Here is a 72,089-nt window from a genome sequence, read left to right on the forward strand (position 1 = left end):
TCTAATCAATTTATAATATAATTAACTTTGTATAATGTAGTCAATTAGAACTTTTAAACCGGATATACAACAGTTTATATCAAAACCAGCCATTGATCATTGCACATTGACTAACTTAATATGTCTCACTGCTGCAGGAACAACATGCTGGCAGTGGCTGACTGGCTGGTGGTGGTGGGCACGCTCAGCATCGCAGACAACTCTCTGGGGAACCGCTACAGAGCCCTGCAGGTCCTCTACCACCCGCGCTTCAACAGATACAACAACGACTATGACGTGGGCCTCCTGCGCACGGTCACTGACATGGACATGAACGGTAGGAGGGAGCCATCTGTCGGCCGGACCCGACAAAGACACGTCATATGTCACGTTACACTGTGTTCATACTGTCGGCTTCGTTGCCTTTTACATGGATATAAACTGATTCCCAAATAGGCCTACTTATGAAGTACTTTGAGAAAAAACGGCAGTTAAAAGCTATTGAATAATGTGCTATTAACGAATAGCCTAAAATAGATAATACCATTACGGCTAGAATTTGGTCTTAATAACATAATCATAATAATGATAATATGATAATAATATATTATATAGCTATTTTCTCTATACAATGTCTACAAAGTGCCTTTTTATACAATGATCTATGTGTACATAATGATGCAACACCAACTTCCTAAAACTATCTAGATACTGTTTTTTTCTTTGCAAAATTCATGTTACATGAAAAATGTGATATGCCTTTCTTGGAAGAAATTAACTATTAACAGTTTGCTCATTGTGTTCACCATTTGTCTGACATCACTGTGTTTGCCATTAATATAGTAAATCAAACATTTAATTTCAAAGGCATTTGACACATTATTGATTATTTAGATATTCAACTTCTTTAACCGTGATGTAAATTAAATTACACTTTTAAACATCCACAAAAAATGTTTATACCAATAAGTGAGAATATTGTTTAAGATAAATGTTATATATAAAGTACTCATCTGGTTAAATACAGCTTTCCTTTGATGGTTATTAATTTCTTTGCAACAACATTCCTGTTTTAAGACATGTATACCTACAGTATAAACAGTACAATAAGCAATACTTATATATTTGTAATGCACTTTTTTCAAAGCCAAGTCAGAACCAGCTCACAAAGTAGAACACAAAAGACAGCTTTAAAAATGTGTCATGTTTGTAAAGAAAGTAAAATAACTTAAGGTGCACTAGTGTTAAGTTTTATGTTATTGATTAAGGTTTTAAGGCTAATTATTAGGGTCAGTTTTTCTGTCTAGTTTTGTTGTTTCAAATTTCATAGTAAAGCATCTCAGCCCTCATCAGTGTTCACGACAACCACAAGCAACAATGCAATCCAACACCTGCGCAATATGCAACTTTTATTGTTGTTTTGATGGACATTTGTATTACTTCTATTTTTGTGTCATTCGTATCGTATATATCTCAGGTCATTTCATATTTCATATTAATTTTCTTTCTTTTATGGAGCCTCCCAGTGAAAGTATTTCACATGATTTTACTTGTATACCAGGAATGACAATAAACAAGTTAAATCTTGAAAAACTGATAACACAGTAAGTGGTCTCCTGACTGCCGTGTGATAACCTTTGTATCTTTATTGCTTTGCGTATGAATCTAAGATTATGTTGCGATCTGATTACTGTGTGCTGTTTGTAGGTGGGGTGCGACCGGTCTGTTTACCCAGTCCGAGCGAGTCCTTTCCTCCTGGAGCAGCCTGCTGGATCACCGGCTGGGGATTTATTTATGAAGGAGGTGCTTTCTTGGTTCTTTTTTCACTGTTAGAATATTCTCCTGTCATCAAATTAGGAGCGCAAATGCAAGTCCTCCACTGATCCCATGTTCTACGGTCCTCGTGGCTGTTTCCAAACTGTTTGGAGATCCACCCCCTAAAAAAATTAAGCTAAAACTCGTCACATCATCCCCAATGACCTTCAAGTTACTGTCGTAGCTTCTTCTCCAAGAAACTGTAAACAATAGCTGCACAAGCAAAGTTTTGAGCTACATTCAACTAAATTTAAATCAGTAAAGGGAACAAAAAAGACACATTTAAGAAAATACATTTTTAAATACAATTTCCTTCTGGCATATTAGAAGTTCTGATGCAAAGATACTTGAGAAGAAACCTCATTTAAATGATTACACAAATTGAAAAGCAAACTTGCAATTGGCATCTGCCAGTGATACGAGGCCTGAAGCAGCCACTTCATTTATGGGCGTGCTTGTTGGCTCCAGTCCGTCTGAACGATTTTAAACAAATTAAAAGTCATTTCCCTAACCTCCCTTTGATTTATGCACTTGCAGCACAATTACGGTCAAGTGTTTCTTTAATCCTTTCTATTATTGCTGCCTCTCCGTCAGGCTTTGTGTCAGATGAGCTCCGGCAGGCTCAGGTCAAGGTAATAGCTCAACCCGTCTGCTCCCACCCGAGTGTCTACGGCATGTACCTAACCCCTCGGATGATTTGTGCTGGCCCCATGGGCGGAGGCGTGGACTCCTGCCAGGTACTGATATCAAATATCCTTATCAACCTATACAGGTTCATGAGTAACGCCCTTTAACTTTACAATAGATCACCAAAGCTAATCTTGCATCATGTCCAACATTTGTCCTCTAACCTGTAGTGCTGTATGTAGATTGTTTTTATGTGGTTTTCCTTGTTTTGGAGATATCGGCCCGTAGAGACGTCTTCTCTCCAATATAATGTAAATATTTTTTTTAATATTGAGACTCACAACAAGGTCTGTGGCTTGTCTTGAGTAAACGGTTCATGATTTCTGAAGAGAGACATTTATGTTGATGTTTTCAAATGAGTTTTTGTTTGTGCTTTGGGCACTACAAGCCGAGTGCCATATAGTCCAAATATAATCGAGAGCAGGCAGACATCTCTGCGGTGATAACTCCTCAACTAGGAAACTCACACCGAAATAGTCTCAATTAATTAAACACACGACAGTTAAGTGTATGTATGTGAATATTTGATTATAGGGTGAACTGTCTCTTTAAGGGTGCAAACGTGGTGTTTAATGTTGGATAAACGGGTCGGTCTTGTTTGAAGGGAGACAGTGGTGGTCCCTTGGTGTGTGAGACAGCCAGTGGGGACTGGAGGCTGGCAGGGGTGGTGAGCTGGGGAGAGGGCTGTGGACGGGCCAATAAACCAGGCGTCTACAGCAGAGTGACCCAACTCATCACCTGGGTTCAAAGATATATGGAGGTAATGTGTAAAGGGATCTCCCTCTCTCTGTGTCTTTCACTGTATAATTTAGATTAGATTATATTTTATTCATCCCCCCCCAGGGGAAAATTTCTTGAAGCAGCAGCAAAACATTTTTTACAAATATACAATACAATAAAATAAAATAGCAGGACATATTACATTTAAGATTTAAATAATAGAGGAAATGAAAATGTAAAAAATACAATAAAAAGGAAAGTGTATACAGTGTCTCTAAAGTATAAAGTGACAGCGGTGCAAGGTTTATTGATGTTCAATTTGGGGGGGATTTGGCCAGAGGAGATTTATTATAGCAATAGCAGTTGGCAGGAATGTTCTCCTGTATCAGAAATGTTCTCCTGTATCCGTCCTTGTGACAGCAGAGCTGAAGTAGTCTGTTGGAGAACGTGCTCTGCTCATGTCTCATGATGCCATTAAGTGAAGCTTTGTTAAATGACTTTATAGTTTAATGTGTTAAATAGATTACATTGTTTATGTCCTGTTTTATTTTGAACCATGACTGCTGGATGAAGAGCAATTTGACCGATCTTGTGCTCCAATAAAGTATCGATCGATCGATAGATAGATAGATAGATAGATAGATAGATAGATAGATAGATAGATAGATAGATAGATAGATAGATAGATAGATAGATAGAGGGACAGACATACATACAGACAACACAGGAACAGTACGTCTATTGTATTTCCTAACATTATATTATATGAATGTCATATAATATTATATTATGTGTGCCTCCTTCACAATATCCACTGTTCAACCCCGGTTAAAGTTTAAACATGTTGCACAAGTGTTGTCCAAATCAATAAACAGAAGGGACAGTAAATACAGGTATTGGCTTAGACATGCTGGGTGCCAGCAATGAATGCATTATGGGCTGTAACTTTGTATGCCCAGCAGGGTACACAATAAATGTATCAATACATGTCCTTTATGGCCATATTAATATATAACTATATTTCAGGTTATGCTGTCATTTTCACTTTTCTATTTTTGCTGCAGGACAAACCAGAGGAATTGGAGACCACACTGGCCATTACCGACACCTCACAAGAAACTGGCACTTATAACTGAGACAATTGAACAATAAAGAATAAAATCGCCTATATCTGCTTGGTTGTTATGAAATGAAAACAACACAACTAAAATGATTATATGGTTATGCTAATAGACTAAACTAAAAGTACACATATCTTTGTCAGTTTTTATAATTAACAAAAATATCAGTTATGTTAAAAAAAAACTAAAAAACATGCTTCTTAATCAGTTTCAGTTATCAACTCTCATATATTTATCAAATATATAGGCATCCTGGGCCATATTTCTCGTACCTGGTTAAAGTTGTTAGAGAGATAATTTTCCGGATGAGATTACACAAGTCAGGGTTTTCAGTTCCTCGAAGCAAGTTTGGCAAAATTACCATAGCAACACATCCAACAATGTGAACCTGCTCCAGCGCAGGCTCATTCGGTCTAGCTGGATAAGGTCGCCACGCCCCCTGAAGAAAGTGACAGCTCCCTTCCTCATTGATGAAGGAGCGATATTAGTTAGATTAACGTTTTATAGGGAGAGAGTTCTTATGACGTGATGATGACATCCTATATGAACGCTATCGATTCTGCCCACAAGGAATCATTTATTACAGACCTTATCGAGCCATACATTGAACACGAAACTCAGTATTGACTGTCTCACAGACTGTTTGCAGAGCCTTACATTGTGGTACATTGTGGTACATTGTGGTACATTGTTGTACAGTGTCGGCGATGCAGAACATCGGGAAAGCCGCTGTATGCCGTGGTGTTGGTGAAACTCATGGATGTGTTCATTACGTTCCCTGGCCATGTCCGTGTAAATGCAATACAAGTTATATATGGTCATCTCCACATACATGAATATACACATATATTATCTACTTGTTCTGAAAGAGTTGAGATAGTTATTTTAGATCTCATTGGATGCATCCCATTAAGCTGACTGCCAGCAGGCACATTTAAATGGTCTGGAATTCCTCATATACGTTCATGATCATCTCCTGCTCAGCGGAGAAAAGGGAGGCTCTTCCTTTGAGTTTATTTGCCTTTGTGCTGTTAGAAAATCATGTTTTCGGTGATCGACTGTTCCCCATTTTGAAGTTGGACGGGCACGCGCAACTATCCTGTGAACTGACGTCGGCTCGGATCAATGGGATGATGTCAATCATCGTGTTAATTTAATTTGGCTAATAAGACATTTGGTCGACTTAGTTGAGCCACGTACGAGAAATAGGGCCCAGATCAAATGTCAACAGTCCCGTAGCCCACTGCTGCAGTCGACGCTACTAAAGTGCACGTGGTGTGAACGTGCGTGCGTTTATAAGCGCGCACTGGTGATGCTCGTGCACTACAACAGACCTTCCGTTAAGTGTAAAGAGCGGACTTCACCGTGCTCAACGCTTCCGCGTCTGGTGTGAACCAGAACAACTGTGAATTGTATTGGAAGACACTTTGACACTAACAGTCTCATATCAGCAGCCTAACGGAGTTGAAATACAACTAATAATAAATAAAAACAGTCAGGCAATTACTCGCGAACGAGAATGAGCTCGGTGATCCGCAGGGCGACGCCGGTCCGACGGGCTCTGGCTCTCACGCTTTGTCTCCGGGCGAACACCGAGGGCTCGGCCGAGAACGGGCGCTTCCGTCCCGGCGCAGCTGCTGACATCGGCCCGCTACGAGCGACCAGCAGGTCGTATTGCTCCAGGATGTCGCTGACCAAAGGACTGCTCTTTAGACAAGTATGTTTCACATCGCGTTGTTTCGCTGCACCTGACGGTCATGTAGTTTGCTTCTGGCGTTAGAGGACGACAGGAAGCCAACATGCTAAACATGTTAGCTCAACTATCTTGAGCTAACATGTCGTAATTACCTCTATGTCGTAATTTATTTAAATTGAGTAATGATCTAGTTTACCTAACATTGATCAATATGCTCAAACCTGGTGGACTGTGTAATGTCAAATGGGCTCCGGGTAGTGCGTCCACACGTGATTGCACCCCGCTGGGTATGAAGGTCCAGTCTGGTACAGCGAGAACAGCAGAGCAGCAGCTGTGTTTGAGTTGTTTATTGTTTACTGCAAACTTTCTAAATGGTAAAACAAATACATTTTGCTTTAACAACAAGTAGTTCCACTTTATAAAATCGTATCTCTCCTCTCCCTCGCTGTCTCATACACATAAACAAACACTATCAAGAGAACGACCGGGCGTAGGTGCACCGTTACCACCCATCTTTTTGTCATTTATTACTGTCACACCTGTTTTCTTTTTGATTTTTAAAAAAATCTGCCCAGCTTTTTGAGTTGGAGACCAGCACCTACACCTACTTGCTGGCCGACGCCGAGACCAAGGAGGCAATCCTCATCGATCCTGTACTGGAGACCATTGACAGGGACCTGAAGCTCATCCATGAACTGGGCCTCAATCTAAAAGTGGCAGGTATATTGATTAACTTCCCGTGGTAGTATGTTGCGTTATTGTATTGTATCCCATGAAGTCAACCAACTTTTAAATATCAGTATCCCATCTTCGTCATCATCCAATATAAACCTAACTTTTATTTATTTATGTACATGCCATGTACACAATATTAATAACATTTTCTAACATTGCTATAATCTAAATCTAAATGCAAGATTACATGTAAAACAAAGACATATCATCACAAAGCTATCTAACACATTATGTACTTGATATGATTGATTTGGTGCCGTGCCCTGTGGGAAAACATAACGTTTTTTCTCTTTCTGATAGTAAATACCCATTGTCATGCCGACCACATCACGAGCACTGGGCTGATGAAGAAAAGATTGGTTGGTCTGAGGAGCGCAATCTCCAAATTCAGCGGTGCCTCTGCGGACATCCTGCTGTCAGAGGGAGACAAGATCACCTTTGGAAAACATGTAATAAGAACATATTACTTATTTCACTGCATACAATCAATCCATACAACCCTCATTTTAGAAAAATAATAATATAAGGGTTGGAAGCATTATTCTATTGTAGGTTATTTCGATGGGTCAGTTGCTTGATGGAAGTCATTTTGACAGGCTTTGAGTTGGTCTCTTCTTCACCCTGTAGTATCTGACGGTGAGAGAGACACCGGGACACACTGATGGGTGTGTGGCGTTGGTGTCAGGTGATCAGAGCGTGGCGTTTACTGGAGACGCTCTGCTCATAAGAGGCTGCGGCAGGACAGACTTCCAGCAGGGTAGACATACACTTTTACTTTGTCCTTATATACTTCTATCGAATGCAATTTTATTTGTTTTGGAAACACACTGGCCCAAAGAGAAAGCATTTATTTGTGTCATGCTGCTTGAGGAACACAAGTGGGCAGTACTGCGTCTGTTTTATTTTTGGAAGTGGTGTAATCTCAATCTTGTCATTTGTAAATGTTGTGTCTCTCTTTCAGGCTGCCCCGAGAAGCTCTATAAGTCGGTCCATCAGAAGATCTTTACTCTGCCTGACCAGTGCCTTGTCTATCCTGCACATGACTACTTAGGTTGGCTCAAGAAAAAAAATGCATGTCTGAATGTTTTTGTAACGTCTAATGGAGTCGCTGTTTTAAACACTGGTGGTGCAACTAGACCGATTTTAAGCACCAGTATATTGATAAAAAGCCATTGCACGTATATTCCCACCTGTAGCAACACACATTGATGTGATAACACATGTTCTAATGTACAAAGTGCATACAGGTGGAGATTTTCAGACATACATCTCATCAGGAGTGCAATAAGAACACTGTTCGTAATAGCAACAAAGTACTAAAAGTAAAATGACTTATGGATCCAGTTCAATATAATATATATGATATGATTGAAGCATTTAATGGCAATCACTTTAATGTTGCAGCTGGTAAAGGTAAGGATACATTTAACTACACAATACTGCTATCTAGCTGTACCTATGATAATATATCAGTATATTTATATTACATATCTGAAAAGTAACTAGTAACAAAAACCCACACATAAAATGAGTGGATACTATAGCATTACATTTAAATACTGATACAAGGTGGTATACTATATCTTAGTATATCTGCCGAGAAGTATTTACAATGTATCACTGGTTCACATTCTATCACATCTGCTAGCAACATGTGATTTTACTGCATTTGCCAAATAGTTTATTTTCTTTTTTGAATGATCAGTGAGATTCAACATCTGGCAAACATTACGACCACAGATGACACGTCGGGCTGTTTCTGTCTTTGTGTTTCAGGTCAGACTGTGACGACAGTCGGTGAGGAGCGCAAGTTTAATCCGCGCTTGACCAAGAGCCTGGAAGAGTTTGTGAAAATCATGAATAACCTGAATCTCCCCAAGCCGAAAAAAATAGGTATCAATAAGTATCTTTTCTTTCGTCCAACCTCCACTCGTGCTCTGTTGGGCAACAATGATGAAGTCTTGGGCCAAAATAAATGACCTTTTCAAGGCTGCAACACCTCAGTGCACAGACTCACGCAGAAATAATTGAAACGCTTACTTTTAGTTCTGAAAATGTTTATCTTCTTACTTTGCAGATACTTCAGTGCCTGCTAATTTGATTTGTGGAGTACACAAAGTCTGACTGTCCTGCTGGCGGAAGGATTTTATTTTTATTCTTCAAGATAATGTTTCTCCTTTTTCATAGATTTTTACCTTTTTTATGAAATGGGTGAGAGCAAGAAATGATTATGACATTGTACTTATATGACATAAAGGGAGAACGGGATTTTAATCAAATCAATTACATACAGAATGAGAATAATTTACACTCGCCAAGTATGTGCACATAGCCAAGTGATTAACATATCAGCAGAATCAACCTAAAACTGCTCTCCTTTATGTATTTATGTAAATGTATAATGTATATATATTTTTTAATAATAATGCATTTTATTTGTTAGGCACTTACCATTTTAGAGTGTATAGCTGGCTTCATCGGGATAATGCTTCACATTAAAATACAATCAGCTTTATTAAAACTATTAGAAATGAGATCTAAATATCTGTACATGAGGGGAAAAACACTATTAATATAGTTTATATTTTAATTAAATTGAAATGTGTCTTTGTGACTGTATTCAGCTGTGTTGTTATGATTTAAGAAAAAAAGGAAAATCTCAAATGGGAATATTCCAGTCAAGGTTTGGTTTGGTATTCATGAATGCTTAACTGGGACAACTGAGTTCTACCCCATGGCCTTTCCAGTGAGTCCGGACCCTTTTAGCCAAGGTCTCACACACACGCACACACACACACGCCACTCAAACTACTGCCAGCCTCGGCCTTTTGCATAGCAGGAAAATCAAACTACGCTATTTGCATTCAGAATCCCAAAGGGCAGAGTCTCCATCGACAACATGCCATTGTTTGTGCTCTCATCAGTTCCTCTAGATGTTTAATAGACAAGAGTTTCTGTTGACACATGTATTGTTATCTCGCTTAGATATGAAGAGGAGTATCGCCACCAAGTATCAACACAGTGCCGTCTGGGTTTCAAGAGGGTGTGTGTGTGTGGGGCTCTCAGCCTGCATTCATCCGCCAGTAAGACAGGTTTTTGGGAATGTCGTCCACATGCCTCTGCCACAGAAACATGCTCATGTGATAATGTGCTGTGTGATGGTGTTGGACTGTTCACAAGCTTTTCAGGGTCAGTATCCCAACGTTTTCTGTTGTGCTGCTTTTGAGTGAATCGAAAGTTAATACTGTCAACACACACACACACACCATATTTACCAGCTGTCCCTGTCGGCACTTGAGACTAACATGATTTAGACCATCTCTGCCTCGCCAATAGACACCTGCATTTTTATTTTATTTTTTATTGCAAACGGGAGGTTTCTGTGTGTGAATTAAAGTGTATATCTGTATATTTAGTATCGAGTCCAGCGTCATTTTGTGTGTCTTTTTTTCCTGCAGTGTCAACAAGTGTAGCTATCTTTGGGGTATTCCTAAATATTTCACTGCTGTGGTAATCCATGGTAAATTTACATTGACTGTGTAATACTTTATGGTATTTTAATCTCTACAGCAGTAAGACTGCTGGAGGGACTTACACTGTGAAATTATGTGTACATACCTTCAGTCATCCAGCTCACGAGATTTCTAATAGTAAGTTACACTGCCTTGATGGCCATAGAATATCTAATAGTATATGTTATGATTGTTATATTATCGCTCTACTATGCTAGAGAGACTTTTGGGGGAGTTCGATGTATTCTGTAGTAATATTTACAACTTTTACTATACTATATTTACAACTTTATAATACATTTTTATCATGATTTTTCTTTAAGGACTTACTGAGTGATTTCATAGAATGCAATGTGTTAGCACTGCATTAATCATGTGTTAGGGGAGAACCAGGGTCAGTTGTTATGTTACATCTTCAGTTGCATTCCCTGTTTTCACACTAAGAAGAAGCAAAGCTCACATTGACAAAATGTTGATTTTTTTTAAGAAGCCTACATTTCTTAAAAAGCCCTGCACATGAGTGGTAAACACACCCTCCAGTATTCTATTTGAGTATCTGAAATCAGTCAGTAAATGTATCGACTGAAATGCTTTATTACAAAAAAAAAGATCAAACAACCTATCTGCTCGCAATCCCACAATGCATTCTATTCGTAATTGCAGTTATTGCTCATTGTAGAGTAAACTTCCGATCAATCATAGGGAGTAGTGAATGAGGGACTGATTTATGCAAAAAAATTGAAATCTTTGTGCAGAGTTGTGTGTATAAGTTGAAAGCGTATTTTGAGGGTTAAAAATCGACACTTGATTCCCTCGCCATGCTTTATTTGACCCCATGTGTTTGTGAAGTTTTACACTGCAACATATTGTACAATTTATGAATATATATATTGATTGTAGTGTACTGTGCAAAAAAGGACAAGTCCTGAAAAACAAGAAACATTCTAAACATTCACGTTAAGATTGTCCCAAGAAGGAAGGAATATTAAACACACAGGAATCCACAAATCCTTATTTATATATATTAATCAGAAATGAGCCATTGTGCACCTTTGGTACATTAAGTATATTTTGATGCTAAGTCTTTTGAAAATTCGAAGTGCATGGCTTTTACTTGTAACAGGGTGTTTGTACAATGTTGCATTGATACATAAAAGGTCAGAGTACTTCTTCCACAACTGACATTAAAACTAAATTGCTTTGCAAGTGACCCCATGCACCCCCGACCCACTATATTATTAAAACATTTCCATGGGAGCCTGTCGTGAACACTATTTAAGTGGCTTTTTTTACCGGACAGATCCTGGCAGAATGCCGGAATGACCTCTTTGGCTGAGTCGCTCCACAATGAGAGAAAAGCTCCGTCAGTTCCCAGAATAGAAGTCCCGTTTCGGTGCGGGGACGCGGACGGGACTCTCGCTGTTTGTCTGTTTGCTCGGACTGAAGGAGCGTGAAGGCCTTTTCATTTACGCCCACAACACCAAACACTTTTAGGAGTCGTTCCCCGCCTCCGCGGCTCTAAATCCAATCTCACCTGTCGACGCCAACAGCAGCAGCTCACACTGCTCTGTCAGTGTGCCTGGGAGTGGGATTGAATCCAACCAGGTGAAGATAAAACAACATATAAAAGAGGGGACATCTACTGGAAGTAACTTAACGCGACTCTGACCCGAGTGTCTCAAAGCGGCGCATCAAGGAGTTTACCGAAGTGACGTTTCGCCACGGTTTTCTTTTTCCGCGTTTCCTCTCGGTAATGTTGCGCGGCGCTGCCCCCGGGTTATGAATTGGAGGACCCACAACTCTCAACGGTTTCCAGGTATGTTCGCTTCGATTCTTGTGTTATTATTTATTTGTGTTGTCATTGCTAAGTCAGCGGAAAGCTTCTCCCACCTCCAAACGACTTACACAGAGCTCGGGCGGTTCCTGTTGTGGATGATACTTCTTGTAAAGTAGCCCTGACATCAACGCGTTGAGGGGGGGGGGGGGGGACTCAACCGCATCTACTCTTTAATCCCTCTGCACCCAATACAAAGGAGGGGTTTCACACAGCTTCCTGATTGTTGTGTGCATTCTCAAAGCTGGAACTGCCTGAACTTAATTCTTCGTGTGAAGTAGTTCATTGATTCGTGCTCAATTCGGGTTTTGTTCAGACCTTGTCCCATGACCAGTGGTTCGACTCAGTGTCTGAGGGGCAGAAGTGGGGGGAAGAAAAGATTCAACAGAGGACTCGAGCTACACAGAAAGTGTTTTTAATCACGTTTTTCTCCATTTACAATAATTCTAACTTTAAAAATAAATAGGAATGACCCTTTTTTGTGTCTGATGACCCTGAGACATCCCACCTCTTATCCTCCCATCAGCACACACAGGGTACACAGAGTGGGTGGGAGTGTGGGGTGGGAGGGTTTGCTGTCTAGGGAGCTCTGCCTTTCAGTTATTGTCAGTCTCACACGCACACACACACGCACACACACACACACTCACACACTCACACACTCACACACACTCACACACTCGCACACAGTCGTGACTTGTTTTGAATGTCCTCAGACAAAATCTGAGCCCTGCGTCTTAGGCTGTCATTAATGGATCACCCTTTTCTTGCATCACAATTCCCAAAGATTTACTCAGACAGTGTAGTTGGACCAGTACTGATGCCAGGAGTTAATGTTCAGTAGCAAGATGGAGAAGAGATTTTCCCCACAGTATACCTTTGCCTCTGCATTTGTTATTTCTGTCAATGAGATTTTCTAACACAAAGGCCCAATTAAAGCCCACAGGTAGAAGGTCTCCAAGTAAGTGCACCAGTAAGCCAGCATGCACAATACCAGGACGCTGAAAGTGCTTTGTCAAATCTTCAGTCCAAAACAGAAATATATTCAAACATATAAAATGGACGAGAGCAAATCCTCACATTGAAACCTTTATCACCCCCTATTTCTTGCTTTTGACGAATTACTATATACAATATATATATATATATATATATATATATATATATATATACACACACACACACACACACACACACACACACACACACATTTGTGTACCTTGAATAGGGAAGGTAGCGCTGTAGTAGCACTTAAATGTCTCTTACTGATAGCGCTTTGTAGTTTAACTTTATTGAAGAAATTGTACTTGCTTGATTCTTGTTGTTCTGAGTTATATTATATTAAGTCTCTTTGGATAAAAGCGTCAGCTAAATGACATGTAATGTATTAACTGTACATTGCAGGAGTTACTTTGTAATGAAGCATTTACATTGTCTTTTAAAGGAAAACACAGTTAAACAGTTTAGCTGCTTACATCTGACCTGCTGTGAACTTGTTGCATCTAGTTTTAAGTCGGAGTAATCAACAGTAGAAGTGGGACAAGGTGTTGATTTGCACTTGTAAGCGCAACATGTGTCCGAGGCAGCATTGCATTCTGGTCAATTGAGGCTCCTCGTAGGGATGGATATCGAATCTCAGTGTTTTTTTTTCTTTTTGTATTGATCAAAATCTGATTTCAATAGCCCAAAGCATCAGAAACTCTACTCGAAGCTGGCATCGGATCTTGTTTACTCATTTCTTTTATTTAATAATGGGCTACCTGATTGGAATCCATCCTTTTTTTATTATCACTTTAGATTTTAATTCAAGCAAAGTTCTTGTGTGGCAGCTTGTGACAGCATTTAGTATTTGGGAGAGTTTACCTTTTTCCTAATAAATTATTATTTTGGTATTGGCAATGAAACTTTGGTATGGTGTTGTTTGCACTAGCATGGACATTTTCAATCCATACCTAGGTCTTTCTATTGTTGGTGCTGGAGCCGATATATCCTGACCTGAACAAACTGACGATTTGCAGTCACGGCACCCCATGCATCTGCCCGTCGGACAATCTTCAACCGGAATGTAGACAAATGTATGTTGTTGTTATATTTTCTTGCGTGTGACACATGCATTTGTGGTTTGTGTCGTACTTTTTGCCACCCAGATGTCAGGCAGGGTTTAGCCCTTTCTCCTCTCACTGACAGCTGAGTGACAGCTGAGTGACAGCCAAAACTGGCTCCTCTCACCTGCTTTTCCTGTTCACAAACTTGTACTGTGATGATAGCTCAGTGGTCCTCGGCACCGAGCCACTTGCACTTGCACTTGCAGCAGGTCTGATCTTTAATCTGTCAAATGACAGTGTGCCCTTTGCCTGAATATAAGAACAGGCCCATAAATATATCTGTTTTTAAGGAAGCAAATCTAGTGCAACATTTAAACGTATGTGTGTGTGTGTGTGTGTGTGTGTGTGTGTGTATATGTATGTATGTATGTATGTATATATATATATATATATATATATATATATATATATATATATATATATATATATATATATATATATTGTATCTGTTTACTGTATGTAATTTACACATGTACGTATAGCGGTGTAGCTGCTGCAGTCATTATTTCCCCTTTTGTACAATCTAGCAGAAACCAATTAGTCTAAAATGAGACCCTTTTTTTTTTTTTTTTTTAGCACTCCCAGTGCAAGAAAGTGGCAAAATGAGGGACTTAATGTCTCAACTTTGACAATAAAAGTAGGAAAATTACTTTTGCTCGCTGGAAACATTGTGTACAGAAGAAGCTAATGAGATAATGTCAGGTCCTGCCATTGAACCGACTGTTTTTAAAGACTGGAGATCTGGAGATCAGATGACAACTCAACAAGCACTTTGATATCTGGACTGTAGATGCCCCTCTCATCTGTATCATGCCACTGTGTTTAAGCAGATGCTGTACAATACAGTACAGTGAATGTATGTTGTGGTGAACATGACATTATTTCACAACTTGCTAATCCTCTGAAAAAAATGTGAGTCTTTAAACCTAACATGACAGTCGGATTAAGTAGATTTTTTTTTATTTTTCACAGTTTTCAAGGTCTGTTACTGAGAAGATCTGCTTTTAATTGCATCTAATTCAATTTAATTGCAATACTTCGACACAGTTTGTTTTTTTAAAGAATGGAAAAAACTTCCTGCACACGGTTGATCACTGGTACTTTTGGAAAGTTTCGGTTCTCTGACCTTCATCGGGGTAAAAATCCATGTGTGCTAGTTTTACCAGATGAAATACAACACAAATACAAATATCACAAATACAACACGTACAAGTGATCAACAGTGTGCAGGACGTTTTTGGTTTGGTTGGTTTAACGGACAGCAAAGTGGAAAGATCAATCTTTTTGATATTGTGCCAAATTAAAAGTTGTGCTTCAGAACACAGAGCTACCACACATCGCCTATCTATTCCACTGCAGTGCACAGCAACCCAGAGATCAGTCCCCGTCTGTGTCAAAGCTCATTTCATCCGTGTCACTCAGACCTACCTGTTGCCACATTGTCATTCGATTCCACACAAACCTCCATTGATATCCAATCAATTGTACGTTTAGTTGGAGTGAACAGAGCAGCTTGACCTCCAAAGCTCCGCTTCTGTGGATTAATTCGGTATTGTACATTTGGCCCCTCTTTACAGGGCAGTTTTTCTCACATGCTGTACGTGTGACATGTTTTTCCCCTGGGATTGAACGCATAGTGACAGACTGTAATCGTCATTTACACCCACACGGAGCATACCACCGTCAGAGCTCTTTTGTCCTGTGTGTGTTGCTGATGGAATATTGCTGTTGTTAGTGTTGACTTTATGTTTTTTTGTATACACAATGCTTAGCCCCACTTTTCCTTTCATCCTGGTACAAGGTCGTTTCTGGGTGCTGCTTTGTGTTATTTTCATCATTTAGGAGCTAAGTTATGTGCTAATTGTTTTTTTGTGTGTCAGCGAATAGGCTACTGTGTCTCTTGGTTGGAAAAGCCCTTGGAGTGATATTAGTTAGAGTAACGTTTTATAGGGAGAGAGTTCTTCGAGATCGCCAAGATCCGTTATCACGTGATGATGACTTCCCATATATATATATATATATATATATATATATATATATATATATATATATATATATATATATATATATATATAAATGTGTGTGTGTGTGTGTATATATATAAAAAAAGTACTGTCAGGATTGTCTCTCCTATTGGTGGAACCAGCTCCCCATTGACATCAGGACAGCAGAAAGTCTCTACATCTTCCGTCGCAAACTAAAAACACATCTTTTTCGACTATACCTTGAATAGGGAAGGTAGAGCCGTAGTAGCACTTTAGTAGCACTTAAATGTCCCTTACCGATAGCACTTTGTAGTTTGGCACTTTAGTAGCACTTAAATGGCTCTTACGGATAATACTCTGTAGTTTGACGTTATTGAAGAAATTGTACTTGCTTGATTGTTGTTGTTCTGAGTTTGGACTCATGGTTTAATACACTTATTGTACGTCGCTTTGGATAAAAGCGTCAGCTAAATGACATGTAATGTAAATGTAATGTCTCTTCAGAGCAAGACGTGCCAGCTGATTTCATCTCCAAATATCACATCGGCAATAATGATTTACTTTACTTTACGTGCTTCGAGAGTTGAAGATTATTAAAGACTTATTTTGTCAACTGCTCTTCATGTAACAAACAACATGGCAGCTAATGCAATGTTCTGGATAACATCCATTGGTGTGTCTGTGTGTGTGACCACTGTCTCTGTTGAAATTAGGATTTCTATCTCCGCTATCAACAGACCATTAAAAGAGACGCTGATGATGAAGCAGCAGCATTGATTTGCGTCTGCTTGGACTGGATTTAGTCACTTTTGTCATTTTTATTGACTGACTTGTATCTGGATTAAATTAACTCAATCACACAGGTGATATGGATGGAGAAGGCTGAAACTTCCGTGGAGCGTCAGAGTGAAAGTAAGAGAGACACGACTCTGCTGATTTGAGCTGGTGAGACGACATGACACGAGTCTCTCACACTGGTCTGACTGTGATTTTGTGTTATGGCGAGTCAGCCGTTGCTGGTTATTGCTGATCCGTGGTTGATGATTAGTTTTGCAGACTGATACGCGGAATGTTGAACTCATCCAGGTTTTAGTTTGAGAGACGTCTAACTCATCCACAGAAACAGACCCACGCTCAGTTCACTCCCTCTCCGCTATCTTACTCTCCAGAGGCGTTCGCTCCCCTCACCGCAATCAAGTCCAATTAGTTTGGCCACAGAACTGCGTTTTGTTCTTTAAACCTACTCTCTGGCTTCTTTCTTTTTTCTGTTTTTCCTGTGCTTTAAATTTTTTTTTAGCCATAGTTGATGACGGCCCTACCGTCTCCTACTGTCTCACTCTCTCTTGTTTATTCAGTGCATCGTTTGATTAACCTGTTTGTTGGATTTGACAAACCACTGTGTTACATGAAATCCTGGACTTTACTCGTGTATGCGCCCTTCACTCTCTCTTTCTCACTCTCGGCTCCGCGGTGTTGACAGTCTATCTGAGTGAACTTTAGCTGGAAGGCAGATAGCGAGCATCTGCACTGATGTTTGTTTAGTAATTAATGTCATTCGGTCTGGCTCTCTCTGCCTCGTTTTCCCCAGAAGTTGTCAACTATTACTGGAAGGAAAGTCCGAGAACGCAGAGGAAATGGTTAGAAGTGGGACAAAGTGATCAATACAGTTTTCTGAAAACTCACTTTTAAGAAATGATAATCAAGCGATATATATACACACACACACACACACACACACACACGTGTATGTACATGGACAATTCATGACTTTAAATTAGCTTCCATGTCATGAGACTCAGTAGCAGTTACTCTTACTGCATAGATAGACCATATTAAATGATCATAGATCATTAATACTTTGTTTTCCCCACTTTCATGTCTCATCAGTAATATTTATTCTTCATATGTGATCGCCATGTCAGGCCTGAAAGTGAGGGAGCTATTTCTATTTCAATTTTCTCTCTCTCACTTTGTTTTAGTTTGTTTGTAATGGAGCAGAAATAATAGTCTGATTTAGAATGATAAGATCAGTTAAAGTCATAGTTCACATTCATATTTTTTAATTCCCAGCACACATGTATCATAACAAATAATCGTCTAGAATTTTAGCAGATTTCACTCTTTTTCACCTAGACTCCAGTTTATGGATGTTGATGATCAATCATTAAATTCAGCCAGTTATTACACACCGGTGTTGGAAGTGCACCCATGACAATATCCCCACAACGAGAAATATTATTTTAATAATATTTTAATAATAATTGTATTATTTTCCTCTGTTATTGTTATTCTATATGTTGCATATTTGGTGCATCACCAGAAATGAGCCACCTGCATTCCCTGCATTCTAATATAGTCTGAGGGAGAGGGCACAGAGGGCAAGGGAAGATGGTGGGAAAAGGTTGGACAAAAGGAATCAAAAAGTATTGCCCACAAAATAGGTTTTGGTCTGCATGTGTATTTTTGTGTCAAGAGAAACAAAACAGTAGATAACTGCAATATAATGAAGAGAACAGGATGATCTGGGCTTTTAGGTCGACATATTCCTAAATGATGCAGAAGAGTGTAAACGCCATACAATTATGTTTGCTCCGGAACAAAAAAGTACAACATAAAAGTACTTCAAAGTCAACCCTGATGTGCTCCAATATTTTTGTTGCCGATTTCTCTTAGTAGTATTTCATCAATTATGCACATCAAAAGACTTATTTTGTATTACTCTGTGTCCACACACACACACACACACACACACACACAATTCAATTCAATTCAATTCAGTTTATTTTGTATAGCCCAATATCACAAATTACAAATTTGCCTCAGAGGGCTTTATAATCTGTACACATACGACATCCCTGACCTTTGACCTCACATCGGATCAGGAAAAACTCCCCAAAAATAACCTTTCACAGAGAAAAAAGGGAAGAAACCTTCAGGAGAGCAACAGAGGAGGATCCCTCTCCCCGGATGGACAGATGAATAGATGTCATGTGTACAGAATGAACAGCATTTACAAAGTTACATAAACACATTACATGAATATGACAATGTATGAATGGAACTCCAATCCATGAAACAGAAGGAGGTAGAGAGGAGGGGGGGGGGGGGCGCATCAGCAGGGCCAACGCGGGAGGCCGGTTCACCAGGCATCAGACACCTCCAGGTCCAATGGACCCTATGAGACGTGAAGTCACAACGACTCCGGGGAGGAAGCAGAGTTAATAAGGTGCAATGGAGAGATGTAAATTCATCCATAAGGAGAGAGAGAAGATGAGATAGGTGCTCAGTGTATCCTAAAACATCCCCCAGCAGCCTATAAGCCTATAGCAGCATATCTAGGGGCTCGACCAGGGCAAACCTGATTCAGCCCTAACTATAAGCACTATCAAACAGGAAAGTCTTAAGTCTATTCTTGAATGAGGTGACTGTGTCTGCCTCCCGGACTGAAAGTGGAAGCTGGTTCCATAAAAGAGGAGCTTGATAACTGAAGGCTCTTGCTCTCATCCTACTTTTTAGGACTCTAGGAACCACAAGTAGCCCCGCATTTAGTGAGCGCAGCTCTCTAGTGGGGCAATATGGTACTACAAGCTCCTTAAGATATGATGGTGCATCACCAATCAAGGCTTTGTAGGTGAGGAGAAGTATTTTAAATGTGATTCTTGATTTTACAGGGAGCCAGTGCAGAGCAGCTAATACAGGAGTAATGTGATCTCTTTTCTTAGTTTTTGTGAGTACACGAGCTGCAACATTCTGGATCAACTGGAGGGACTTAAGAGACTTATTAGAGCAGCCTGATAATAAGGAGTTGCAGTAATCTAGTCTGGAAGTAACAAACGCATGAACCAGCTTTTCTGCATCTTTTTGAGACAAGATGTGCCTGATTTTGGAAATGTTACGTAGATGAAAAAATGCAATCCTTGAGATTTGCTTAACGTGGGAGTTAAAGGACAAGTCTCGGTCAAAGATAACTAGAGATTCTTTACAGTGGTGTTGGATGCCAGGGCAATGCCATCTACAGAAACCACATCACCAGATAATTGATCTCTGAGGTGTTCAGGGCCCAGTAAAATAACTTCAGTTTTGTCTGTGTTTAACATCAGGAAGTTGCAGATCATCCATGTTTTATGTCTTTAAGACATTCTTGAATTTTAGCGAGCTGGTTGGTCTCCTCTGGTTTGATCGATGCATATAATTGAGTATCGTCTGCATAGCAATGAAAGTTTATGGAGTGTTTCCTGATAATGTTGCCCAAAGGAAGCATATATAAGGTAAATAAAATTGGTCCAAGCACAGAACCTTGTGGAACTCCGTGATTAACGTTGGTGGTCATTGAGGCTTCATCGTTTACAAATACAAATTGAGATCGATCTGATAAATAGGATTTAAACCAACTTAGTGCGGTACCTGAAATGCCAATCGACTGATCCAGTCTCTGTAATAGGATGTCATGATCAATGGTGTCGAACGCAGCACTAAGGTCTAATAATACCAGTACGGAGATGAGTCCTTTATCTGATGCAATTAGGAGGTCATTTGTAATTTTCACCAGTGCTGTCTCTGTGCTGTGGTGTTTTCTAAATCCTGACTGAAACTCCTCAAATAAACTATTCTGATGTAGAAAGTCACACAACTGATTTGCGACTACTTTCTCAAGGATCTTAGAGAGGAAGGGAAGGTTAGAGATCGGTCTGTACACACACACACACACACACACACACACACACACGTGTGCTTAAAACACAACCAAAATGCACCGCCCACATCTCTGCCCTCTCTTTTGCTATTGTTTCCTCTATAGTATACTGTAAAGTGTTTTCGCCATCACAGGCTGGTTTCTGGAAGCGGGTGGGGGGAGGGGGGATTTCTGTGTTTTAAAGTGCCTGCGAGTTACTACTCAGCTGTGAACTCCCCTCTGTGGACGGTTACCCGATCTCTGATACGCCTTCAAATATGCAGCAGATTAGATTACCAGTATATTCACCAAAGTATGTCGCTCTCATTAGCTGCCACTCCTGTCCTTGCCTTTTTAGAAATGCCCCAACATAACATGGAGAGCACCAGGAACCCGTGGCTGCAGGGGCTGCGGCCACCGTGGCTCACCAGAGTGGCTGGAGTTCAAAGCCCCGCCTCCTCCGGTGCGGAATCGGATACAGAGAGTAGCAGCACGGAGAGTGAGCGGGTGAGTGCAGTGAGTGAGATGAAGTCGTGATGCAGCTCTTTCATGTCTAACGATGGGTGTGTGGGGCATGAGACCCTCCTCTGTAGCTGCATGTTAGAAGAGATGTCTCGCTCCATGCAGTTAATTAAACCAGTGAATCATCCCTAACTTGTTTACTGTTTTGAAGCTTGCATGTGGTCACTTCATATACCTTTTTCCCCTTTTTTCTGTCAGTCCTGCATTAAAAAGCTGGAGACGGGCTCACTGAGGGTCCTGCCGTCGCCATCAATGCTCCGACAGCGAATCACAGAGATCGACCAACAGAAGGAGGAACTAAAGATCGAAGTGAGCATGTTTGACGTTGGTGGCCCAATCACAGACGAGCACAAACATCTTTTTGTCACATCACATTAAAGTAAAACAACTGATGTAGTTCAATTTGGTTTAAAATGTATAGCAGACTACCGAGTGACTAAAAGCTGAAACAATGAAATTATCACATTTTTTTAAAGCTTTTAACATTTTTTACATTTGTTAAATTTTTTTTACAGTTTCTGACATTTCATAGACTTAAAGTCAAAGTCAGCTTTATTGTCACTTCTTCCATTTGTGCAAACATACAGAAGATCTGAAAGGACGTTTCTCTCTTGTCCAACATAAAGTGTATTGTAGTAATAATAATAATAATAGTAATAAAGTGCAAAACAGCTAACAACAAAGAACATTTAGAAAAGATATAAATTAAGAACTATAAAAAACGTTAAATCTATATTATATCAGCAGTCAGACATGGAGTTTTAGCAGCATTTCGACATATGAGTCTAAAAGAGGAGGAGTAGGAGAGTGGGGAGAGAGTTCAGCTTCCTGACAGCCTGGTGGACGAAGCTGTTTGACAGTCTGGTGGTGCGAGCCCGGAGGTTCCAGTATCTCCTCCCAGAGTGCAGGAGGCTGAGGAGACCGTGTGAGGGGTGGCAGGAGTCGCTCACAATCATGGTCACTTTGCGGGTGAGGCGGATGTTATATACCTCCTGCAGGGAGGGGAGGGGAGTTAGGCAAGATTAATTGAGAGTTAATTGAGAGAGAAAACTGCAGATGAATTAATGCAAAAATATGTTTCATACATTTAAGAATATGCAATCTTCACCAGCTGTTGCAAAACAGGTGGTTAAAGAAATACTTCACTACCAAAACAATCCCTGTTACTGAGAATTCTTTAAGGAAACGGCACTCGCAGGTGTTTTTTAGTAATGAGCATGTGAGTGGATAAATGACATTTTGATTGTACTGTATGTTTTCATATAGTTTTTCTGCTAATCGCTGTTTTGCTTCAGTTCAACAAGATTCTCCGTTATTTCATTATTTGTTCACAGTAGAGGCATGTGAGAAAAACTTGAGCAAAAAAGGATGAGTAATTGATATACAAATGGTCATTTTTGTGGTGTATTATTCCTTTAAGGTTTCTTTTAACTGCCTATGACTGCTGCAACAAATTAACTACTGCGGCAGTGTTCAAGGAAATGGTGATCTTTGATTGCCTTTCTGCTGACGTCTGCACATTTCGGTCTCCAAGCCGTCTCCAAACATTGACACGGTCACGGTAAAGGAATGCTTATCTCTGACTTGCTCGGCTTGGGTCAATATGATTTAGCTCAGTGGAGTCTGCTGTCCTTTCAGCTGCAGCTGGAGATCGCCCTGCTGCAGGGAGAGCTGCAAACGGAGCAGACACAGCTCCACAGACAGACACAGAAGCTGCAGGCTCTACAACAGCAGGCCAGGAAGAAGGAGAAGCACAAACACACCGACAGAGTGAAGGTATCCTGTAATACAATTAATATCAACGGGTTTCAGTTGTTACAAATATGCTTTTTTCATAGGCTTATTTGTTTATTTGCTTACTTATTCATTTATTTGGATTAAAGTTTGAGTACACAACAGAAAAAAGTTGGCGTGTTGGCACACGTAGAAATGTGTGGGCTCAGTAATCGTCGACTAACATCAACACACAATCATGTCAATGATAAGTCGATTCCCATGAAAAGAATGTTGGAGTTGAGCTGGTTTTGAAATAAGTTGTCTGCAGTCATTCAGAACAAACTCTGTAAACATGGTTGGGGAAATTTACTTTACCCTTTAAACAACTAGGTGATGACTGTACTCTTGCTTTACGGTCTGTAATTGCAGGGGCGAGAGAGTCTGGAGGAGGAAAGACGGAGGGTGAAGGAACTGAAGGGGAGGTGTGGGGAGAAGGAGAAGCTGATCCCAAGTCAGCCAGAGAGCCAGAGAGAACAGCTAACACTGCAGCTGCAGCAGGTGAGTGGCTGAGCTGCACGCAGGCTCTTTATGAATGAAGCAACATGAGAAGAACATTTTTGACCATGGTGTCTTAAACGTATTCATGTTTCAAAACGGACGTAGCAACATTTATGTTTCATAGTTGCAACGCGGCACGAGAACTGAATGCTGTCTGATGTAGGATGACTGCAGCAACACAAACTTTTTTTCTGTGATTTGTGATTTCAAATATCAATTGACCCTGTCATGTGGTGAACTATATCTAATCTTGCTGAACTTGCTTATTTAGGAAGAAATGCAATAGATGAAGTTGTTGGCAGATATCCGGTTGAAATCTGAAACGGATACTGATACTTGTTGTGCTTCTTTGGCTCACGACTTGTAGGTATGTTACTGTGGCACAGATTCCTACACATAAGGTTTTTCAGTTGCACAATGTGTGATTGTTCAGTACCTGTTCAACCTGATGTGTCAAAGTTTCAGATGTGGACACACACGCACACACACACACACACACACACACACACACACACACACACACACACATACACAGTTATTTTTCTTTGAAAAAGTGACGCAACAAGATGGGACACCTCCTGGCTTTGTTTAGTGACAGGTTTGGGGGCAGTCCAGCAGCCGGTGACGGGACAGATTTATTTGGTTTATTTATTAACTGTTTTTTCTCAAATTGCGCCACAGAGAAACAGACACACATGCACAAGAACCAGAGCGCAGGTATTTTGGTTATGTGACGATGGTGCTGTACAAGTTTTACTTTCATAGACTAGACTAATTACTAATCGCTCGGTTCTGAATGCAGGAGAAAGAGGTGATGGAAGCGGCAGTTCGGGCCTTTGAAGACTGGGAGTTCCGTGTTCTGGAGCAAGAGAGCGGCATCGATGAGGAGGATGCGAGCATGGCGGACGTAGAGAAGGAGAGGCAGAGTGATGGTCACACGGAAAAGGAAATCTCTCGTCAGCAGCATGCGATCAAGACCGTGCAGGTAAACTGCAGCGTGCGGTAGAAGGACTTTTCCAAGAGAACTTCACGGCTTCTCATTACGCTTTGTACAGGTTTGCAGCTTACCCAACAAAGACATCTGTATTTGTGAGTTTTGATAAAAGATTTCGTTACAGTCCAATTTACAAGCTTTGCAACGTTCATGACGTGTCGGAGACATGTGGCGCATTTGTTTTGGAAAACTGCAATTTTAAGGAGTTCCTGTTATTTTGTCAAGCCCTTGGACATGCATGCAATACCATAGAATATTTGGCCTTTCTTGATAGTTGTAGTGTAAATGTTCACCTATTGCTCACCTTTTCTGTGTTTTTAATTTGTTGGTGTCGGAAGCAATTGTATCAATAATAACTCAATTAGACTAATGATAACTCTAACTTTTAACAACCTCTATTCCTACAATATTTAAGGATTTTCTTGCACAGTCCCCCATCTTTCTATTATGTGTGTCCTTTGATTGACATGAAATTATGTCTATTCATGAATGTGAAGAGAAAGACAAGCCATCCTAGTGATCCAACAGAAATCTTTACTGAAGCTGCTTTTTTTCCCTTCCTTTTGTCACTTGACAAAAAGTATTTTTTCTTACTGAAATCTTCTACACTTGTGAATGTCTTCCTACAATAATCACAGAGCTGTTAGCATTCATCAACAAAGCTATACATCTTCTTCAGGTCCTGTTTTTGCACTACAGCACAGTTAAAATCCTCATTGGCTTATTGGCCCTGAAGGACTCACTGCCACATTACATACTGTATCTTGTGCACATACACACAATCTCCTCAAAACACAACCCATGGTTGGTATTGCAGGCTAAAGAGTTGCCCTCCTTCCTCTCACCCTCCGTTAAATCTTGACTCGAGCATGAACTTTTTCCCTCATTCTCACCAGCATCACCCTGACACGGTCACATGACTCTGTACGGCAAGCTCAATTTCATCAGAGGCCACCATGAGAGGGAAATCTAAAGAGCAAGTGGAAAGGAAGGCAAAGCGGCGGCACTTTTGTAATATGATGTTGAACAATCTTTGTTTTCAGGTCATTTGACAGTTGTTTTGAGGCTCCCATGTTGCCAGTCTTCAGAGAAGATGCAAAGAGGAGAACAACTTGCAACTGGCCACCTTAAATACCCTTTCTCATGATTGGCTTCGCCTGTGTATGTAGGTCTAGGGTCAATGAGCTTACCAAACAAATTTGGTGTTTCAATAATTAGTGCTAAAGGTATTCCACAATATATATATATATATATATATATATATATATATATATATATATATATATATATATATATATATATATATATACACACACACACACACATATGTGCCGTGTGTGTATATATTTATCCCATGAAAATCAACAATAAATTAGATGGTGAAAATAATATGGAATTGTTCCTGAATTAGCTGGAGTATGTAAGGGGAGTGCTGCGTGGGAGAAGAAAAGGGGGATTGTGTGACTCAGGTGGTAGTTGCAGTGAGGCCAGATGACAGCTCATCTCTCTCTCGCTCTCTTTCTCTGTGTGTTATATCTGCTGATTTATTATCAGTCCGTAATTACTTTTGAGTTCCACTCTCAGCCCTGCTGTCACGTGTCCCTCTCGAGCCTCTCATTAACTTGCAAAAGGGTTGTTTGATTTGCATTGTGTCCCAGCTGAGGGGATCGGATCGGCTCGGGCGCTCCACACTTGCTCACACATCGGGGATGTTTTCCCAAATTCGCACCACAACGCGATGAAGAGATTAAGTAAACTCGGGCCTGCCCAGATGAATCGGATACAGCGCATGCCATTTATTTTGAGGAAAAGAGACCATATGGCCAGCCACGCTGACGGGAATCATGTTGTGAATTTTCAGGAGCGAGTCCAGCAATTACAGAGCCAGCTGAAGGAGATGGACAGGGAGAAGGAGAGGGAGTTGAATGCCTTGAGGAAGGAGAGGAAAGACCTCGTCCACACAAATCAAACAGTAAGAGATTTATGATATCGTGGTCTCTCACTATAACCACTGCTACTTAACAACACAGAGTAATAATTAATTCTGTCTCTGTTTTTGATATTTTACAGGGAAAAGAAGGCAACCTGTGAATAGTATCAAAGATGGTGATTGTGTGTTAACTAGTTTCACAAGTTTATTTGAATGTCTAAATCTTTTGAGTCTTTTGAGATGCGTCATCTGGTTTTCTAGAGAGAGATCAAAATGTCCACATCGCCTCATAATAAGTTGGAAATCAGTGATTTTGTTTATTCGGTGTGGCTATGCGAAGCCACACTGAATGTACTCCTGCAGGCTTTTTTTTTTAATTGGAATGCTTCAGCAGTCCAACTATTGTTCTTATAATCTTTATTCGGTGTGGCTATGCGAAGCAGCCAGGCATAAAAAATACATCAAAACTTGCGGCCTGATTGGGAAATGTGCATTTAAGTGTCAAAACGATTCACCCAGCCGTTTCTCCAAAAAACGGCATATATATATATAAATAAATTATAAACACCTGCCATGCTTTATCAGTGTTTATTATGAATACCGTGTCAAAATTAGAGTGAGCTGGGACTTTATCACGCAGAGAGAGAGAGAGAGAGAGAGAGAGATTTTTTTACAAAACCTTTATTTTACATGAATAAACGAATGTACGAACAAACACACACATTGTAAACACATTAACTAAATAGAACAACAAATAAATCTGAGAGGTGGTCCCTCTCCATCGCGTCCTCGTCCTGCAGCACCTCCGTCTCGTCCTCGTAGCAGGGAAACCACCGCCGACACGCCTCCCAGTTCAGGACCTCCGTCAGTACGGCCCTCTAGAGGTCGGCCCTCTAGACGTCGGCCCTCTAGACGTCGGTCCTCTAGACGTCGGCACTTGCATTTCAAATATGCCTCATACTCCTTAATCACTTTACAGACAGTAACAGGAATCTTCCTCAACCTCCAGCCCTCCCGATCGGTAAAGCTCTTCACGGCCTTATTGGCTGTGTGGAGCCGGATGGACTTAACCAGTCTCGGCAAGTCCAAGAAGTGATCCTCTATTAAAATCCTCTGGTTTTTAGTCCTGCCTAGAAACCCTTTTAATTCGTCCACACTGTACACGTCTGGGTGCTCCTCACCTTCCTCAGAGAAGGAATCCTCCTCCATACTGGACTCGGACTCAGACTCCTCGTCCCCCTTACCCGAAGCTCCCTTCTTGGCCCGTGAGCTTTCCTCATCCTCCCTACTCTTCCTCTTCATCCTCCTCCATGTCAACCTCACCGTCTGACCACACAACACCCTCCTCCTGCCCACATCTTTCCTTCCCTGCCCCCTCCTCTTCCACCTGCTGAGACACTCCAGCCCTCTCCTCCTCCACTTCCTGGACCACCTCTGTCCCCCTACCCACCACCTGCTGAACCACCTCTGTCATCCCGTCCTCTACTTTCTGGGCCACCTCTGCCCCTTCTCCTTCACACTGCTGGGCCCCACCCAGCCCAGCCCGACCCCTCCCAGCCCAGCCCGACCCCTCTCTTCACCCTGCTGGGCCCCACCCAGCTCCTCCCGACCCCCCTCTTCACCCTGCAGGGCCCCACCCGTCTCCCCCTGTGCCTCCTGCCGGTCCCCTCCGACCCCCTCAGGACCCTCCTGGTTCTGTCCCTCAGGAGCCGCTTCACTAAAAGCGTCCCGCTCAGCTGTCCTCTTACTTGGGCACTCCCTGGCCTGATGCCCCTGTCGTCCACACCGGAAACATTTCCCGTTTCCAGAGGTCACAAACAGCACATACTCAAAGCCCTCGACTCTGGTCTTGATGACGAGGTTGAGCTCCTCACTCCTGTTATTCAGGACCATGAGGAGCTGCCTCCTGTGCGACACCACGTGCTTCTGCAGGGGAGACCTGCACCCTGAGGAGACCTTCCTCACCCCCGACACCACCCTCCCGTGCCTCGCCAGCTCTCCGAGCAACACCTCGTCCCTAATGAACGGGGGCACGTTGTCCACCGTGACTCTCACCGCCGGCGTTACCAGCGGCAGCACCGGCACCACCGTGCCCTTCACCACGATGCCTTTCGCCGTCCACCGTGCTCACCTTCTCCACGCTGTCGAGGAAGATCACGACCGCGCTGTTCATGCGGGCGGCAGACTTCACGCTGCCGTGACCCGCCACCCGCCCCACCGCCAGACTGCAGTCCTCCACGGAGCACGCGAAGACCGGTCGCGCGCCGGCCGGCTGCGCCAACACGCACACAACAAACCCCCTCGTGCACACAATAACCCCACACACACCATTTACTCACACAACAATGCTCTCAGCTCACAACCTCCGTCCTCACGCTCAGAGAGAGAGAGAGAGAGATTTTTTGATTTTTGAAAAACACTTTATTCACACAATAATAATTTTACAATGTGTTTTTTTTTTTTAAATCACAGGTCTTGTTCTTTTTAAATTAAAAAATAAATCATCTGATAAAAAACTGCGCAAACACCAGCTCCTCTTCCACCACAGAACAAACAAGGTTGTTTAAAAGCATCCAAGTCTCCAATGTGCTTATAAAAACGGAACTCCAGCCAGAGTCTGGCTCTGATGTTACAGAGCCACACTGCCCTGGCCTCCTGCCCCTCCCTGTTCTCCACTCGCTTTTTAAAGGTTAAATAAATGGCCATTTTGGCTTCCCCAGAAAGGTAGTTGAGGAGCTGCCACTTTTCTTTTTCTGCTTTTTTGTAGGCAGCTCCCATGATAAAAACCTTCTCAGTAAAAAACACATTAAAAATACTAAAAACCAATGTTAAAAGAGTGAAGAAACCTGAAAGTCTCTTGCACTCAGTAAAAACATGGTAAATAGTCTCACGAAGGTCACAGAAGGGGCACCGGGTCAGGACAGCGGGATTAATAACGGAGATAAAAGCGTTGCAGGCGACAGCACCGTGTAAAATCCTCCACTGGAGGTCGGCCGTTCGTTTCTTGAGGGGAGGTTTATATAAAATCCTCCACTGGGCCAGGTCCGCCTTGTCCCAGTCTCTCTGACCACACAGTGGGAGGCCTGTTGCACAGTCCGGACCTGTTGGTGCTCTTGCCGCAATTAAAATACACAGTCTTTTTGTCCGCTCTGTGTAATGTCATTGCTTCCGGACACGTCGTAGCAAGCAGGGGGCCGGTGAGTTCCCCCAGCACCGGGCTCAGGGAGATCTCGGGGAAAGGGTCTGCAGGGTCCGGCTCGACTTGTCCTCGGCTGTAGTCCATGAGGAGGCTCCTCTCCTTCCCGGTCAGCCTCTGTCTCCACAGCTCCAGGAGCCTCCTCGCCACCCGGACGGAATGCAGACCCAGCAGAGCGCCCAGGGCCGGGGGGTCGCTCAGCGTCGGCCCCACTGCATCTACCAGCTGCTGCAGGTACAGGGTCCGCGACCTCAGCAGCGCCCCCGTCAGTCCAGGGGTGACGCTGCTGCTGATGTCCAGCTTGGCCCTGTGAATCAATGGTTCTCTCAGCAACCAGTACAGAGAGTTAGACTGTGGGCATCTTTCACGAGTAAAAAGGGCCCACAACTTAAAAACACCCTGATAAAACAGAGGCAGCCCACTTAACTTTAAAATGCTAGAATCCATTAAAAACAGAGCAGTATCCAGCCCCAGGTTGTTAGCACGTCTGAGGATGCAGCTGGCCACATCTCGCCACACTAAAAACTCCGGACTAGTCAGGTAGTTTTTAACAAACTGAATTCTAAAAGTGGCTGTCCGGCTGGCCAGGTGGACAAGGCCCTGTCCCCCCTCCTCTCTGGCTAAAAACAGCACCCCTTGTGGCACCCAGTGTAGACCCTCCCAAAAAAAATCATTTTTTTTTGTATGTGGGCTAGAAAGCCTGAGGGAGGGTCTAGGCATGTTAGGCGGTGCCACAGCTGGGAAGCTATAAGATTATTTAAAACCAGTGCTCTACCTTTTAAAAGACATCTGAGGGAGCAGCCACTTCCACTTGGAAAGCTTTCCCTCAATCTTTTCTGTGACGCCCTCCCAATTCTTTTGGACCACATTTTCCTGTCCGAGATATATCCCAAGATATTTAAAACTGTCCTTCCTCCACACTAGTTTCTGGGGAAGGACTGGGAGGCCGCCACACCACCGACAGCGAGGGCCTCACTTTTCTTCCAGTTCACCCTCGCTGCCAATGTCCTGCTAAAACCCTCTACAATGTTAGTTAAAAGGTCTGCATCCCTCTGGTCCTTAATAAAAACAACAATATCGTCGGCATAAGCCGATAAAATAATTTTCTCATTAAAACCAGGTAAAACCAGTCCTTGCAGGCTAGAGCGTATCTTGATGAGGAGGGGCTCCAGGGAGAGTGCATAGAGCATCCCGGACAGAGCACAACCCTGCCTGACCCCTCTACCCACTCTAAAAGGAGCACACAGACTGCCGTTTATCTTCAGCACACTCTCAACCTCATTGTACAACACCTTGATCTTAGCTATGAAGCCAGCGCTGAACCCAAACTTCCCCAGGACTTTCCAGAGGAAGCTGTGTTCAACGCGGTCAAAAGCCTTTTCCTGATCTAGAGAAATCAGACCAGTGTTACTACCCAATGAGCCGGAGACCTCCAAAACATCCCGAATGAGGTAGACATTGTCTACCATGGACCTGCCGGGTACACAATAGGTCTGGTCCCGATGGATGACCTGCTCCATAGCTTCCCTCAGCCTGGAGGCGAAGACTTTGGACAGAAGCTTGTAATCCACACACAGCAGAGACACAGGACGCCAGTTTCCGATGTCCTGCAGGTTTCCTTTTTTTGGCAGGAGTGTTATCACTGCTCTCCGGCAGGACATCGGCATGGAACCAGAGGCCAGACTCTCATTAAAAACATCCAAGATGTCCCTCGCAAATTTGTCCCAGAAGGTCTTATAAAATTCGGCAGTGAGGCCATCAAGGCCGGGAGCACGCCGTCCCTGCATGCCCTGCAAGGCGGCCTTCAGCTCTTGTAGGCTTATGGGCCTGCAGAGCTCCTCATTGGTCTCCTCAGAGACCTGAGGCAGCTCCCCACAGAACCCCTCCATTAATGACTCCTCCTCCCTGTACTCACTGGTATACAGGGAGGAGTAAAAGTCCACCGCTCGCCTCCTGATCTGGCTTGGTTCCACAACTGGCTGCCCTGCGTCTCCTAACAGTGAGTGGATTACCCTCCTCTGCCCACTCTTCCTCTCCAGGCCGAAGAAGAAGCTAGAGGGAGTGTCCATCTCTGTGATGGTCTGGAATCGGGACCTGACCAGTGCACCCTGAACTTTAACGTCTAACAAGTCGGCCAAAGCCACCTTTTTTCCTTTGAGGACTTCAATATGTCCTCGATCTCCTGTGGACTCACTTAAACTCTCTAGGTCCACTATATCAGTCTCCAGGTCCTTCATAGATCTGGTGATGTCTCGGGTGACGTTGAAAGTATGCTGTTGACAAAGAAGCCTAATCTCAATCTTACCACGGTCCCACCACTGCCTAAGACTACTAAAATCACTCTTCCTCAGCCTAAAAACATCCCAGAAATAAATAAGAACCTCTCTAAATTTTTTATCAAAAGCTAAAACTGAATTAAAATGCCAATACGCGCTCTTGGGTAAAATGTTTCTAATAAAAACATGACATAAAAGCAAATAATGATCAGTAAAACCAGCAGGAACAATACTGCACATTTTAAAAATATTAAAATGGTGCTTAAAAACATAAATACGGTCTAACCTGGCTGAGGAGATCCTCCCCTCCCTAAAGTGGGACCATATGTACTGTCGGCAGCCGGCATGCATCCTTCTCCACACATCCACCAGGCCATGAGAATGGACCAGCCTCCTCAGAACCTGCTGTGAAGCTGGATGTGGCTCTGTGTGGTTACGGTCCTTTAACTCATCTTCCGTACAGTTAAAATCCCCCCCAAGAATAAAAAATCCTCCGAGGTACAGCCATTTAAAACATCATTAACTTTTTGTAAAAACAGCTTCCTCTCTGCACCGGTTGCTGGAGCATACACATTGATAAAAACAACAGTAAAAAGGTCGAACCGTGCTTTAACTAAAAACAACCTCCCCTCGATGATGTGTTTGACCTCCAGTGAAACCGGGATAAAAGACCTGGAGAAGAGGAAGCCCACTCCTCCACTGAGGTTTGTGTGGTGACTCAGGAGGACTTCCCCTTCCCACTCCCTCCTCCAGTCGGCCTCGTTAGTGCTGTCGCTGTGGGTCTCTTGTAGGAAGAGAACATCAATACCTTTCATCTTTTTAAATTCATAAATAGATGTTCTCTTCCTAACATCCCTGGCTCCATTAACATTTAAAGTTCCGACTCTGAAAGTATCCATTAAAAGAAAAATGTTTAAAACACAAACCAATAAATTAATTAAAACACACATTGGAGCTTTCGGCATCACCCTTATCCATCATTTCTTTTATTTTTGTGGCAATTTTTCTCAATCTAAAACCCTCCTGCTCAGTGAAGCCGGACTCCTCCCTCCGGCTCATGTGGTGTCTGGCTGAGGTATAAAATAGGCTTATGTTAGGAAAGAAGTCAACAACTTTCCTGCCTTTTGTCCGTTGTAAAAAAGTCCTAATTTTTTTTGCCGTGTACATTTTTTGTTGCTGACTTCTGGTTAAAACCGCAGGAGCATTGCTGCTGTCAGACACCTCCTCGTCACTGCTGTCTGACCTCTGCCCCCGACCCGTCTCCTTGGCTTCCCCCACCTTGCTGGCCTTGTTGCCACTGCCTGCCCTCTGGGCCCGCTTCTTCCTCTTTGAGGCAACTTTAAAATCCCCAACTTCCATCTCCGCTTCTTCCACCTGCTCAGCCCACCCACCTACACTTTCCTCCTCCGCCTCTACTTCCCCACCAACCTGCTGTGCTACCTCCACGGGCTTCTCCCCAGCACCATTACCCCCATTTCCTTTTCTTCTCCTCCATCCTCACCATTTCCCACCTTAACCAAAGCCTCCCCCCTGCTGCTCTGGACACCCTCACCATCATTACCACCACCATCACCCTCACCACCACCATTATTACCACCATCACCCTCACCACCACCATTATTAACACCATCATTACCATTATTACCACCATCACCCTCACCACCACCATTATTACCACCATCACCCTCACCACCACCATTATTACCACCATCTACCCTGCGCCGCGGCGCCGGAACAGGCCGCCCAGACGCCACGGCCGCAGCGCCCCTCCTCACCGCAACTAAAGCACTTCATCACCGATGATGTCGCATAAATCTCGTAGTCAAAATCATCTACTTTCACCCTGAAGCGGAGGTTGAGGTCCTCGTTCCGGTTGTTAAGTATCATATACAAGTATCTGCGGTGGTACACTACGTGCTTCCACGCCTCCACCACACGGTTCACCTTCTCCACCTGGTCCAGAAAGATGACCACGGCGCCGTTCATGCGCGCGGCCGACTTAATGCTGCTGTGCCCGACCCTCGCCCCCACAGCCCACGAGCTGCACGAGAAAGCGGCCGCGATCTTAATGCCGTGCTTCCTTGTGAGGTGGGACAACGTGTCTCCATTCACCATGGCGTCTGACGCCGACCAGCGAGACACCGGCAGGAGGAAACAAACACCCAAAGAAAACCCACAAACTACCGCACCCAACAACCCAAACTACGGTGAAACCCAACCAATAAACCAAATTAATATACATTGAAGAACACACGCAAAAAAAAAAAATAAAAAATAAAAAAGAGAGAGAGAGAGAGAGAGAGAGAGAGAGAGAGAGAGAGAGAGAGAGAGAGAGAGAGAGAGAGAGAGAGAGAGAGAGAGAGAGAGAGAGAGAGAGAGAGAGAGAGAGAGAGAGAGAGAGAGAGAGAGAGAGAGAGAGAGAGAGAGAGAGAGAGAGAGAGAGAGAGAGAGAGAGAGAGAGAGAGAGAGAGAGAGAGAGAGAGAGAGAGAGAGAGAGAGAGAGAGAGAGAGAGAGAGAGAGAGAGAGAGAGAGAGAGAGAGAGAGAGAGAGAGAGAGAGAGAGAGAGAGAGAGAGAGAGAGAGAGAGAGAGACTTTATTTAACAATTAGCATAACAGATCAAAACATTCCACAACGAGAAACACAAAATCAAACCACTGTCTTCATTTACTCAAAAGGAGCGTTGAATATTAATTCCTCTCCAGACACAGAACATATCGCATCATCATAGCACCATTTTTGAATGAAGTCGTCCGTGTTGCTCATGCTCTGAAAAAACCTAAAGTCAATCCAGACTCTGGCTCTGACTAGGGACTTGAAGACAGGAAGTGCTTCCTGTCCGGTCCTGCCCTCCACTCTGCACTTCCTGCTGCTGTAGATGGCCATCTTGGCCTCTCCCACCACCAGGTTGAGGAGCTGCCACTTGGAGGCGTTAACCTTCCTGTAGCAGACACCTAGGATAAAGGTGGTCTGGGACCAGGTTTCACCAAACCTTCTAAAAACAAGTTGCAGAGCATTAAAAAGGGTACAGAGTCTTTTACAGTGATAAAAACAGTGAAACACGGTCTCCACAGCCTCGCAGAACGGACATAAGTTAGACACAGTGGGATTAAGAACAGAGATAAAACGGTTGACGGCAACAGCCCCGTGTAAAACCCTCCACTGGAGATCTCCAGTCCTCTTCTTGATGGGAGGTTTGTACAAGACCCTCCATCCTGGTCTCACCCCAGGGCCCACCCCCAGTTCCTGTCTCCACGCTGTGTCTGCTCTCCCGCCCAGTTTGTCTTTGTTCAACAGTTTTACACACGATGTGTACACATATTTTCCTTTGGCTGTGCAGAGGCCCACAAACTCACCCACCCCACTAAGTAATGGCCCAGAGACCCCTTGCAGATCCGGAACGAAGCCCAGTTCCGGAAAAGGATCCGTGGAGTCTGGTACTTCCTCTCCTCTGCAGTACTCCTGCAGCATCTCGCCCTCCTCCTCAGTCAGCCTCTCGGCCCACCTGCTCAGGATCCTCCTGCTCTGCCGAACAGATTTCAGCCCGAGAAGGGACGCCAACGCAGGTGCGTCCCTCAGACCAGGACCTGCTACATCCACCACCTTCTTTAGGGTGGTGGTCCCAGAGGAGCACAGCATGCTGCTGAGCCCTGGTGTCGCACTGTCCTGGACATCCATCCTGGCCCCGTTCACCAGAGGTTCCTCCAGTAGCCAGTGCAGTGAGGCCGCTGGCTCCAGTCTCTTCCACTTAAAAGAGGCCCATGTTCTAAAAACTGACTGGTAAAAAGGAGACAGTCCACACCGTTGCAAAACATTAAAATCCATTAAAAAGAGTGCAGTGTCTACCCCCAGACCAGCGGCCTTCCTTAGAAGGCAGCTGGTCACGTCCCTCCACACCACATCTGTCGGACCTGACAGATATTTCTGAGCAAACTGGAACCTGAAAGTTGCCACTCTGCTGGCAATGTGGACCAGCCCCTGTCCCCCCTCCTCTTTCGCTAAAGACAGCACGCTCTGAGGGACCCAATGCAGTCTGTCCCAAAAAAAATCTACCAAGATGGCCTGCAGCTTGTGCATGAGGCCTCTAGGTGGCTCCATACAGGCCAGCTTGTGCCACAGAGCCGAAGCCACCAGGTTATTGACCACCAGTGTCCTGCCTCTGTATGACATCTGGGGCTTCAGCCATTTCCACTTGGCCAAGACTCCCTCCATCCTCTCCACCACGCCCTCCCAGTTCTTCTTCTCGAATTGCTCATCCCCAACATACACCCCAAGGTACTTTAGGCCATCCTTCTTCCAGGTCAACCCCCCTGGTAAACTTGGAAGGTCCCTCCCCCAACTGCCCACTGCCAGAGCCTCGCTCTTTGCCCAATTCACTTTCGCAGCTGAAATGGTGCCGAAATCTTTGACAATAGTTGCAATTGCACTAACCTCTTCTTGGTTTTTAATAAATACAACAACATCATCAGCGTATGCCGATAATATAAAACCCTTAAAACCATTTAAAACCAGCCCCTCAATGCTTGCCCTGACCTTGCATAACATGGGTTCAATAGAGAGCGCATACAGCATCCCTGAGAGAGAGCAGCCCTGTCTCACCCCTCCAGAGTCTTCCAGAGGTACTGGTGCTCAACCCGGTCAAAAGCCTTTTCCTGGTCTAGAGAAATAAGACCAGTTTTAATGCCCAAAGAACCAGAGATGTCCACAATATCCCGAATTAAGGACACGTTGTCCAGAATGGACCTACCAGGCACACAGTAAGTCTGGTCTCGATGGATCACCTGGTCCATCACCTCCCTCAGTCTGTTGGCCAGCGCTTTGGACAGGATCTTATAATCCGAACACAGGAGGGACACAGGACGCCAGTTCTTGATCTCCTGTAGATCTCCCTTTTTCGGCAGGAGAGTTATCACTGCTCTCCTGCAACTTAGAGGCAGCAGCATGTCTTTAAAACTCTCATTAAAAACATTTAAAAGGTCCTCACCCATCTCGCCCCAGAACTCTCTGTAAAACTCTACAGGGATCCCATCGATACCAGGGGCCTTCCCCCCCTCCATGCTCTGCAGGGCCACGTACAGCTCCTGGATCTCCAGGGGAGCCTCCAACCCGGCGTTCACGTCCTCTGGGACCCTGGACAACTCTCCACAGAAAGACTCAAACATGTCATTGTTCTCAGTGTACTCACTGCAATAAAGCTGGGAGTAGAAGCTCACAGCTCTCCTCCTGATCTCCCCAGTGTCTCTGAGTTCCTCCCCTGTATCAGAGCGCAGAGCATGAATCATCCTGCTCTGGCCGCTCTTCTTCTCCAGCCCAAAGAAGAACTTGGATGGTGCGTCCATCAGCGCTGCACTCATGAAGCGTGACCTCACGAGCGCCCCCTGGGCCCTAGTGCCCAGCAGGTCAGTCAAAGCAGACTTTTTAGACTTGAGATCTTTAATGTGATCTCCATTTCCAGTGGATTCTGCCAAGTTCTGCAGCTCCACGATTTCTGTCTCCAGATCCCTCATAGATCTGGTGATATCCCGGGTGACATTGAAAGTGTACTGCTGACAGAGCTGCTTTACCTCAACCTTCCCGCAGTCCCACCACTGTTTCAAAGACCCAAAATCACGTTTTGCGCCTCTAAAGCCAGTCCAAAAAAACCTAAACACGTCCTTAAAATGTGCATCACATAAAAGAGTCGTGTTAAAATGCCAGTATGCGCTCCTAGATTTTACATTAGTGATAAAAACATTGCAAACAACCAGAGCGTGATCGGTAAAACCAACAGGCAACATGCTGCACTTTCTCACCACGTTAAAATGGTGCTTAAAACAATAAAACCTGTCTAGCCTAGCCAGGGACACTACGTTCCCTCTAGAGTGAGCCCAGGTGTATTGTCTTAACTGCCCGTTCAGTCTCCTCCACACATCGGCTAGCTCGTGTTGTTCCACCAACTGCCTCAGTGCACGCTGGGATGGACTGTGAGGCTCCAGGTGGTTCCTGTCTAACAGATCGTTCTCAGTGCAGTTAAAATCTCCACCAATAAATAATAAATCCTCTCCCTTCACTTTACTTAAAACACTGCTCAAAACCTTTAAAAACCCCACTCGCTCCGGTCCTAAAACAGGAGCATAAACATTTAGAAACACCACACAAGTGTGCTGAAACTTGGCCCTCACCAACAGCAGCCTGCCCTCCACCACCTGCTCCACCTCTACAGACTCTGGTGTAAAGCTCTCTGAGAAGAGGATGCCCACCCCCCCACTGGTGGTGCTCTTGTGACTCAGCACCAACTCGCCCCCCCACTCTCTCTTCCATTCGGCCTCATTGGCTGAGTCGCTGTGTGTCTCCTGTAAAAACATCACGTCTGCAGCCTTTAAAACCATCAGCTGGTAGAGCAGGGACCTCTTCACAGAGTCCCTGGCTCCATTCATGTTCAGTGAACATATATTTATAAGACCCATCATTAGATAAAATAAAACCCACAAAACAAAAAGTCAACTTAACAATCAGCATCCCCTCCATCCTTGTCAGTTTCCTTGCTAATCTTTGTGAGTATTTTTCTTTAACCTGAAGCCTTCCTTTTTTTCAAAGCTCCCTCTGCGTCTGCCGTGCATATGGTCTTTTACAGCGGTGGAGAACTTCTCCTCATCAGAGAAGTATTCTCTTACCTCAACTCCCCATTCCCCTTTTGTTTTCTGTAAAAAGCTCTTAATCCTCTCCAAACTGTAACCCCTGGTGCTCTTACGCCTCTCAGGCCTTGCACCAGCTACCTCGCTGTCAGCAGCAGAGTCCTCCTCCATGCTGGACTCATCGTCCTCTGCTCCTCGGCCTTCTGTGCCCACCGCCACTTTTTTGGCCTGTGATTCCTCCTGACTCCTTGTCTTCCTCTTCAACCGAGGAAGTTTACAGGCCTCCTCATCCCCCTCCATATCCACCTCACAGTCTGTCAACACGACTTCTTCCATTCCTTTTCCACTCTCACACTTTTCTTTAACCAATACTTGCCTCCCACCCGTCTCCACCTGTCCTCCAGTGCACGCCTGTCTGTCCTCCTGACTCTGCGTACTCCTCAGGGCCTCCCCTGCCCCCTTTTCTTCCACCTGTTGTACAGGACATGCCCTCGTTTCTTCACCTTCCTGGACCACCTCTGTCCCCTCTCCTGCCACCTGCTGGGCTCCCTCTGCCCCTCCCACCTCTACCATCGCCTGCACCCCACTTGTGCCTCCTGCGCTCACCTGCTGGACCCCGCCTGTCCCCTCCCCTGCCACCTGCTGGACCACCTCTGTCCCCTCTCCTGCCACTTGCTGGACCACCTCTGTCCCCTCTCCTGCCACTTGCTGGACCACCTCTGTACCCTCTCCTACCACCTGTTGGGCTCCCTCTGCCCGTCCCACCTCTACCATCTCCTGCACCCCGCGTGTGCCCCCTGCGCTCACCTGCTGCGCCCTGCCTATCCCCTCCTGGCCCCCACCTTCCTCCCCTGTGCTCCCCTCCGGGCTCCCATCTTCCTCCCCCTGTCGTTGCTCCTGACTCCCACTTGCCCCCACTGTGCTCCCCTCCTTGACCCCTCCCCCCTCCTCAGTGCCCTGGTTCGGGTTCCTCTCAGCGCCGCCCTGTCCCTCAGCTTTCCTCTGTGGACAGGCTTTGCTCTGGTGTCCCAAACCACCACAACTAAAACATTTAGAATCACCTGAAGCTGCAAAGAAAATGTAGTCAAATTCATCCGCCCTCACTCTAAACGACAGGTTCAAGTCCTCAACCCTGTTGTTGAGGATCATGAAACATTGTCTCTGGTGAGACACCACGTGCCTCAAGACCGGAGACTTAAAACCAGAGGACAGCTTCCTCAGCTGGGATATAACCCTCCCATGCTTGGAGAGCTCCCTCAGGATGCTCTCGTCTTTCACAAACGGGGGGACGTTAGACACCGTCACCCTCACCGCCGGCGTGCACAGAGGGAGAACGGGCACGTACGTGCCGGACACCACGATCCCGTTCTCCACCACCGTGTTGGCTTTACAGACACTGTCGAGGAAGATGACCACGGCTTTGTTCATCCGCGCTGCGGACTTCACGCTGCCGTGGCCGACCAGCACCCCCACCGCGAGGCTGCACTCCTCCACCGAACACGGAAACACGGGCGAGATTTTAATCCCGTGTTTCCTCGTTAACGAGTGAAGCTCCATGTCGGCGCCGAGCACGCCGAGCAGCGCGTGCTGCCCGGCCGCACACACACACAAACACACAAACTACACTCGCTACCCTACACACACCACCCGCTAAACCACACACACAACCCCGTGATCTCTACACACCGCTACCCGCTCTCATTCACCACACTACCCGGTGAAATAAAGATAAATAGCCACAAAAACGCTCTCATCCACCACGCTCCTAACACTCAGCACTCCCTCCCTCCCTCCCTCCCTCCCTCCCTCCCTCCCTCCCTCCCGAGAGAGAGAGAGAGAGAGAGAGAGAGAGAGAGAGAGAGAGAGAGAGAGAGAGAGAGAGAGAGAGAGAGAGAGAGAGAGAGAGAGAGAGAGAGAGAGAGAGAGAGAGAGAGAGAGAGAGAGAGAGAGAGAGAGAGAGAGAGAGAGAGAGAGAGAGAGAGAGAGAGAGAGAGAGAGAGAGAGAGAGAGAGAGAGAGAGAGAGAGAGAGAGAGAGAGAGAGAGAGAGAGAGAGAGAGAGAGAGAGAGAGAGAGAGAGAGAGAGAGAGAGAGAGAGAGAGACCTTTTGACGAGCGGTAAGCATCAAACTCAGCGAACTCTTAAACCAATCCGTGCGTTAATGTTGTGTTTGTCAGAAAAACTGCCTTCATGTTTGGTTAGTAATTGAGAGAATGGGGGAGGTCAGAAAAGAGTGGCAGCACAGAGAGGAGAGAAAGAACAAGACAGTGTCGGAGTTGTGTAAATGACTACAATATGAGCTTGTGCAGCATGTGTTTTACTTCTGACACGTGTAGTGATACTGTTAATACTGAGATGGACGTAGGACGTAGGGAAGATGACAACAACAACTATCATCAGTAGCTGTTGTATAAGACTTCCCCGTCCACACATTCCCTGTGCTTAAGAGACAGATAAGGGTTAAACTGTGGACTGCATGTGTCGACTGAATTGCTCATGTGTTCATGAGTCAAGCAAAGAGGGAGGGTCAGAGGGAAAGATAAAGAGGCAATGATCATTTCTTTTACTCATTACGATCCTTCTTGGAAGTGGAGTTTTAATTCTCAACCAGACGCATGTATGTTGAACGTAGCAGCTTTCATCAGTCACTGTGTTTGTCCTTTTTCCCCGCCGCTCCAGTTCATTTAAGTTGTTAGTATTTGTGACAGTCTTCAATTTCAAATGAAATTTAATCTGGTCCTACAGGTTCTCAAAGAGAAGAAGCCGTCCACTGATTGGTCCAACATTACCGGCTCAGCCCCCTGCATGATGTCACTTTCCCCTGTGACCGTTCACAAGCCTCCTCAGGTGTGCTGCATGTTGCCGTGGCCGCAGCATGTGTTTCCAACTAACAGTTATTTTCATTATTGATATAATATTCATTTATTTGTTCTCAACTATTGATTCTTTAATCTAGAAAATTTATAAAAAAATAAAAGACCATCAGAATTTCCCAGAGACTTCTTTAAATGTCTTGTTTTGTTGAAGATATTTTAAGTAAGAAGGTTCGTGAAAACCAGCATTTATTTCCATTTTAGAGGTTGGAACCTGTGAACTTTTGGTATTGGTGCTCGAAATTACATCGATTATCGAAATAATTGCAGATTAAATATCCCGCAATAGACTAATTGTTTCATCGCTTCAGCTCTAGTTTACGAGATTTAAGTTGAAATGTTTTATTATTTTGTAGGAACCAGGCAAAGAATCAGTCAGTTTTCCCAGAAGACGGAGCTCGCATCGCAACAGACTCAACGACAGGCCGCTGTCGGCACAAGGTGAGCTACCCTTTTATGTTTTTTATTGCGCTTGTGATTGCTTAGGCTGAGAGCCTATCGAACAATAAACACTCTTTCTCTCTCTACACTCATTTTGTCTGACTGTTTGTTCAGTTCCCTCCCTATTAGTCAAATCAAAGGCGTGTCAGCAGAGCCAGCAGGCTGTTATTACGTTGGTAGAAAGCAGGATTTTCCTGTATAGACCGGATGAGCCAGAGAGAGCCTTTATACTCAATCTCCTCAGTAGTATATGTTTTTCACCCACACACCTATCTGTCACCAAAAATCCCAGTAGCCTGATCGACAAAGTCATGTCACATCTTGCCAGGTGTGCTTCTCCTTCGTCGGTTCCTGAAAGCTGTAACTGAAAATTCTTCTTGATCGAATATGATTCATTGCTCAGCATTCTCTCACGCCAGATCTTATATAAAGTTACCCTCGCTGACAGATGCAGGTTTTACTTGTGCTTCTTTCTCTTTCTCCTTCCTCTCTCTCAGGGCTTGTGAGGACACTTCCAGACAGCCAGACCCCTGAGGCTTTCACTTCCCCCCACCCTTCCCATAGGCTCAGCAATGGCCACAGCAGCGGCCACAGACATGGGAACAGCAATGGCGGCGGGTTCCTCACTCCATGCAACAGTGCAACAAGCTCCCGCGCTGCCAGGTAGGCTACTTCGCTGCTCGTTTGACGAGCTCTTTTTTTTTTTTTTTTTTTTCAGAGAAAGAAATTAAGTGTAGCTTTTTAATATGCTTACTTCAGCATTTACATGCAACTGTAAAGGCGTGTTCGTCGTTTGGGCCAGCATTGGTTGTGATAACAATGTACTCATCAAAGTCATTGTTAAGATCTGGGAGAAAAGGCCACGTGTCTATAACGAGGTTTGACGGGGCAACGAACGTGAGCAGTCAGACGATTAGGTATGTGCAGAACAAGCCAAAGCTGCCCTACCTGGGAATAGTTGAATATTCTGTCCCAGCTCTACTTATTTGGAGATCAAACTAAAAGTGAGCACACTGTATCAGTTATAGTCGGATATAGTATGTGGATTTACACAGTCACAGATCTTATCTTGGTACGGTCAGTGTTATCATTGGGGATAGGAATGATTGCCAAAACTCCAAAACATTAGACCAACCAGAAGAACCTTGTTTAGGAATTTTTACCAATTTTGGCTCAGGAAAAAATAGTTAGACTTCTGTATTCTACAACTGTGTATATCCACAACTAATTCAGCAGCAATAGTTACTGCAGGTGAAGTGTATCGTGTACTAAATGTGAATCGGGTCAACATTTTAACAAATTGATATCACCAGTTTATTACTTATATTAAGATTTATATTTATATATTTGAAAATATTCAAATGAGGCTATTATGTATTGCTATTAGTCTACATACGCAAATAGACAAAGAAGTATCTAACAACACGTGTATTTTGGATGTGTTTCCCCCCCACCCCCCAAAAAAGTAGCCCAAAATCTCAAAACTGACCAGTGCATTAAAATAAGTTTTTTTGTGGAATTCAAAACCAGTCAGTAGCATTACAGTCAGCTAGTCATGCTATTTATTGTGTCATGCACACATTGACCTCCAAATATGGTTACAGTGGTTGGTGAAACATTCATCAGATATTATCATAATTTTTATTGTTATTTGTCTGCAATGAAATGTATAGTTATCCATTTTGATTAATAATACTGGGGGTTTACTGTAATACCAGTTGTGTTTGGTCAAAGCAAACCCAGTTGATGTGAAATGTTTTGACTGATCGCAGTGGCTCATGTTTGTATCTCTGTATTTTTGCCGTGTCATGCCTTTCTCCACACATTAGGGTTGTTTGTATCTCAACCTTAAATCTGTTTCGCCAATGCATTTTATTTTATTTTTTATCGGTTTGATGAATCCACCTCTTCCTCTCGCAGCCCGTCTCTGTTGGACCTTGTGGAGATCGAGAAGAAATTGAGGGAAGCCAAGGCAGAGAGAGAGAGGCTGCTCATAGAGAGGGTGAGTCACCTGCAATGGGAAACGCTAACCAACACCTCTAATCACCCGCGACACACTGCATTAGACACTGCTGTCTGATCACTGACACCTACTCAGTTCACACATGATGGTCCAAGAAAACAGCCAGCAGATGTGTAGATGTTTGTAATGCATGTTTGCAGCACTGGTGCACAAAATGTACGAGCTGAACGCTCCTGAACGCATCATCTCTCTCTCTTCCGGTAAGCGTATTGCATCTCTTCCGGTTGCCAGCTTAGCAGCTCGCGATGTTTTCCTCCTCTCCCCCTCCCGTTCCCTCTTGCTCAGTGTGTCTCATGTATAGCTATTCCTCTGCCTCCCTTAATGATAACAGTACATGCAACAAGTGTAGTTCATTTGCTAGGTTGGAGGCAGTTCTAAGTGGGTTAGATGCATGGTTCCGCACCATCGAAGCTCAGACGTTAGCTACGTTAGTTAGCCCGCCCGCTCACATAGTCGGTGCGGACCAGCTAGGCGTAGCTTCCGCTAGCTGTTCCCTAGCAGCCCCCGCGCAGCCAGATAGCTGGGTATCTGTTCAAAGGGGTTTTAAGTCTAAACAGAAGCCCACTAAGCACCACCAACCTCTTCACGTTTCAAACCAGTTTTCCCCACTCAGCGACGCACCCGCTGAGAAACCCACTCTGGTTATAGGTAGCTCCATAGTCAGAAACGTGAAGATAGGGAAGCCAGGGACCAAAGTCATATGCATCCCGGGGGCCAGAGCGGGCGACATTGAATCTTGTTTAAAACTGCTGGCTAAAGATGAGTGTAGTTACAGTAAGTTTATAATACACGCCGGCGTAATGACTCCCGACTGCGGCGGTCGGAGGTCACTAAAATGAATGTGGAATCGGTGTGTACTTATGCCAAGACAATGTCGGACACCGTAGTTTTCTCTGGCCCTCTCCCCAATCTGATCAATGATGACATGTATAGCCGCATGTCGTCATTCAACCGCTGGTTGTCCAGGTGGTGCCCAGCAAACAATGTGGGCTACATAGATAACTGGTAGACTTTCTGGGAAAAGCCTGATCTGATGAGTCGAGACGGCATTCATTCCACTTTGGATGGAGCAGATCTCATTTCTGCAAATTTGACCAAGTTGATTAGCGGACTTAATCCATGACCCAGGGTTCAGATCAGGAAGCAGAGTTGTAGTCTTACAGCCTTCTCTGCACTTCCATTCGATCAGTTACCCACACTTAACCTTAACTCTATAGAGACTGTCTGTCCCACAGCCACTTAAATTAATTTAATTAAAAGTAACCAGAAGAGGGTCATACAAAATAACCTCAAAGGTTAACAACACTATTTCAAAAGTGCAACAAAACAAGAGAATTAAATGTGGGCTCCTAAATATTAGATCTCTGTCATCTAAAGCTGTATTAGTAAATGATTTAATATCAGACAATCACATTGATTTATTGTGTCTTACTGAAATCTGGCTGAGCCATGAAGAATATGTCAGCCTAAATGAATCAACTCCTCCAAGTCATATTAATACTCACATTCCTCGAGGCACCGGCCGAGGAGGTGGAGTAGCAGCCATCTTTGACTCAAGCCTATTAATGAATCCTAAACCTAAATTAAACTACAATTCATTTGATAGCCTTGTTCTTAGTCCTTCACATCCAACCTGGAAAACATTACAGCCAATTCTATTTGTTATACTGTACCGGCCACCAGGTCCATATTCAGAATTTCTATCTGAATTTTCAGAGTTTCTATCAAGTTTAGTCCTTAAAACTGATAAGGTCATTATTGTAGGAGATTTTAATATTCATGTTGATGTCGATAATGATTGCCTTAGTACTGCATTTATTCAATTCAATTCAGTTTATTTTGTATAGCCCAATATCACAAATTACAAATTTGCCTCAGAGGGCTTTACAATCTGTAAACATACGACATCCCTGACCTTTGACCTCACATCGGATCAGGAAAAACTCCCCAACAATAACCTTTCACAGGGAAAAAAGGGAAGAAACCTTCAGGAGTGCAACAGAGGAGGATCCCTCTCCCCAGATGGACATATGCAATAGATGTCATGTGTACAGAATGAACAGCATTTACAAAGTTACATAAACACATTACATGAATATGACAATGTATTAATGGAACTCCAATCCATGAAACAGAAGGAGGTAGAGAGGAGGGTGGGGCCAACGCGGGAGGCCGGCTCACCAGGCATCAGACACCTCCAGGTCCAATGGACCCTATGAGACGTGAAGTCACAATGACTCCGGGGAGGAAGCAGAGTTAATATGGTGCAATGGAGAGATGTACATTCATCCATAAGGAGAGAGAGAAGAGGAGATAGGTGCTCATTGTATCCTAAAACATCCCCCAGCAGCCTATAAGCCTATAGCAGCATATCAAGGGGCTGGACCAGGGCAAACCTGATTCAGTCCTAACGATAAGCACTATCAAACAGGAAAGTCTTAAGTCTATTCTTGAATGAGGTGACTGTGTCTGCCTCCCGGACTGAAAGTGGAAGCTGGTTCCATAAAAGAGGAGCTTGATAACTGAAGGCTTTTGCTCCCATCCTACTTTTTAGGACTCTAGGAACCACAAGTAGCCCCGCATTTAGTGAGCGCAGGTCTCTAGTGGGGCAATATGGTACTACAAGCTCCTTAAGATATGATGGTGCATCACCAATCAAGGCTTTGTATGTGAGGAGAAGAATTTTAAATGTGATTCTTGATTTTACAGGGAGCCAGTGCAGAGCAGCTAATACAGGAGTAATGTGATTTCTTTTCTTAGTTTTTGTGAGTACACAAGCTGCAGCATTCTGGATCAACTGGAGGGACTTAAGAGACTTATTAGAGCAGCCTGATAATAAGGAGTTGCAGTAATCTAGTCTGGAAGTAACAAACGCATGAACCAGCTTTTCTGCATCTTTTTGAGACAAGATGTGCCTGATTTTTTAAATGTTATGTAGATGAAAAAATGCAATCCTTGAGATTTGCTTAACGTGGGAGTTAAAGGACAAGTCTCGGTCAAAGATAACTAGAGATTCTTTACAGTGGTGTTGGATGCCAGGGAAATGCCATCTACAGAAACCACATCACCAGATAATTGATCTCTGATGTGTTCAGGGCCCAGTAAAATAACTTCAGTTTTGTCTGAGTTTAACATCAGGAAGTTGCAGGTCATCCAAGTTTTTATGTCTTTAAGACATGCTTGAATTTTAGCGAGCTGGTTGGTCTCCTCTGGTTTGAGTAATCGATACAATTGAGTATCATCTGCATAACAATGAAAGTTTATGGAGTGTTTCCTGATAATGTTGCCCAAAGGAAGCATATTTAAGGTAAATAAAATTGGTCCAAGCACAGAACCTTGTTGAACTCTGTGATTATTGCTGGTGGTCATTGAGGCTTCATCGTTTACAATTACAAATTGAGATCGATCTGATGAATAGGATTTAAACCAACTCAGTGCGGTACCTGAAATGCCAATCGACTGATCCAGTAATAGGATGTCATGATCAATGGTGTCGAACGCAGCACTAAGGTCATTTAATTACAGCTACTTTGAAGGAATGTGGTACATGCCCTGTTAGCAAAGACACATTAACAATATCCTGCAGAGAGGTGCCAACTAAAGGCAACACGTCTTTAAGCAGCCTTGTTGGGATGGGGTCTAAGAGACAGGTAGACGGTTTAGAATTAGAAACCATTGAGGACAATTGGTCTAGGTTAATGGGAGAAATGCTATCCAAATATACACCAGGGCATACAGCCGTTTCCAAGGCCACTCCTCTTGATGACAGATCGGCAGTAGTTAAGGGCAAGAGATCATCAATCTTGTCTCTAATAGTTCAAATCTTTTCATTGAAGAAGTTCATGAAGTCATTACTACTGAGGTATATAGGAATACACAGCTCCACAGAGCTGTGACTCTCTGTCAGCCTGGCTACAGTGCTAAAGAGAACCCTGGGGTTGTTCTTATTTTTCTCTATTACTGATGAGTAATAGGCTGCTCTGGCTTTACGGAGAGCCTTTTTATATGTTTTAAGGCTGTCTCGCCAAACTAAGCGTGATTCTTCCAGATTGGTGGAACGCCATATGCTTTCGAGCTTTCGTGAAGTTTGCTTTAGGTCTTGGGTGTGAGGCTTATACCAGGGAGCAAACCTCCTTTGCCTCACTGTCTTTTTCTTCAGTGGGGCTATCAAGTCTAGTGTCATTCTCAGTGAGCCTGTAGCACTATCGACAAGATGATCAATCTGGGACGGACTAAAGTTAGCACAGGAGTCCTCCGTCACATTGAGACGTGGTATTGAATCAAATGCAGCTACAGCACTGTCAGTTAGACATCTGGTGTAGAAACTTTGGACTAACGGTGTATACTCCGGGAGTATAAACTCAAAAGTTATGAGGTAATGGTCTGACAGAAGAGGGTTCTGTGGGAACCCTCCAAATGCTCAATGTCAATGCCATATGCAAGAACAAGGTTGACGGTCTCATTGTTGGACTTGATTGGCTTCTGTCAGAGTACAGAAACCCACTCACTCACTGGTATAATTATCAGACCCACAATCTAAAGCAAACATCACGAAAGCTTGAAAGCATATGGTGTTCCACCAATCTGGAAGAATCACGCTTAGTTTGGCGAGATAGTCTTAAAACGTATAAGAAGACTCTCCGTAATGCCAGAGCAGCCTATTACTCATCAGTAATAGAAAAAAATAAGAACAACCCCAGGTTTCTCTTTAGCGCTGTAGCCAGGCTGACAGAGTCACAGCTCTGTGGAGCCGTGTATTCCTATAAACCTCAGTAGTAATGACTTCATGAACTTCTTGGGCCCTTGATGAATCCTCAATGACCACCGGCGTTAATCACGGAGTTCCACAAGGGTCTGTGCTTGGACCAATTTTATTTATCTTATGTATGCTTCTTTTGGCAAACATTATCAGGAAACACTCCATAAACTTTCATTGCTATGCAGATGATACTCAATTATATCTATCGATCAAACCAGAGGAGACCAACCAGCTCGCTAAAATTCAAGCATGTCTTAAAGACATAACAACTTGGATGACCTGCAACTTCCTGATGTTAAACTCAGACAAAACTGAAGTTATTTTACTCGGCCCTGAACACCTCAGAGATCAATTATCTGGTGATGTTTCTGTAGATGGCATTGCCCTGGAATCCAACACCACTTTAAAGAATCTTGGCGTTATCTTTGATCGGGACTTGTCCTTTAACTCCCACGTGAAGCAAATCTCAAGGATTGCATTTTTTCATCTACGTAACATTTCAGAAATCAGGCACATCTTGTCTCAAAAAGATGCAGAAAAGCTGGTTCACGCATTTTTCCAGATTATTGCAATTCCTTATTATCAGGCTGCTCTAATAAGTCTCTTAGGTCCCTCCAGTTAATCCAGAATGCTGCAGCTCGTGTACTCACAAAAACTAAAAAGAGATCACATTACTCCTGTATTAGCTGCTCTACACTAGCGCCCTGTAAAATCAAGAATCACATTTAAAATTCTTCTCCTCACCTACAAAGCCTTGATTAGTGATGCACCATCATATCTTAAGGAGCTTGTAGTACCATATTGCCCCACTAGAGAGCTGCGCTCACTAAATGCGGGGCTACTTGTGGTTCCTAGAGTCCTAAAAGTAGGATGGGAGCCAGAGCCTTTAGTTATCAAGCTCCTCTTTTATGGAACCAGCTTCCACTTTCAGTCCGGGAGGCAGACGTAGTCACCTCATTTTAAAGTAGACTTAAGACTTTCCTCTTTAATAGCGCTTATAGTTGGGGCTGAATCAGGTTTGCCCTGGTCCAGCCCCTTGATATGCTGCTATAGGCTTATATGGGGGGTGTTTTAGGATACACTGAGCACCTATCTCCACTTATCTGGCTGTGTCTGATTCCTGTTGCCTGGTGAGCCGGCCTCCTGCCATGGCCCCTGCTGATGCGCCCCGCCCCCCCTCCTCTCTACCTCCTTCTGTTTCATGGATTGTGGAGATCCATTCATACATTGTCATATTAATTTGAATGTTTTTATGTAACTCTGTAATGCTGTTCATTATCATCTGTCCATGCAGGGAGAAGGATCCTCCTCTGTTGCTCTCCTAAAGGTTTCTTCCCTTTTTTCTGTCACATTCAATGAATATGACAGAAATTATGAATAATTAGTAGGCATAGACCACGATCCATGTATATAGAAGTAGGTAGAGAGGAGGGCCATCAGCAGGACCATAGCTGGAGGCTAGGCCCATGAGGCAGGAGGCAGGAGGCTGTGCCCAGGGCACGGCCAAGGGGCAGGGTCCAGGAGGAAGGACTGGTTCCAGACACAGCCACGATCCATGGAAACCTGAGAGGCGAGAAGGCACAAAGACTCCGGGGAAGAAGTAGAATTAGTACTGTGCAACGAGATAAGAGCTCAGTGTATCCTATGATGTGCCCCAGCGGGATCATCATTGTCTTTAAAAAAAAAAGTGTTACCCTGAAATAGGTCTTCGCATTGTATTCAAAGATGATAAGCTAATTATATTTAATGTGTGCACCCAGGAAGAGCGGCGGTGGTTTTTGTTGGAGGAGAGAAGGCAGAAAGAGCTCAACTCTTCCGAAACCGAACCACGGGAGCAACATAACCCACAAAGGCCAGAGCCAGAACCAAAGGAGCAACCAAAGGCCAGTTCTCCCCCAAACTCCCCAGAGGTATGTACTGTATAAAATGTCAACCATATGGTAGTGTTCAAGATATTTTCTCATTCACATTCTTACTCTGAGCACTAGACAGTTAAATAACAAAAATGATAGATGGATGCAGTAGAAGCAGAGATAATGTCTTGTTTCTTCCACTCATTCTTCTTCCTTGTCCAAATCTGACATCACCTACATCAGCTATTCTCAAACTGGGCCAAGGCCTCAGAGCAACATCTAGTGGGCGCTGGCGGTATTGCCAAAATGTGTTTTACTATTGTCTTTAATGGTAGTATACAAAGGTACCTTTTTATATCTAAATGTGCTCAAGAATTCACATAAACAAAGAATGTTAAATTTAAAATGTGTACTTTTTAGTGACCAGTTAAGTTTGAATATTACCGGGCCGATCTCGACACGTCATTAGGAGGAGACGCTCGGGTTTTGCAATTATTAGCCAGCAGTGGCACAAAAGAGATTGTATTTTTAAATGTTGTGTGGTGAGGAAATATGACACTGAAAGTGAGTACTTAAACATGTCATACATAATAGAAGGCAGAATTTGTATTTGTCATTACAGCTGATAACACAACACATATTTCCAGCCCAGTTTATTTTTTCTCTTTATTTTTTACCCATGTGGCTGTTTTGTTTCTATTTATTTCGGACGGTACTCTTCTGATTTTTTCCCACCAATCAGAAGTGGGCCATAAGTTACAGAGGGTTGAGAACTCCTGACCTACACTACCCAGAATTCAACTTGACAGTTGGTTTTGAGGGTCAGATGTTTTATGTTGCTAGCAGCTAATGTAGCCGTGAGCTGCTAGCCTGATGAGGAGTGGGGTGTCTCCTTAAAGTTTCTCTTCTTTCTAACTCGACACCTCCAGATTTTTTTCACTTTCACACTTCAACTCCACAGAAGGCTTTATACAACTTTTACAGATGAAGCAGTATTACATAAAACCTAGTTTTCGTGGGACTTTAAATTCCACAGCATTTTTAGACTTCATATTTAATTAAAATAGGACTCTGTTTTGGCCTGAGGAAAAGGTTAAGCGGACACACATTTACTTACTGGCACTAGAAAAGCCCAACAGGTAATTTCAAGGCAAGGACATGCCCGGCATCATGATAAAATACGGCAGGATAAAATGTGTAGCCCTCCATATGTGTCATCAGGCCATCCAGCAGCACAGCCTTCCCCTCTTCCTCTCTCCCAACTTTGACCTCCGGGCCCATGTGGAGTCTCTGGGTCACGGAGTGTCCGGCTGCATGGACCTGCGGCTGACACCTCGACGCTGCGCCGGCTTCCTGACCAAAAGAGGAGGGAGGGTCAAGACCTGGAAGAAGAGATGGTTCCTGTTCGACATGGACCACAAACGACTAGCCTACTATACAGGTCAGACTGGCTGGGAGAGTTGTGCACACATACTTATTGCTTATTTGCATGAATGTGTGTCGCACTAACTCACTAAAAAGAAGTCAAACATGTTGTGAAAGAATGTTCCGTCAATAACATTATTTTTCCATCTTTATATTTGTTGTGCATTGCCCCCAGAATTACTTGCATATAACTTCTTTATGCAGTCTAAAGAACGAGGACTTAAGATAATTATAAATAATTTCTAAAGTCATAATAAAGTTGCAGAGTAGTAATAATGTTTATGGCTTAAATAGGTCTGTCAAGTCCTAATAATAAGTAGGTTTTCCCCACTTTTTTTGTCTAATTTGTTTCTTCCATTTTGCTGCAGATTGTGATGAGAGGAAGCTGAAGGGAGTCATCTATTTCCAGGCCATAGAAGAAGTTTACCTCGACCATCTACGAACAGCCGCCTCTGTGAGTTCTAATACACCAAGTGACTCAGAAATTTTTTTCAAAGTCTGTGGAGTGATCCACCGGGCTGGATGCCAAATATCTGGACTCTATATCCCCGGGGCAACAATTTGATGAAGGCAGTTTAAATTAAACTTCTGAAGTCTCAAATAAGATGTACAGGCCAGTTTAGCCGAGTTGTGATCCCAATCCCAAAAAAAACAAAAACAGTTCGTGCCACATTTTGTTACAACTCAGCGCACATCTTCAGTTGAGGTCGCCTACTGTTGTTTGTTAGAGCACTTTTTCAGCTGAACTAGAATTGCCTGTGTCCTGTTTGGCTTCTGAGGAAAATAAAGACAGAACTGTTAGAGCAGTGATGATAAAAAAGCTTCAATTGAACTGTTGTAACAAAAGATTTCTCATAAAAGTTATATATTTTTTTATAACTTTTTGGGTTTCAAGTGAAAGAATGCACAATTTCTATGGTGAGATTAGTGACCTTGAAACACTCTTCAGTCAAAATGCTTCTTCTCCCTTATGTCTTTAATATTATTATTATTATTATTACATGAGTGTTATTATTGTCACATTATTGCTTTCTGTCCCTTTTTTTCAGTCTTCGCGGCCCAGTCTGACGTTCTGCTGCTGAAGACATATGACCGTTCTTTTTTTTTCTGGTGGCGACCAATCCGGTGTCCATGCGGATTTGGATGGATGTCATTGTCACGGCAACAGACGAGCACAGCCGTTATTGACCTCTTGCAGAAGTGACTGCAAAACCCACGAGTGAAGCCACTGCATGCAGTGAGCCATCTCACCTGGTGTGAGGGCCCGGTTTGGGCTGAGATCCACCTTGGGTGGGCTGATTCTGCACCTGGACTGACTGATCTGTGGATTTGTGTGAGATGCGGAGGTGCAGTGGTTCAAGATGCCAGACAGATGTGCTTGAAAAACACAGCAGAGGAAACTGTTACGTGACGCTTGAGTGGCAGCGGAGGTTCACCGCTGAACGGACTAGTGGACCAGTACATTACGACACACTACAACAGGGAGTGGATACAATAATAGCTGTGACTGTACAATATAATGCAATCCAATATAAAAACCCAGCAATAAAAACACCATATTAGACAACCAGAGAGGTCAGGTGTTTGCACAATCATGTATCTTTGTTTTATGAATTACATTTTCATGACATAAGTTATTATTTGGAAATTTATATGGGTTTGATATGCAAATAAATGAAGGTATACACTGTTATGAATGCACTATTAAATGTTTATTCATAAAAAAAGTCAATATGGATTGGTATCATCAAATAATAACAAAAGCTCCAACATTATTTTTTCCCATCTTTCATGCAGTCTTCATGGATTAATATTTCACACCATTACATTACTTACTTTGGCAATGTCCTTATTGTTTAGTACCATTCTTCCACATGTAGTCTCAAGACATGTATAATAGTTCAAGCTGCAATGTGTGAAGTATTGGTTCACACATTGCAGCACCACTTGAGCAATAAGCCTGCAGAAATATATATATTTTTATTTATTGACATACAACACAAATTTCATCTTAGCTTCTATTCAATTCAATTCAGTTTATTTTTGTATAGCCCAATATCACAAATTACAAAAATAACTTCAGTTTTGTCTGAGTTTAACATCAGGAAGTTGCAGGTCATCCATGTTTTTATGTCTTTAAGACATTCTTGAATTTTAGCGAGCTGGTTGGTCTCCTCTGGTTTGATCGATAGATATAATTGAGTATTGTCTGCATAGCAATGAAAGTTTATGCATTGTTTCCTGATAATATTGCCCAAAGGAAGCATATATAAGGTAAATAAAATTGGTCCAAGCACAGAACCTTGTGGAACTCCGTGATTAACGTTGGTGGTCATCGAGGCTTCATCGTTTACAAATACAAATTGAGATCGATCTGATAAATAGGATTTAAACCAACTTCTGTTGAATTTTTTATTTTTTTTTCTCTTATTCTGTATAGCCCAGTATCACAAAATACAAATTTGCCTCAGAGGGCTTTACAATCTGTACACATACGACATCCCTGTCCCAGGATCTCACATCGAATCAGGAAAAACTCCCCAAAAATAACCTTTGACAGGGAAAAAAGGGGAAGAAACCTTCAGGAGAGCAACAGAGGAAGATCCCTCTCCCCGGATGGCCAGATGCAATAGATGTCATGTGTACAGAATGAACAGCATTACAGAGTTACATAAACACATTACATGAATATGACAATGTATGAATGGAACTCCAATCCATGAAACAGATGGAGGTAGAGAGGAGGGGGGGCAGGGCGATCAGCAGGGCGCATCAGGCAGGTCCAACGCGAGGACAGGCTCACCAGGCATCAGACCCACCAGGTCCAATAGACCCTATGAGACGTGAAGTCACAAAGACTCCGGGGAGGAAGCAGAGTTAGTAAGGTGCAATGGAGAGATGTAAATTCATCCATAACTAGAGAGAGAAGAGGAGATAGGTGCTCAGTGTATCCTAAAATATCCCCCAGCAGCCTATAAGCCTATAGCAGCATATCTAGGGGCTCGACCAGGGCAAACCTGCTTTAGCCCTAACTATAAGCACTATTAAAGAGGAAAGTCTTAAGTCTATTCCTAAATGAGGTGACTGTGTCTGCCTCCCGGACTGAAAGTGGAAGCTGGTTCCATAAAAGAGGAGCTTGATAACTGAAGGCTCTGGCTCCCATTCTACTTTTTAGGACTCTAGGAACCACAAGTAGCCCCGCATTTAGTGAGCGCAGCTCTCTAGTGGGGCAATATGGTACTACAAGCTCCTTAAGATATGATGTTGCATCACCAATCAAGGCTTTGTAGGTGAGGAGAAGAATTTTAAATGTGATTCTTGATTTTACAGGGAGCCAGTGCAGAGCAGCTAATACAGGAGTAATGTGATCTCTTTTCTTAGTTTTTGTGAGTACACGAGCTGCAGCATTCTGGATCAACTGGAGGGATTTAAGAGACTTATTAGAGCAGCCTGATAATAAGGAGTTGTAGTAATCTAGTCTGGAAGTAACAAATGCGTGAACCAGCTTTTCTGCATCTTTTTGAGACAAGATGTGCCTGATTTTTTAAATGTTACGTAGTTGAATAAATGCAATCCTTGAGATTTGCTCAACGTGGGAGTTAAAGGACAAGTCTCGGTTAAAGATAACGCCTAGATTCTTTACAGTGGTGTTGAATGCCAGGGCAATGCAATCTACAGAAACCACATCACCAGATAATTGATCTCTGAGGTGTTCAGGGCCGAGTAAAATAACTTCAGTTTTGTCTGAGTTTAGTTTTTATGTCTTTAAGATATGCTTGAATTTTAGCGAGCTGGTTGGTCTCCTCTGGTTTGAGTGATCAATACAATTGAGTATCATCTGCATAACAATGAAAGTTTATGGAGTGTTTCCTGATAATGTTGCCCAAAGGAAACATACATAAGGTAAATAAAATTGGTCCAAGCACAGAACCTTGTGGAACTCCGTGATTAACGTTGGTGGTCATTGAGGCTTCATCGTTTACAAATACAAATTGAGATCGATCTGATAAATAGGATTTAAACCAACTCAGTGCGGTACCTGAAATGCCAATCGACTGATCCAGTAATAGGATGTCATGATCAATGGTGTCGAACACAGCACTAAGGTCTAACAAAACAAGTACAGAGATGAGTCCTTTATCTGATGCAATTAGGAGGTCATTTGTAATTTTCACCAGTGCTGTCTCTAAATCCTGACTGAAACTCCTCAAATAAACTATTCTGATGTAGAAAGTCACACAACTGATTTGCGACTACTTTCTCAAGGATCTTAGAGAGGAAGGGAAGGTTAGAGATCGGTTTGTAGTTAGCCAACACCTCTGGATTAAGAGTGGGCTTTTTCAGGAGAGGTTTAATTACAGCTACTTTGAAGGAATGTGGTACATGGCCTGTTAGCAAAGACACATTAACAATATCCAGCAGAGAGGTGCCAATTAAAGGCAACACGTCTTTAAGCAGCCTCGTTGGGATGGGGTCTAAGAGACAGGTAGACGGTTTAGAAGTAGAAACCGTTGAGGACAATTGGTCTAGGTTAATGGGAGAAAAGCTATCCAAATATACACCAGGGCATACAGCCGTTTCCAAGGCCACTCCTCTTGAGGACAGATTGGCACTGGCTGAGGGCAGGAGATCATCAATCTTGCCTCTAATAGTTAAAATATTTACATTGAAGAAGTTCATGAAGTCATTACTACTGAGGTCTATAGGAATACACGGCTCCACAGAGCTGTGACTCTCTGTCAGCCTGGCTACAGTGCTAAATAGAAACCTGGGGTTGTTCTCATTTTTCTCTATTACTGTAATAGGCTGCTCTGACATTACAGATGAATGTCGTGGTTGAAGAGGGTTCAGAAATCCAGCTTGTTCAAAAACGTCCCACAATGCATACTGGCAACCATTGTTGCGTTTAAACTAGTTTGTTTTCAGTGGTTTTAGAATGAATTTTAGCACTACTTCTCTTTACCCTCAACTTGACTATCTATGAAAGTAAGACATGTTTAATCATGAGATTACTTTCAAGTTTTATCTTGAGTTCTTTTCCTCTTTATTTCAAAATAAGAACATTTTTTAAGGAAGCGGTATGTAATTTTAGTTTTTCTGTTAAATTTAAGAAACAACGAGACTGTTGCAACATACTGGTTGGAGAACATTCTTGTGTGACTCTGAGAAAAGAACTGAGGAGACTTGTGGCTGTGGCATACAGAGAGAATCAACTCCCCCTTGTGCTGATCGCCACTCCCCAATCAAACCTTTCAAAAGCTGAGCCACCCAGACACACCAGCAGTCTGACATGACTCAGTTGTTGGATTATTACCACTAACCCTTCGATGCTGGTAAAACCTTTATTTGCTTCTTTAAGTATCAAGTATCAGTGCTGCATATACTGATCAAGTCAGGAGTTGTGTATTTAAATCCCATATATGTATTTTTTTCAGAAAATAAAGACATTGTGTGCCGATCATCATTGTTGGCTGTAAGGTAAGACGGAACTTTTACTGTGAGGGACGATCAACTAAATCTAATTTCCATCTTAAAACAAGATTAATTCTGCATTACCCTGGCTATTCATATTGTAATGGTAACCCAGACAATATAAATGAGTGGATATCTGTGTGTCCAGTACTGTAAATCTCTGTAGGCTCGTCAAGTCGACAGGAAAACATGGCAGGTGCTGTAAAGGTTTCCATCCTATGCAGTCTACTTCACGGTAGGGGTTTCCACATTGAAATGCTTTTTTGGATGACTTACAAATGTTGACTATTACTTACATATACTGCAAACAATTTAGTTTTTCCTTTTAATACCGTTTTTGGGACATTTAATAGGCTACTTGTTGGATTACTTATTTTCGGGTTTTGCTGATATTTTTGCTGATATCAGGTATCGTATGCCAACACTGGGCAGCCTTCATGCCTCAGACAGTAGAGGGACTAAGTGGATCCTGTGTGACGGTGCCCTGCACGTTCAGCTTGCTCTCAGGTTGGGACCAACACCTGGATGATTCCTGTGCCGCCATCTGGAAGAGAGGCTGGAGTCGAACGCAGGTGTTCGACTCCAGCCTCTCCGGAGAAAATGCAAGCCTAAACATCCTGCAAGGAAACCTGAAGGGCAACCTGCGTGAGAAGGATTGCACCACCGTCTTCGACAACCTGCCGTCAGACCATTACGACCGATATTACTTCAGACTGCAGTGTGACAACGACTTGAAGTTCAACTTCCCAAGGAATGTCCTTATCACCACTCAAAGTTTGTGTAATGTCCTGTTACTCTTAAGCATGTAAAACCCACAACTTTTGGTATCTCTCTTACCATTTCCTTGTTGTTTTTACTCCTCAGATTCAGTGCCTAAACCCGCCATCAGTCCATCCAGACTAGAGGTAGAAGAAGGATCTCCAGTGAGGTTGAATTGCTCGGCTGTAGCACCGTGCCTCATTCTTCCCCCGGCTCTGACTTGGACCCCCAAAATAGGTGACATTGAGGAGAGCATAGAAACTAAATCTGTGACATCTGTAATGAACTTCACCGCTTCTTACCTCCACGATGGACAGCGGTTCTCATGCACTGCTCTCTACAACCAACAAGCTGGCAACAGTGACTTTCTGTATGAAAAAAGTGTGACCCTCCGTGTCCTTTGTGAGTAGGTTTCTTGCTTTAAAAAATATATTTTGGATGTCTCATTTATAAAATGTTATGTTATGACATGTAAAAAAGCCTATAGGTGTGGTTGTTTATCCTCCTTCAGCACAACATCTGCCTTTTGGTTTATTACAACTGCAGATTGGATAACATTATTGGTGCTGAAGAAATTTCTCACAATCTGGCTTCCCAAAAAGCAACTTTAATAATCCAAGAAGTTACAACTTCTTTTAAAGCATTATTCATTACAAAGTAGTTGACCGAATAAGGCGTGTTGTTGTATTGACATGTCATATCTCTTAAAGGGATATTTTGACATAATGGAAAACACACTTGTTGAATGTATTGTCTAGAGCTAAAAGGTTAGTTTAGCTTTGCAAGATTTGAAGCCGTTGTCCGAAGGTTACTAAATCCTTCCAGCAGCACATTTTAAGTGCACATTTTCAAAATTCTCTTCCAGATCCTCCAAATAACACATCGGTCAGCTACTCCGGTCCCGTGAAAGAGGGCAGCTCAGTGACCCTGACCTGCAACACCAACGCAAATCCAGCCGTGGACAGTTTCACCTGGTACAAAGTGGATGGAGATCAGGTGACAGCGGTGGGTTCGAAGAACCGGCTTTCGACTACAGTCTCGGAAGTGGACAGCAAATTTTACTGCCAAGTCAGTAGTAGTTATGGGAACCAGAACTCATCCACCACTCAGATAGACGTACAATGTAAGTTAAAGTGAAGCGGAAACACAGCATGACCGTTATTGACCGGCAACATGGACTGAACCCACACTTGTGTGTCTTTGTCCAGTTCCTCCCAAGGAAACCACAGTGATCGTCAACACCAACGGCTCCATACTGGAGGGCAAGTCGGTTTCTCTGCTCTGTAGGAGCCGTGCAAACCCGACCGTGACCAACTACACCTGGTACAAAGATGACGAAGAGGAGAAGGAGCTCGGATCGAGCTTTGTCATAAACGGCGTTGACCCGAGCCACAGCGGTGACTACCACTGTGTGGCAAAGAACGAGCTGGGAGAGGGAATTTCAGCACCGACTCAGCTGGACATTCAGTGTGAGTTGATTATCCACAGTAAAGACATTGATTTACAGAGAACAAACAACAAAACTACGCGACAGTGTCTGGCCTGTGGACAGTAACACATTGTTGCATTGAGTGACACATCCTCAAAATCCTTTCTATGACAGTGGTCCATCATGACTGAGCTCTATTGTATGTCCACACGTGTGCGTGTGTGTACATTCATGTGTAGATGTTTTGTTTGCTTTCTGTTCCTTAAGACGTAATTTCCATAAAATGAAAATGTTCTTTCTCCCTTGTAGTTTCTCTACGAATTTGGTGATTTATTTACTTTTACTTTCAGTAAGCATCCGTGTTGACTTGAAAGTTAAGAAACATAGTTAATTTGTGACCTTGGAAATTTAGGTTCATGTTCTCCTAAACTCTGACCAGTTCATTGTTGCTGCTGTTATTATAGTGTAAATCTGACATCATAACTGGTTTTAAAAACACTATTTTCTTTCACTCCAAAAAGACCCCAACAAGAATATTGTGAATATTGTCATGATCTCAGTATCATCACTCTTATTTTGAAAGGACACCAACTTAAGTTACTGAATCAAGCCGTGCAAGTACAAATCCTGACAGTCCAAAACTCTGTAAATCTACCGATATGAATTCAGATTTTAATGAGCAAAAACCTTCGATGACTATCACAAACGCTATTTTTTCAGATCCCCCTAAGAACACCTCAGTGTCCGTTGACCCCTCTGGTTCAGTGCTGGACGGCAGCTCCGTTACTCTGACCTGCACGAGCATCGCCAATCCAACAGAAGTTAACATCACCTGGTTCAGAGTGGCTGGAAGAGAAAAGGAGGTGATGGGCTCCGAGCGAGACTTCGCTTTAAATGTGACCAAACTTTCGGAGGATCAGTACTACTGTGAAGCTCTGAATGTCTACGGGGCTGAATACTCGGAGCTTACCAGTATTGATGTCACATGTGAGATTTTGTTATCTGCTGTTCATTAAGCCTTAATTTTTCCCCAATAAGTTTGACCACACATGTACAAATAGCCAATTTTGCCTTCTCTGTCTCAGTTGCTCCAGAGATTCTGCCTGCTTCACGCTGTGTCAAGATTTTATCCCTGATCCGATGTTCCTGCGACAGCCAGGGGAACCCGCCTCCCTCCCTGATTTGGGAATTGGCTGGGGAGGCTGTCAATCACTCTTCCACCATCCCAATCAAGAAAGTTCCCCTTGGGAGTGTGGGTATGAGGAGCGTCATCACCCTGTACGATCTGGACAAAGGCATGCCCTCTCTAGTCTGCCTCAGCATCAACTCGCTGGGCTCCCATAGTTTTGTATTCAACTTGTCCTCCAGCGAAACTGAGCTAGGTAGAGGAATCAGCAGGATGTTGCATTTATATTTGGCTTTTCTTTTGTATAATCTGTCTCTCTCTGGTTTCACTGACTGATGTGGTGTGTGGGGACTTTTCAGGCCTCCATGCTCTGTCTCTTTTAATCGGCTCTTCGGTGGGAGCCCTGGGGATGCTGCTGGTGTGTGTCCCGCTGTTGATATTCTTTTGCAGGTGAGAAACATGAGCTAATACCCAGAATGCTTTACTGTCAACATAGCAACATGGCTTCAAAATAAGACAACAATTAATTTTGAGGTTGTTGTCAGCGACTTGGATGGTGACAAGGCTACCCGTCAATTTCAGTGGGAAACCATTGCTAAATACAACCATTAAATAAGAGACTTATAAATTACTGCACATTTTTTTGTGTTGGTTGTAGGAAAAGGAAAAGAAGCCTTTCACCAAATAAGGGATTGGTGGACATTTTAGTCTCTAATGGGGTGAGTTTAAGTCCTACACTTTAATTTTGGTGAAAACCTTCACATCCTACAAGCAAGCATTGCATTTAAATTACCAGTCAACTAATTCAGGAGATAAACCTGCAGTTGAATGAAAGTTTCTTCTCTGTGTCCAGTGAAAAGGTCATACAATTTCATAATACACAAATAAAAATCCCAATATAGTACTATGTCATGGATATCATTAAAAAGTAATTGTATAGTATGCCATGAAACCGTAATGAAAGGTCATAGTATTATATGTTACATTACAATGATGTATAAAGATGACATCAAAATAATGTAATAATATATAATTTTATTAAACAATCCTAATATAGAATTTCCTAAAGTATGTCATAAAAAAAGTCTGAATGCCTGTCATGTCATTTCTTCTTCTTCCTTAAGTACATCTCTTGTTTTCTCGTAGACCAATTCATCAAAAGTGGATGTGATTTATGCCAATAAAACCACTCTGAAAGAGGAAGATCCTCTCCACTACGCCAATGTGGACTTTGCTAAACTCCAGGTTCTGTCAGGGGCCGAGCTTGGGGAAGGCCAGATCAGAGGCCTGGCCTCCAAGACGGCTGAGTATGCTGAGATCCATCTGCACTCCGAAGGAGACGCAAAGGAAGAAGAGACAGTTGCTGACACCCATTTGGGAAAAGGGACAGCTTAGCATATACATCTTGTTCTGCCTCTTTGTTTCTATAATAACACATGCCATATATATATATATATATATATATATATATTACATATCACATATATATTTGCCATGTATTAATACCTTTCTTGTTGTTGTGTCTTGAATTTTTTTTTTTTAAACATTCTCACAGGTGCTTATTTCCAAAGTGTAAAGAAGCGTAGTTGAGAGAATACTCCTGTGTGTGTTCACTTTGCTGTTGATTATTTGTTGTGCAGGAAGAACCTGAGCAGAGAGGACAGACGACATCAGTGAATGTACTGTAACGAATGAATCGGTTAATTCAAGAAGCTGTGAGTCCTCTGGTTCTTCACTGCTCCACAATACTGAATACTGAAGGATTACTGTCAGGACAGAGCATCAGCACAGTGGGCGAAGCAACAGCTTGGGATTGAAAGACACATCCGGCTCTCTAAAGCAGTGGTCCCCAACCTTTTTTGAGCCACGGACCGGTTTCATGTCAGACAATATTTTTATGGACCGGCATTCACAGTGTGGGCGATAAATATGACGTAATAAAATGATACGACCGGCATAAAGTGCATAAAAATACAACTCACCATGACGTCGAATTAGTGGGAACCCTGAGCTTGTTTATCTGCAACAAGCCAGTGCCATCTCGGGGTGACGGGAGACCACGACACCCGAAGTGTGTTTTCTATGTCCAGTCTGCTCCGTAACTTAGTTTTCGTCGCTGTCATTGCAGAAAAACCCGCTTCACAAAGAAGCTCTCCAAAGACGTTTGTTTTTTTTGACTCATTTTCTCTCGCTTGTGGGTTTGCTATAGCTCGCTAGCTTTTCTCAAGAAGTTACTTATATGTAATACGTGACCTCCTGAGATGTGTGACGTATTTCGTGACCTCGTGAGATGCTCAGATGCACAGACGGATGTATCCGGTCCTTTTTACGACTTTTTTTTTCATTCACTCGTTCTGTGCGACCCGGTACCAACCGGCCCGGGGGTTGGGGACCGCTGCTCTAAAGTACAGCCACACAAACGCTGAAGGCCAGTGTGGATGTTTGTGGTTTTACCTACACGATGATTTGTGTTCGATGTTGAACTGATAATGTATGGCTGCTGCATAATCATTTTTAAAATCCTTAGTATAGTACATAGTACAGTACGCCATAGTGAAGTTACAGAAAGTGTCTTAGTCAAATGCAGTATTAGTATTGTATGCCCCAAAAAAATCATAATAAATGTTATAGTAACAGTCAGTATAGTAATCCACAACAATATCATTGTATTATTCTACATATACTGTATATAAAAAATAAATATATATATAATATATATAAGACAGTGCGTCTTGAGGCTCATACGCTATATATATATATATATAGCGTATGAGCCTCAAGACGCACTGTCGATTTGTATGAAACGGAGCGGACTACAAACATGGCGGCGGGTTAGTGTAACTGCTTTATTTTTTCAGAGGCTTTACAGACTAAAAAGTCCCCTGCACAGTAAATTCCAGCTGTGTTTTTTGTTGTTGTGCTAGACCTGTTCAGAATTTTTTTTTTAAACAGATTTATATACCGTATGTTAATTTGCTGATGCTCCCAGAGTGCCTGTTATATTGTTCTGATAACATTACTTTAAAATAAAAGCATGCAATACACTAGTTTTTAATTCATTCTTGAATTTTGCGCGGAATGCAATTAATCGCAGTTAATTACAGAAAAATCATGCGATTAATTTTGTTACTCGTTGCCCAGCACTATAATATATATATATATATATATATATATGAATATATATATATATATATATATACACAGTATATATAAATATGAATATATATATATATATATATTCATATATATATATATATATATATATATATATATATATGAGAGAAAGATACTGTACTTGTAGAAAGATACCATGGTTCCATAGCAATTGACACCTCTCACATCAATACTAGTGCTGTTAGTGCTAGTTAGAGATTTCAGTGTACAACCCGACCGTTTAGTGTGGAGGTGAGATGGAAAAGATATTTAGTTGTATGTGTGCAGCTGTTGAGTTGTAGTGGATTTTATATACACTTGCATATGTAAATGAGTCTGTTTTAAATTAATACATACAGAAAGTTATGCTAATTAATTTGAGGAATATTCTGAGGAATGTATTATAAAGCATAACAGAGGATCACTGTTTTATTATTCTGTTTGTTGATGACAAATGTAATGATTAATTGTATGATGTATGAGAATGAATGATGTTTTATTGTTTAGACAATAGTTAAAAGGGATGCCGATTGAAACCTGAGATGTTGCTTTTATTCTGAAGGCAGGATTAATAGGTTTTATTCTGAAGGGGAACTTCCTGTCCTTGACCGGAGGTGTGACTTTGACCCCGCCAGGTTATCGATTGGCTTAGCGAACAGAATGGCGGCATTCTTTGAAGTGGCCAATGGAACTAACCTTCAGGTGTGAACCTTATGTCTTATTCGCTGGTCAGCGTAGCATGCTGTGTCTCTGAAAGGTATTTACATGAATATCTCCACTAACCAATGGGAGCTTAACTCAGCGAATGGACTGCGAATAAAACTAATTGTGAGACACGAATTTGGTCTCTTACATGGTGACGCCAGACAGAAACTGTTGGCTAAGTCAGGAGCGCTCGAGGAGAAGCGCTCAGCCAGTAGACTGTGGAAGCGGAATCACGTGAGCGCGTCCGGTCCGGACCATGTATGTACTCTTGTTTGTTATGGTTAAATAATGATTATTATATCTCTGGCTTCTGGACTTCTTCTTCCAAGCACCAGGCAGCTCGAGATTCTCAGAACTTTTACACAGCCCTAAATCATATACGGCTCCCTAAATTGCTCTGTCAAAAGCTGATTTACAGGTATGCTTTAAGGACGCTTTAGATGGCCACACCTTAATTGATACTAAAAAATCTCAAAATGTTTAATATGTTTAGGATCCTGCAGACACCCTGCAGGAAAGATGAGCAACATTGAGGGATTTGCATGACATGATAACATTTTAGAAAGATAAAAGAAAAGAAATAAATGGCAGAAATGTCTGGACTTGTTGTGCCTAAATACTGGCCCCTATAATTTCCATAGAAATGTTTCATAAGACCTTCCCTACCTTCCCACATATTTCCTTCTACAGTTGTTTGAATCTAAAGTGTTTAAGCCCTGCCTGAACCAACCATTAAGACATCACCAGTTTCAATTTCCCCAGACTTAAAAAAAAAAAAAACTCCTCTCAGAACCACAACGGACGTTCCACAGGTAAACTAGTAGTGATGACAAGTGGTAGATTGTCCAGTAGTAAAGCACAATATACTGTACTTCTTAAATTGCGAATTTTAGCTGCTTTGGTGTATTGCGGTTGTGGAAACTGAATTGCTTGACTCACTTGTTGTCCGGAGGGCAGATTCACAGTACAGACTGTGGATAGTACAGACTGTGGTTGTTGGATGCCTGTAGGACGACAATGGCGTCAGGAATACATGCACACTCAGTGGCTGACTATGTTAAAATGACAGTTATTGTGCCACTTGTGTCTGCAGGTCCTTAAATGGACGCTTTGACTCCAGCATGAGCAGCAGCAGCCGACTCTCTGCGCTACAGAGCGGGCCTTGTGTGTATGTGGCTGCTGTCTTACGTGCTGTCTGGTCGAGACTGGCATCGTTGGGCGGTGGACGGTGCGGCTGGTCTGGCAAGAGGCCATCATCTCGGCTCCTGAAGGTCAGTATGAAAGTTAGAGGGAAACCAGATCAACTTGCGACCACACTGCCGACTACCATAGAGCATGTTGACGTGAACCACGGAGCACGTTACAATATTGCTGGTTTCTAAAACAAATAGCCAGCTGTTTTAATTTTTTTGTACTGTACTACAGAGTTCTTCTACGTGACACATGTATTACAAAACAGGCTCCAAATGTTTTGTTTTTACCAACTTTATTTCAAAGGAAGGGCAATTTACTAAGTTCCTGTTTCAACCCATAAACAACACGCAACGTTTCAACTCGAGTGGACGCTTTCTCTTAAAAGACTCTACAACGTCTAGTATGTTTAGACCCAACACTATACGAGAAGGTTTGACATTGAATTGAGGAATTAAACAATACGGCATTCACAAGGACAGCTACGTGTTCTCTTGCTATTCTCAACAGCTGCCTGTTGATAACTACGACAACAACAGACGCATTTGGCCGAAAGTCGCCAGTTAACAGGGCTGCCTGTTAAACCGTAACACCGTTCAACGCTTCTCTACTTATGGATGAATTTACATCTCTCCATTGCACCTTATTAACTCTGCTTCACGTCTCATAGGGTCCATTGGACCTTGCTGTGTCTGATGCCTCCTGCATGGTGAGCCGGCCTCCTGCCTCGGCACGGCTGATGCGGCATGACCATGGACCCTGCTGATGCACCCCGCCCCCCCTCCTCTCTACCTCCTTCTGTTTTATGGATTGTGGAGATCCATTCATACATTGTCATATTCATGTAATGTGTTTATGGAACTTTGTAAATGCTGTTCATTCTGTACACATGACATCTATTGCATCTGTCCATCTAGGGAGAGGGATCCTCCTCTGTTGCTCTCCTGAAGGTTTCTTACCTTTTTTTCCCTGTGAAAGGTTATTTTTGGGGAGTTTTTCCTGATCCGATGTGAAGTCCTGGGACAGGGATGTCGTATGTGTAATAGTTGGAGTGAGCCAGCTGCCCATTTCCCCCACTGTTTCCAGTGGTATGCCAGGCTAAGCTCAACAGCTGCTGACTCCAGCTTTTTAAATCTTTTTTTACCTATTTACCTTCAACATGAATTAATAAATAGACAAAGAAAGACAATTAAAAGGGATGACTGTTTTTGGTGATTATTTGAATCACCAAAAAAAAATGCTGATTTTCTAATAATCAAACTTGATGTAAAAATCGCCAAAATAATTCACAGGACATAGTCAGCGTTACACGATTACTTACAGAGTACTTGTATGCACATTGGCTCACTATCCTCCCTTGTGTCGATGCGGTTGGTTGCATTGCACACGTAACATGCTGCGTCTGCTCTTTTACTGTGTCCAAGCATAGTTATTTTTTCTTTAGTTGTCTTGGACTTCCACTGCTCTGTTTTTTGCTGCTGTATCAGTACCAAGAGAAACGAACCAGAGCAGGATTGGCCTCGGTGTTACAATAGAACGTAAGAGATTTACCAACTCCACATGTTCATCATTTGTTTTGGAAATGGTCGTCTTCCCCGGGCCGTCTGAAAGAAAGAACTAACTGTTAGAGTTACTTTCTATGGTGGTGAAGCCTGTGGGTCATTAACTCTCTGGCATACATGCAGCACAAGAGCTGTGACACTTACATTCAACTGTAATGTTAAATGCCGTTGAGTATCGAGTACCCACAGTGTTATTGGCGCTACACTTGTAGAGGCCACTGTCCTCGGGCTCGCTCAACAACGTACTGCTTCTGACGAACAGCGTTCCCATCTTTAGACCACACGTAGGTGTGAGGTTGTGGGTTGCTTCTCTTCACATTACACGTCAGTCATTTTATTTCCTTGTCTAACTGTGGAAGCAGGGGATGTCACCTCGACTTCAAGCACATCTGAAATCGATTATTTATTATTATTTATTTGCGCTGACTCACAATGATAATCATCTTGGATATCTGTATATAGATTTTTTAATACTATAGCAAAATGTTCAAAAAGTACAGTACAGTACACTTTACTGCATACAGTACCGTATGCAGAAAAGTGATAAAAGCATCAGGTATTCATGAAAATACATTTCAGCCTGGCAATAGTGGATTTTCTTAAAGAATACATAGTTTCTTGATTTTCTACAGGAAAGTGTCTCGGAACACAATACATACAAGTTTCATAATAATTTCATGAATACCTGATGCTTTCTTAATGCCTTAAATATGCACTTCCACCTTGTAATGCTCCTAAAAGTTATTTAGGCTGGGAAGAGGCCAAAAGTGGAGTTTAATGAAGAATTCCCAAATTCTTGATTTTCTTTCTATTAATAGGTGTTCAATTGTTCTATCTCCCACTGTAATCCATCCATCCATTTTCAATACCGCTTATCCTCATTAGGGTCGCGGGGGCGCTGGAGCCTATCCCAGCTGACATAGGGCGAAGGCAGGGGACACCCTGGACAGGCCGCCAGTCCATCGAGGCCCACTGTAATCTCCTATCCAATTAATTTATCACAGAATCTCCCCAATGAAAAAAGAATCTTATTTTTAATTCCTTTTAGTTTGTTTTAGACAGTCTTTTAAACATACCTGAATTTTATTATAAACAACTCCTCTACCCGGGAGACTGACAGTGGAGGTCTTTAGAGTTCTTTTAATCCTTTTTAATTGGAGTTCCATTCATACATTGTCATATTCATGTAATGTGTTTATGTAACGTTGTAAATGCTGTTCATTCTGTACACATGACATCTATTGCTTCTGTCCATCCGGGGAGAGGGATCCTCCTCTGTTGCTCTCCTGAAGGTTCTTCCTTTTTTTCCCTGTGAAAGGTTATTTTTGGGGAGTTTTTCCTGATTCGATGTGAGGTCCTGGGACAGGGATGTCGTATGTGTACAGATTGTAAAGCCCTCTGAGGCAAATTTGTAATTTGTGATATTGGGCTATACAAAATAAACTGAATTGAATTGAAAATTAATCCAATAGACACTCCCGCTGCCCTGGCATCCATGACCATAATAACTTTTCGCAAGTTATTGACAGCACAGCTATGAGGTAAGAAATTCAAATATGCCAACACCTTGATGTTTTTTGATGTGTTTCTAAACATAATACCTCTATTAACTCAAATCTACTCGTAGTTTGACCTCTGGATTTTTTGGATACAACCACATATAAAGATGCCCGTTTCCATGAAACCCACAAACAGGACATTAAGGCTTTCTTTAAAGAGATAGACACTTATTGCTTTGTTCTACAAAACAAGCTACCACCCAAATCACACTTATGCTGGCTTGGTTAAATCACAACTGTTGAGGTTTCACAGAATATGTACTACTAGACAATAATGTTTTTTATTAGGGCAGCAAGGTGCTATTTAAGAATAGCTTTGGCCAGTAGGTGGTACTCTAGGTATTTTCTTCGAAAGTGTCATATAAACATACCAAGCCTGGGTAAGAGGACATTCTTCATTAACAGTTAAACTTGTCAAAGTGATTAGAAACAACTTATACTACAGGTACTAAACTGATTCAGGATCACAACAATTTGGATATCAAAACTAGACACCACATATCCTAAGGGTCTCAATGAGAAATAAGACCGTCATAGTGTCATATTCTTCATCCATTATAAACTTTACTTTTTTTGTTAATTTACAGTGTTTCCAGTGAGATATTTCTGACGTCAAATAGTCACTTTGCTGTTGTAGAAGTAGTTACTGTGGCTTCTCTAGAACTAATATTATGTTACCCCAGTATCAATGAGAGTAACTCCTACAGAGAGTAGTAATACAATCCTAAAGATACCTGAAGGACATAATAGTTGCCAAAATGCTTGAAAAGGCATGGGGTGAGCAGAAGGGTATTCAGCTGGTTGCAATGTCACCGCTAGATATCACTAAATCTGGCTCTTTAATGGTCTCTTAATGAAGGTGTATTGTGAAGTGATGCTCTGCTAAATGGCCTTCAGGTATCTTTAGGATTGTATCTCTAGGAGCTACTCTCATTGATACTGGTGTAACTAATTATTAGTTCTAGAGAAGCCACAGTAACTCTACTGTGGCTTCTACAACAGCAAAGTGACTATATGATGTCAGAAATATCTCACTGTAAATTAAAAAACATTTTTGAGTAAAGTTTATAAAGGATGAAGAATATGACACTATGACGCTCTTATTTCTCATTGAGAGCCTTAGGATATGTCGTGTCTAGTTTTGATATCCAAAGTGTTGTTGGCGTGAGCAAAAGGGTATTCAGTTGGTTGCAATGTGTAACTTCACCAATTTGTTGTGCTTAGACTGGAGCAAATAACTGAATCCCTGTTTAGCTATAGGTATTAAATGGAACTTTGAAGATATAGATAGGACTATATTATAGCTCTTCCTAAGAGTCCTGGACAGTGACAGGATAAATTGGCTAGAAGAGATCAACTGCCTTAGCCAGATAAAGACCAGCTTTCTAAGCACTGCCCTCCCTTTTCCTCAACAGCTCAAACTCAGCTCTGCTCAAATGGAAGACAACATAAATGATTACATTCATAATATTCCACAATGATCATTCATGCCCGTCCTGTGATGTAATCCACTCAGATCGCTGTTGTGCCAGCAAGCGCTGTGAGACTTTACCCGATCAGATCTCTGCCAGGCTGGTATCCCCCCACCCCCAACCCTTCTCACCACATGCACACCTCCCTCTCTCCGGTGGCCTACGTGCAGCATCTCAGCTTCAGCCTGTCAATTAGATTCTGCCCCCACTCGTCTCCCTACCCCTCACTGTTGTTAGTTAACATCACACCATATTACCCAATTTTCATCGCCACAGTGTTTAGGCAATGAGTGATCATAACATTTAAACACAAACCAATGTTGGAGTACACAGACACATTATCAGAGAGCAGTAATTGTATTCTGGCTATGTCACTTGCTGCAGAATAGTCTCCAGACTTTTTTTTACCCGTTCAAATGTCTTCCGAAACAGTACAGCTAACTGACTATTCAGCCTCTACCTCTTCTCCTTTGAAGCAGTTTATCAGATTTTGTTTCAATTTAGGAGCAATGTTTAACAATAATCAAAATATGATATGCTATATAATTTAATTTACAAGTTCTACAACCCAGTTTGCCCTTAGGCTTACGTTTTAGTATGATCTCATAGGACAGGTCTTGCCTGACATTTAAGATTCGTACCCCTTGATTATTTTTATATTTGCTCATTAAGGTTTGTGACCCCAAGTTAAGCACTTACTTTAGGAGTACAGATTAAAGTGCATCCGGTATTTAGCATTGTGACTCTGTTATGTCAGATTTTTTGGTCTGTTCTGACTGGTTACTTTGGATTCTTTTGAGTTTTTATTGTGTGGATGTTGGTAGGTAGCAGCATTTGTTGCCTTCGTTATGTTTGCAAACCCATTATTTTAAGCTTGGGAAAGCATGTATGAAACCAGGAATGGAATGGAATAACTGGGATAACTATTATCAGGAACTGGTACCACGGAGGCAGGACCCATAAGCAGACACAAGGCGAGGCAAGGTAGTTTCAAAAAGGCAAGCTTTACTTGTGACTACACTTAACGACATCAAAAGACAAACCGACACAGGACAGGGAGTTGACACAGACTAAATACACAGGGGAACGAGACACAGGTGGAAACAATGAGGGCAGGAACTGCAATCACACAGGAGGGCGGCACACGAGGAGGGAGGAGTCTGGAACGAGAGACAAGGTGAGTGACAGACAACACAACAGTGAACACAGAGCTACCCAGAGGGTCTGGGTGTAACAACTATGAAGATGAAGCAGTGATATTATAAGTCTACTATTTAACACATTTACAAAATTTCTTACAAGCCGTCCTTCTCCGAAAGCAGAAATTACCGATGCAACGGACTCTGAGGAAAAGAGACGTAAGAAACAAAAAGGTGACGCGTTATTTTGGCAGTTAAAACTGTTTTACCTTCAGACTGTTTACCTTCAGAGTTAAATATTTGTTTAACTTTTTCAGATTTGTTTAATATTAAAGTTTTTTCTTCGTTTTTATTAAATATGCTGCTCTGTTGACGCAGACATCATATGCCCTTTTATGTGAACGTACTCACAGCCAGATTGGGAAACCCTGGGTATGTTGAACTTGCTTCAGAGTAAAAGGCCCCTTGTGATGGATAGAACAGG

The 72,089-nt window shown here is 42.8% G+C and overlaps 3 protein-coding genes across 6 annotated transcripts; all 3 read left to right on the top strand.

The window, feature by feature from the left end:
• The first annotated feature begins 5,637 nt into the window (after positions 1 to 5,637).
• ethe1 (ETHE1 persulfide dioxygenase) lies at positions 5,638 to 10,168 on the top strand. Its single transcript, XM_034554143.1, has 7 exons — positions 5,638 to 6,039; positions 6,594 to 6,738; positions 7,054 to 7,202; positions 7,381 to 7,510; positions 7,715 to 7,804; positions 8,530 to 8,646; positions 8,831 to 10,168. The coding sequence occupies exons 1-7, from the start codon at positions 5,842 to 5,844 to the stop codon at positions 8,875 to 8,877; spliced, it is 876 nt and encodes a 291-aa protein (XP_034410034.1). The 5' UTR covers positions 5,638 to 5,841; the 3' UTR covers positions 8,878 to 10,168.
• Positions 10,169 to 11,802: 1,634 nt separating this feature from the next.
• Positions 11,803 to 53,731, top strand: phldb3 (pleckstrin homology-like domain, family B, member 3). 4 transcript variants are annotated; one of them, XM_034553921.1, is made up of 15 exons: positions 11,803 to 12,081; positions 21,220 to 21,368; positions 21,582 to 21,692; positions 23,022 to 23,159; positions 23,529 to 23,657; positions 24,460 to 24,642; positions 26,513 to 26,623; positions 41,410 to 41,511; positions 41,894 to 41,978; positions 42,476 to 42,641; positions 43,899 to 43,980; positions 50,521 to 50,670; positions 51,835 to 52,054; positions 52,407 to 52,492; positions 53,088 to 53,731. In XM_034553921.1, the coding sequence occupies exons 1-15, from the start codon at positions 12,045 to 12,047 to the stop codon at positions 53,118 to 53,120; spliced, it is 1,782 nt and encodes a 593-aa protein (XP_034409812.1). In that variant the 5' UTR covers positions 11,803 to 12,044; the 3' UTR covers positions 53,121 to 53,731. The 4 variants fall into 4 exon arrangements, with proteins under 4 accessions (XP_034409812.1, XP_034409813.1, XP_034409815.1 ...); XM_034553922.1 differs by lacking the exons at positions 52,407 to 52,492; positions 53,088 to 53,731 and having other exon boundaries at positions 51,815 to 52,036; XM_034553924.1 differs by lacking the exons at positions 11,803 to 12,081; positions 21,220 to 21,368; positions 21,582 to 21,692 and adding an exon at positions 22,016 to 22,352 and having other exon boundaries at positions 22,804 to 23,159.
• A 3,968-nt stretch (positions 53,732 to 57,699) lies between these two features.
• On the top strand, positions 57,700 to 62,219 carry LOC117745828 (myelin-associated glycoprotein-like). The gene is made up of 10 exons (XM_034554371.1): positions 57,700 to 57,745; positions 57,919 to 58,284; positions 58,375 to 58,671; positions 59,135 to 59,392; positions 59,478 to 59,738; positions 60,419 to 60,685; positions 60,784 to 61,080; positions 61,184 to 61,274; positions 61,483 to 61,543; positions 61,971 to 62,219. Exons 1-10 carry the CDS (start codon positions 57,700 to 57,702, stop codon positions 62,217 to 62,219), a joined length of 2,193 nt encoding a protein of 730 aa, XP_034410262.1.
• The last annotated feature ends 9,870 nt before the right edge of the window (positions 62,220 to 72,089 follow it).

This window comes from Cyclopterus lumpus, chromosome 16 (genome assembly GCF_009769545.1).
Source record: "Cyclopterus lumpus isolate fCycLum1 chromosome 16, fCycLum1.pri, whole genome shotgun sequence".
In the NCBI taxonomy this organism is placed as follows: domain Eukaryota; kingdom Metazoa; phylum Chordata; class Actinopteri; order Perciformes; family Cyclopteridae; genus Cyclopterus; species Cyclopterus lumpus.

Coding starts and splice junctions, on each gene's coding strand:
- ethe1 (XM_034554143.1), top strand. CDS start 5,842: ATGAGCTCGGTGATCCGCAGGGCGACGCCGGTCCGACGGGCTCTGGCT. Junction 7,511..7,714: donor CAGGACAGACTTCCAGCAGG/GTAGACATACAC, acceptor TCTCTCTTTCAG/GCTGCCCCGAGAAGCTCTAT. Junction 8,647..8,830: donor CCCCAAGCCGAAAAAAATAG/GTATCAATAAGT, acceptor CTTACTTTGCAG/ATACTTCAGTGCCTGCTAAT.
- phldb3 (XM_034553921.1), top strand. CDS start 12,045: ATGAATTGGAGGACCCACAACTCTCAACGGTTTCCAG. Junction 23,160..23,528: donor AACACACCGACAGAGTGAAG/GTATCCTGTAAT, acceptor CTGTAATTGCAG/GGGCGAGAGAGTCTGGAGGA. Junction 52,055..52,406: donor ACGACTAGCCTACTATACAG/GTCAGACTGGCT, acceptor ATTTTGCTGCAG/ATTGTGATGAGAGGAAGCTG.
- LOC117745828 (XM_034554371.1), top strand. CDS start 57,700: ATGGCAGGTGCTGTAAAGGTTTCCATCCTATGCAGTCTACTTCACG. Junction 60,686..60,783: donor TACCAGTATTGATGTCACAT/GTGAGATTTTGT, acceptor TCTCTGTCTCAG/TTGCTCCAGAGATTCTGCCT. Junction 61,544..61,970: donor ACATTTTAGTCTCTAATGGG/GTGAGTTTAAGT, acceptor GTTTTCTCGTAG/ACCAATTCATCAAAAGTGGA.